This window comes from Nicotiana tabacum, chromosome 2, assembly GCF_000715075.1.
Source record: "Nicotiana tabacum cultivar K326 chromosome 2, ASM71507v2, whole genome shotgun sequence".
Lineage (NCBI taxonomy): Eukaryota > Viridiplantae > Streptophyta > Magnoliopsida > Solanales > Solanaceae > Nicotiana > Nicotiana tabacum.
The window spans coordinates 89,085,283-89,157,371 of NC_134081.1; the positions used below are offsets into that span (position 1 = coordinate 89,085,283).

Genomic DNA, 72,089 nt, shown 5'->3' on the forward strand with positions numbered 1-72,089 from the left:
AAGAACTTTGAACAAAGAGAATTGAAATAAATTGCCTTGATATGCATGTTACAATGTGTCATGAATAATAAGCTTTTCCCTTTATATAGTAGGGGAGTTTTACCCTAAGTACAATTCTAAGAAAGGTAAAATTCTTTCGTTTCGCTAACCACTAATTTTCTATCGATACGGGGCGAGATTCACGCCATGATATCTGGTTAGGCACAAACATCACGACCCTTTGTTAGCCGTGTGTAGCTGTTTGGTAATACTCTCTGAAGTCTCAATCCTCAGATCGGACCCGGAGGATATGGCTCCGATATCCCCGAGGGCAGGTGTTTTGCCCGAGCCCCGATACGAGGGGCTCTTCGCTCTGACTCCGATCCATTACGGTCATGTTCCTGCTCCGTTTGACTCATCGGAAAGTCGAGTCATGCAGTGGGCTCGATTTTATCCGTATACAAAAATACAAACTAAAAAAGATAACCTTTTAAGTCTACTTCCCCCCCTAATTAGATGCTTACTTGGTGGACAATAAAAGAAAACTAAAACAGGAAAAGATCTCCCAAAATCGACAATCATGGGAATGTTAACAAAATCAGCAATTACTCTTCCAATATATTATTAGGTTTACTCAAATAAAAAAAATTCAAGAGTGAAATTCACTTTACCCCCTTAACCTTTAAGGGTTGTAAAATAATACCCCCTTACTTTTTGAATGAGAAAGGCAACCCCCCTTATGCAATATTTTTTTAGTGAGAGTTTATTTTTTAAAATAAAGATTTTTTCTCTCTCTATCCTTTTAAAGGTGAAGAATAATATTTTTTATCCAAACCAATACTTGAATTTCGTCTTTCTTACTTGTAAAATTTAAGGTATTTTTCTATTATATTGAGGTTATATTGAAGCCATTATTAAAAATTTTGCAATAAAGAAAAATAATTTGCATACGAAATTCAAAAAATATGTTGAACGCACATTCACCATGGATGCTTTAGCATTTCATAAAGGAAAAAAGATACACTGAAATAGTCAATTCTCTGATATTTGTTAGCTGAAAAAATTGTTGCTATGAGTATTAGTAATTTATTTATGTATTTTCTTTGAATATTAAAATTATTATATTAAAGAGATTATTAAACTTTACTTATTTTTAAAACTTTTTATTGAACAGAAATTATAGTTGATAATGTCATATTTGAAAATTTATTATGGAAACGTTTTTATATTACATCATATCTTAATTAACTATGCAGGAAGAAGGCTAACGGGAACTCCATAATTAAATTATATAGATCCTAATGTTTGTCATATGTTGAGATTTTGGCTATAATTAAAGAAGTTGGTTATTCTAAAAGTTATCTATTAAAAAAAGAAAATTTTTTTGTTAAGAAAAATTATTTCACCGAAAATCTATTGCACAAGGAGGTTCCTTTTCCCATTCAAAACATGAGGGGGTATTGTTTCTCAACCCTTAAAAATTAAGGGTAGAGTGGACTTGACTCAAAATTTAATTGAAAAACTTGGATTTGAGGATCCAAGTCAATCCATAAATTTGCAAGATTTAACCCACCATATCTTGAGCTATTGAACCAAAGTAATTTTTTTGGTAAAAAGCTAATACAATAAGTGAAAGAGGTAGAAACATAGAAATGTTATTGGTAACTTTCAATCAAAAAATATTTCTTTTATTGTCCACCAGCTAAGCATCTTAGGAAAAAATAGACTTGAATTTTTCTTTTTTAGTTAATGTCTTAAAACAAGTAAATAGAGACCTGAGCATACTTGTCAAAAAATAAACTAACCTTGCATAAATAATGTTGATTATGTGATTCACATAATTAAATTTCTCGTCACCACTAACTAAGAGGAAAAAAGAAAATTAAATAGTTCAAGTCAATTTATTTTGCCAAAACAGAAAAGTGTGTCGTGTTCTATTTTTCCTAAAAATAGCAAGTCACACTTGTAGCTAGGGGTGTTCAAATCGAACCGAAAAATCATACCAAACCGAAAAGTCAACCCAAACCGATTAAAAAACCTGAGTAGGTTTGGTTTGATTTGGTATTAAGTAAAATAACCCGAACCAAACCAATATATAAATGTATAATTTTTATTTATACTTTTAAGATTTTATATAAAATTTTCTTCAAAAAATATCTAGAAATACTTGGGATCCTCTCATGAAATATAATATTTAATAGAACTATGAAGTGCTTCTATTTTTATTTAATTTAAATTATGGATTCTATCATCACTTTTTTATCACGTGTTATTGAAATGCGTCAATCTCTTTATTTTTTCATATTCATATATCAAGATCTGTTAATTCTTATATTTTTTCGAATTTGAAATGGTATTTAAATATTTTTAAAATTAAATAGAATATATCATTATTTAGGTTTCATATTGATTTTTATGTTTAATTATTAAATTCGGTTAACTTTAAAAACATACATCAGCGAAAAATTATTGTTAGACGATTAAGAAAATAACTATCATGTGTTACTAAAAAAATTATCCCATAAGAATATATTAGTAGATCATATGATTGTAAGTTCTTTCGATTTTTATTAAATATATATTCACTTATTAAAATTTTACCTATAACTTTAACAAAATAGGATTGAAATAATATTTATATAATAAAAAAATTTAAAAAACCCGAAAAAAACTATAAAATCGAACTAATCCTCGATATACATTTGGACGAAAACAGAACCAACCCGCTCAATTGCACACCTGCTTGAAGCCGTGCTCTTCAAAACTTCAACTCCCACCGACTTTCCAGATCTCCCTGTCTCTTTGTCTTTTCAACTAAAATCTTGAAAAAAAATTCTGGATTTCAAAGAGTACTATTTCTTGCTTCTCTCCGTTAATGGCTTCTAAGTTCAATCCTCTCCAATATCACCCACCTCCAAATACCTGCGCTTGCTTAATCCAGGACCCTAAACAACTCACTCCTTCTCCCAAAACTCTCATTCAAGATCCAAAATTAGTTATCAATGGGGGGTCCACACTCAGTGGCCATGTCAGCATTAGTGGGTCCAAGAACTCAGCTTTACCTATTCTTGCAGCTACCCTTTGCTGCTCTGGATCTTCAAACCTTAAAAATGTACCCTGTTTATCAGATACTAGAACAATGGCTTCAATCTTGAAGTCTTTGGGTGCTCAAGTTACGACTTTTAATGGAGAAATAGTGGTTAATACTGATGGACTGCTGTCTTTAGAACCTGATTCGACTGAAATTGGGAAACTTAGAGGTGGGTTTTTTGTGTTAGGGCCATTATTGGCTCGATTTGGTGAGGCTACTGTTGGGTTACCTGGTGGGTGTGACATTGGAGCTCGGCCTATTGATCTTTATATTCATGGTTTCCAAGCTCTTGGTGCTACAGTTGAGTTGAGGTTGGTGTGAGCTCATTGAATTTCTATTTTTTTTTTCACACCAGGTGTTTTCACCAAAATAAGCAAATTTAACCTTAGTAGGCGTTTGGACATAAAAATTACATAATTTTAAAAATATTATTTGGAATTTAAAATTATGTTTGAATATGCATTTCACTCGAAAAAATATAACAGTTTTGTGCTGTGAGAGGCGAAAAAAGTTTTTCCAAAAAATTTGAAAAATTGGTCAAAATTACTTTTTGATTTTTGAAAAACTCATTTTTTTTTTAAATCTCCAAAAATTTATAAAATTTTATGGACAAACACATTTTTGAAAAAATATTCCGGAAAAAAGGAAAAATAAATCTATGGACAAACGGGTCCTTAGTACCTAAGTCCCAATTTATGTGGCACCGTTTTAATTTCAAGAGTCAAACAAGTTTTTCTTTGACTATAATTTTTTATACATGCTTTTTAAATATTTTGAATTGTTATTATTGTGATTTATAGTAGTAATTTTTACATCATTTTCAAATATTTATTTAAAAAAACTTAAAGATTCCATGTCAAATTCACGGTAAGAATTAAAAAAGGTTGACTCAAAATCCGAACAGTGCCACATAAATTGAGACAGTGGGAGTAGTAAAAGATTAAACTGAGAGTATATTGGTTTGGTGATAAGTGTGGATGCCAGACATATTCTCTTCTATTTATTGGTTTGGTGTAACACCGGGTGCGATAATCTCTTACCGGCAGGAAGTTCCAACTAGACACTTAAATTGGAACTCGTGACACTACAATTTGAAACTGAAACTGGCCTCCTTAGGGACTGTTGGATTTCTTATATGTGAAGTTCTCTTTTAGCTTTTTGACATGGTATTATGTCCAATGGTTTCAGTTTGATTGTGCCATAGTACTGATAGCATGTGAGTTTCTTCAGAATGAGTAGTGATTAACTTTGTGAGACCACATAGGGATGGAAAAGTGCAAGCACATGTATCAAATGGTAAAGGTTTGACTGGTGCAAGCTTCCGACTCGACTGCCCCAGTGTAGGAGCAACAGAAACTCTTATGATGGCAGCATGTTTGGCTGAGGGAAATACTGTAATCTCAAATGCAGCTCAAGTATGAAAGTGTATTGTCTTTCAACTTCTATAATAAATCTGTAATCTTTATTATTAGCCCTTCATTTTGAAATGCACCGATCATTTTTTTTTTTATTGTTGTACTTTGATATGTACGATGCAGGAACCAGAGATCATTGACCTTGCTGGCTTCTTAACAAATTGTGGGGCAGTTGTGGAAGGAGCAGGAACAGACACACTGTATATTAGTGGAAGGAGAAGGTTGTATGGTTCTGAGTATAGTATAATGCCCGACAGGATTGAAGCCGGAACTTATATGTTAGCTGCTGCTATTACTCGGTCATATATCTCAATGTCGCCTGTCATTTACAGCAATTTGACTTGTTTATTAGACAAGCTTTCATGTGCTGGTTGTAAAATATTACAGCTTAGTGATGACACTTTGGAGGTATACGAAATGTGCTAATCTCTTAATTTTCTTCCATCTCGTGCATGTGTTCGTATGATAATTTGGTTCATGAGACCAGCTTTCAGCAGTACCTGGGGCAACTAGAGACAATTTGCAAGGGTTCAGTATCAAGACGCGTCCATTTCCTGGATTTCCGACAGATCTCCAGCCTCTGACAATGGCATTGCTTTCAACATGCAAAGGCATAAGCGTTATTGAGGAAACTGTCTTTGAAAATCGTATGAGCCATGGTATGTGGTAATTATGATGCCCGGCTACTTTTGGTTGTTTGTACAGTCTAGTTGTTTCGAAAATCACCTGCATAGCTCATGTCAGAAGTTTATCCCTGTAGAAGTTATTCCACAATCTGGATTATTGACTTGTCTAGTTGACCCCTTAGTGATGAAATATATCACTGTACTGCTCAATAAAATGTGACTACTAAATGCTACTCATTGTGTTGATTTCCATCTTTCTTGAGAACTACTTGGAATCATGAAACCCCTATTGCTTTGGTAATTTTAAGTTTGTACCCCAATGAATCAACATTGATCTCTTTATCGAGGAAGCAAACATGTTATTATGTGTATGTTGCATGATCATGACTCTTTCCAAATGTACTGCCAATTTTTAGCAAGAAGAGTGTGCTCAAGATTCTATTCTGTCCTAGTTTTCTTTGGCCTCTTTACACTGACACATATGTATTCCATTCCCTTTCTCTTATTCTGGTGCTTTGCATTCACCAATCAGGGATGCGGTTTATGTTTTCTCCGTAGAATCTGATTCATCTCACATGATTGTCTTAGAATATCTGGTCAGAATGCATAGAAAATGTTTGATGCCTTTTCCACTGATTATTTTACTTAAAATATTTCTGAAGTGTTTCATGATTTTCTACTGTGCAGTAACAGAACTGCAGAAATTTGGAGCTAAAATTCAGGTCTGCGGAAGCACAGCATTAGTTTTTGGGAAGGGAAATGCAAGGTAAGTCTCTAGTCCTTGATTGATTTCCTGAAACAATTTATTCAACCGAGTATGGGAAATTGATTATATTCTTGTATGGACCTTTTTCTAGTTCACTATGTGGTTCTCAAGTTATTGCAACTGATTTGCGTGGGGGGATGTCATTGGTTTTGGCGGGTCTAGCTGCTGAAGGATGTACTGAAATCAGTGGAATCTCCCATGTAGATAGGGGCTATGAAAGTTTGGAGATGAAACTTCAGGGTCTAGGTGCCAATGTCACAAGGATGACTTCCAGTAGCGGTCCTAGCTAGAATTTTGGTATCAGCTTTGCAAGTCGGTAATTTATCTTTGATACAAGACTTCAATCGCAAAGCTCATTGTTCACTAACCTACTAATTGTACTGTTTGTTTGACCACATAGATTGATTAGGGGAGGCTCTTTTCTTTTGAGTTTTTTTTCGAATTTGAACTTGAACTTGAACTTGAACTTGAACTTGAAAGGATTTAGGATAGATGTCATGAGTAGTAGTTTTGGCAAGAAGTAGTATATCAGAGGAAATGCAAGTTGATTTTCTACTTCTTGGTTGAATTCCAAAACATGTTACTCAATTGAATAGACATCAATAAATTTTTGCTATACCCCCTAAAATTTTTGTTGCTCCTTGGTTTGCTTCCTACTTTTGCCAATTGATATTTCACCTTCCTGAACGATGTCAGAATGAGGCAATGGAGCCATTGGCCAATCATTTGCTAACCTACTAATTTATATATGAGCATTTGCCTGACCTTACGAATTTTGTGGTTAAGGCATTTCTGTGAGTTGTGACTTTATATTCTGTTGTTGTTCTTTTTACAACTACTAGCAGTACATTTGGAAAGAGTCATGATCATGCAACATACACATAATAACATGTTTGCTTCCCTAATTGTAGTTTACTAGCCCTCCCCAGTCACAAAATTGTACTGTTGGAGATATATGGTCCCCAATGTCAGATAGTAAAGATCGTCAAAGGGATTTAAATTAAATTACTTAACTTATTACCTTCTTGTCATTCGAGTTATTTCAATCAACTCATCAGTTAATACAGTATTCGTTTCTTCCACCAATAGCAACTAATGCCATTAAATGCAGAACCTCTAGTTTTACTTGAATTCTCGTTTTATGGCTGTCGAATTTACCCAAATATACAGAGGTCAGATATGCTATGAAAATAAAATAGCCCTGGAATTCCATGGAAATGAACTACGACTGTCCTTTTGCCGTCCAGCTCTGTAGAACCGGTGATATTTAGTTTAAATTTGAACAAGTTAAAACTGTTGAATCAATAACGAGTTGGTTATACAAAAGTTTACTTTGACAAAATGGCTTAGATCAATTTAAGCTAAACATTGGGTCATAATTCAACTAACCCAGGTTCCAATTTTTTCATGTTGTTTGTTATCTATATAACTTGTTCAATTACAAAACCAAAATAATAAAAAACTTTTTTCCTTTATCATTGTATTTATAAAAAACCAAATCATGAACGCTTGTTTCTACTGCCGATAAAAGACTTTGACATCTTGCTTCCACATTAAAGTTCAAACATTCATCTGTGTAATCTACACTGACAAAAAGAGTACAAAATCTGACTTTCAAACTAATGGAAAATTTGATCCAATTACCAAAATCAACTGGCCGCTCTTACAAGAGCTACTAGCTAGTATCAGACTACAAATGTGACCTAGTCGATTTTAAACTACTAAAGCTCAGGCACATCAAAAGTTGCTGGACAATAGAAAATTCAGCTTGTACATCTGCAATCACTTTGGTATTCTCCTAAGTAATCTGTACTGGCCAAATACATTCTTCTGCTGCCAGTGATATGGAATAAAGAACGACCGATACAATGGAGGAGATAACTCCCTGTCCAGATATGGAAGTGCTGCAACAATCTGCAGGCAACATTCTTAAAAGTCAATAACATGCAGCATGGTAAGAGAGAGATGAGCTTACGAGGATGAGCCAGTACCTCCCATGTAGACAAGTCACTTCCTCGTGTAGGATAAGGCCGTTGAAGTTGCAGCTCTATCAGAAAAGTGCATTGCTCAGGATCCGTAAGCTGTAAAATTATTACCAAACAAAGCTGAGTGTCATCCTCGAGTTGATATAAATTGTACACTACAATAGAAACAAAATACAGACTTGCTAATATGCCAAACTGTAAAAGATGGACATTGTTTCTGGTTAAACATAATAGGAATTGTCCGCTTACATATTGCTCCTCTGATGCCTTGTTCTTATTATTGAAGTAAGATGGTGCTGCCGAGGTCCCACCCAAGCTAGAATTGAATGGAATTGGAAGAAGGCCCGTGAATCCATCATCCAACCATCTAACTTGGCCCACGTAATCAGGAATGAGGAACGAAGAAGGGAACCGGTGCCACTCACTTCCAACGCAAAGGACAGAACCTGAACCACATGGGGAGTTTAAAATGTAATGGAGAAATGAATAAAATGTAATGGAGAAATGAATACTGCATGTGAGTCTTTCAGAATATGAAAAGATGCAGCATGCGTCCAGCCTCGTATGCTAAACAAAGCACCTGGAATGCACTGCATCTAGCAAGAACAGGGTAAATGGAGAAAAAAGAACATAGCTGTAACTTTAAAATGAAAAATATCACACATAGATGTTCTTAGTGTTTCTGCTCGCATTTGACAAATGCTGATATTAAAGGGCGATTATCTAACTGACCAGATAAATGGAGAACCACATGATAACAGCAAATCACCTCTCATATCTCGACCTTAATAATTTCATCTAGGTTCAAATCATTAAATCAGGTATTCACTTTCAACCCTATGCCAGAAAGGCACACCTTTGGCTCCCAAAAATCAGATTTTAAAAGAGAAATCGTTTCACCTGCTCGTTTATCCAGTATTTGCTAATGTTACTGGATAAAAATACTTTATACAACAAAAATAAGTTCAAGAAATAATTATAAGGTCTTTTTAATCCAACAAATAAAGATCTTAATGCCAGGATCATAGAATACATGTTATCCTCAGGAAAAAATTAACTCATGCATCAAGATTTTTACACCATTCACCAGAGTCTTAAACATTCTAAAGATGAAAATCTAACAAACAGATATTCAACTCTTCATTAAACAGGCTAATACTCACCTGTTCCAGCGTCATCGTAGTAGTCTAAATGCTTGTAAATCTCAATAGGAGCTGAATAACCATTAATAAGGGAAAATGTCCGAGCATGGGAGGAACAAAGAATCAAACCAAGAGCTAGAGGTCGGAGAAATTTTGCTATCTGCATAAGCAAAGCAAGTGAATACTATAGGCACTGAAAATTGAAGCTTGATAATTTCTCTTCGGGCATAGGAAATTACCATAACTAGAACGGATGTATCGTTGGGATTATACTTATCCCTGAACAGATCAGGAAAGCTCTCAATCACAGCAGAAGCAGCAACACAGATAAGTGGATATATTGGGTACAGAAATCTGCACAGGCAGTAAACTATGAGTTGCTACATCAGATTCCAATTTGCAGTTCATGTTACAACTTTCAATCTCAGATGCAGTTAAAGATAGATTCACGTTTCTTGGCTACAAATATGATTGCCTTATCATGAGCAATGACACTAGCATCTTCCGGGCAATTATCATTTCGTGTGAAAAAAGCTAATGCATCAGCTATCAAGAACAATGCCAAAATTTAAACGCTAATATGTGGATTCCATACAACCCGAACAGACATACAAATCCCTGATAAATGAAATTTCAGTATAGTACTGCAAATAAGAAATTTGAAGAAGCCAAATATAGCTCCACTTTTCCTAAAAAAGGATTTTGGTAGAGCATGTTGACCAAAAATATCTTTTCAGCTAGCAACTTGTCATAGACGAGCCACTATAAAGGTCCTACCGGGTTGAACTCGGGAAATCAGGAGTTTTGGCATAACAATTTCAGTCTGACTTTTAGTTATTTGCTATGTTACCTTGCCATATTCAGAAAACATACTTATTTCCTCTTGTTATATCTTCAGCGGCACATGAAGCTCTACAAGTAGACATCTCTCTCTCTCTCTCTCTCTCTCTCTCTCTCTCTCTCTCTCTCTCTATATATATATATATATATATATATATATATATATATATATATATATATATATATTCTGGTGGCAAGGAGAAAAATTGAAGAGGACTAACCTTTCTTCTTTGTGCGGCTGTAAGGACATAAAGGCAATCCAGAGATAGACAGGTGAAACAACAACCAACAACTCAGGAGCATACTTCTTCTTAGCAATGGGTAGTATTGCTAAGAACAGTAGAGCAAACACAAAACAGAAGTTGAAATTGTTAAAGCCATTCCTCAAATAAAACGATGGCCCTTCAGTACCATAGAGATGACTTTCACCACCCCCTAAAACATTGTATACCATCAAGTTGATAACAGAGGATGTCCACCTCTTATAGTAGCGGTAGTCAACAAGAAGTGAGAGTACCTACAACAATTTGTACAACAAGTCGAGTCATCAGGCAGCACAGATATGTGTTCCAGGGAGGGAAAAAAGCATGCCAGCAGCACTAAAACGGGCAAACTAATAGGTTAAGTGGAATTTTGAAATTTCAATTTAGGAAGATGGACTTGCATATTGAATTTTAGCAAAATGACCATTTGGTTGGCGATCTTCCTGCATCTTGCACAGTAAGCATGAATAACTCCATATGTTGGAAACTAAGTTGCTCCGACAGGGCAGTTTATGTACCGGATCTGGTCAAACAATTTTGGATACTTTGACCATAATGGACGGAAAATTTCAAGACGAGATACAATTTGATTCACGAAATCAGAACCAAAACTAGGGTAAATTTGAAGAAAATAGCATACATTATCTGTGAAATCAATCCTTTACTTATCTACAACTTGAGAATAAAAATAAATTCACACTTTACAAGTTATATGTAAGTATTCCACAAAATTTCTCATAATTTAGAGATATTCTTTTTATTTTTATATTTTTTTGAATTATTTTTAGCCGGATCCCCGCACCCTTATCTGTACTAGGATCCGTATCCCCGAATCTTAAAATTTATAGCTTGAAGGATCTGACCTCTAGATCCGCACCCCTATTGGACACCCACACCCATGTCCGAGCAACTTATGTTGGAAATGTATAATTTTGATTCCCTTTAAAGAAAACTTCCCAAGTTTTAAGTTTGAAACACGAGAACTCAACATCACAAGAGACTTAGCTAGCGTTTGGCCATAGATTCCCAAATTTGTTCTGAAAAATCTGATTTGGGTGAAGTTTGGTTTGAAGATGAAAATGTGTTTGGACATCAATTTTCAAAACATATTTCTTAAATTTATTTTGGAAAAACATGAAACATGGCTTATACCCACAAGTTCTAAAAACTATCACAAATAACCAACACTACTATTATCAATAACATTCATTATATTATCGCAAACCATAGTCCTGAACATAAATAAATTTGATACAAAATTATCATTTTTATAATGAACTACATAATACACTATTAGGTGACCGAGAAGACGAAGCAACATTGTTACAAAATAATAAATGGTGGGCTCTTTTATAAAATACAAAAGTTTGGGGCAATTTTTAAAAAATGTAATAGTGATATTTTGGCCCAAAACCAGCTATTGAGCTGGTTTTGGGATTTAGGATTTTGCCAAAATGTAGGCAAAATCTATGGCCAAACATGTGTTTGCCAAATAAAATCCAAATTTATTTTGGCAAAATCTATGGCCAAACAGGTCCTTAATATGATCAAAACTTACCATAAGGATGACAGAAGTGACAACACCTGTAAGAAACACAGATTTGAATCTCTTAACCAGTGAGTAAATTGTCAGTGGAAGAAAAGCAAGGATCGAAAACGGCCAGCCCAGAATCACTCCAGTGGCAGCAACAGAAACTGCCATGGCAGGCTTATTAAGGAGGAATAGTGCTGAAGAAAGAGACATGGCATACATTGAGAATGAACTCGGCAGGAAACCTGCGCAAAGGACACATAATAGGCCTTAGTATTATGAGAAAAACGGACCCAATGTACATGTGGTTGAAAGTTGTGAGCAAGACCAGATGTGTTAGCAACCAATATTAAGGAGTCACCAGTGCATGTCTAGATCACACATAGTATGAAAGCACACAGAAAAAGCTAAAATTTAAAAATCATTAATTGTTTAACACCAGAAAATGAAAACCTCAAATATAGTTCACAGAAAGAACATACTTGTGCTTCATTAATTGTTTACCACCAAAAAAGGAGAAACCTCAAATATAGTCTAGCGAGAGAACATACTCGTGCTAGCAAAGAAACAACCACTTGCTAAGCATAGCATTGCGAGTGTATATGATGCAAGACGCTTTCCATACTTCCGGGAAAGGGCTACAACTAGAGCAGCATCGCTGATCACAGAGAGCACTGCAAGAAAGATTCTCACAGCATAAAATACTCTCACCTGACATGTTGAAAGATGGAGAAATTTGAGAAACAAATAAATGAAATGACTAACAATGGGAAATATTTCTGGAAACAAAAACAATCTCACCTTCTCCTCCCCAAACCACAATGAAGCAGGCCAACCCACCAGTTTGTGAAGTAGGATATAAAGATATGACCGCAAGGCAAACTGTGAACTGCAAATAACATGTTACCCAACTTTGTAAAGTACCATCAAAACAAAGTGAACTCTAGTTACTAAAAGGGAATCATACTAATATCATCAACCAATCAATTGTGCTTCAATCCAAATCAAAGTTGGGGTCGGCTATAAGGTTCCTTTGTAACCATTCCTCTCTATTTGGCCATAAGTTATTTCAATACCAATTTTCTTATAAATAATTCATCTAATAAGGCAAATAATGGGTTCTCTAGGTCACACACTTATCCCCACACCAGCACACAAGTCTTGAACCAAATTAAAGGACTCTCGTCAACTACTAACCTAATGTATGTGTAACAACAATGACTAAACCTTAATCGAAACTACTAGTTTGTATCCTCTATATGAATCACTTGCTGCCAATCCCAAAATATATGTCTTGGCATATGTACCAAAGGATGAATATTTAAACTACAATATGTGGTACTATAAGTAAAGTACATACTTGAATATTTAGATATCACAAGTAGAGATAAAGTACTCCCTCCGTCTCAATTTATGCGGCACTATTAATTTAAGAACGAAAGAAAGACGTCTCAACAACAACAACCCAGTAAAATTCCATTAATGGGGTCTGGGGAGGGTAGTGTGTACGGAGACCTTACCCCTACCCCAAAGGAGTAGAGAGGCTGTTTCCGAAAGACCCTCGACTCAAGAAAACAAAAAGACAAAAGGACAAAAGGAGACAATATTAGTATCACCACAACAATCATAGGAAAAATAGAAACATCATGAAATGCAGAAGAAAGATGCAAAGCAAAAGCGATAGCTAGTAAATAGGACATGCACTGAAAAGCGAAGTAGTAAAACACAACATTGTCACTGGCTATCTTAGACAAAAACCCTATCTGGCTAGTCCCACAATGGTACGAAGTAAGTCAAGACTCAACTATTGTTGGGATTTTAAGCTTGTGTAGCTTAAAGAGGGTGAATGAGAAATGGGGGGAAAATGAAATATTTGAGTTTCTCTCCTTGGCAAAGGGACATTGTCCTATATTGGAGGAAGAAAAGGCTTTTGATGGGTATATATATAATTGCTCTTCTTCTAGCTCTTAAAGAGTTAAGAAGAAGGCAAGCCTCGCGCCGTCGTCGTCGCTCGCTCGGCTCGGCTTCGGCTTCGGCTTCGGCTTCGGATTTGGTCAAAGATCGATTGATTGATTAATATTTTTGGACAAAATTCCTTTCAATTATTTAATTACTTAATTAAATAATTAAAGAAAAATTCAATCCGGAATAACTCATGACCCGCGATCCGGTCAGGGAACCGACAAACCTTTTGCCTCCAGGCATCTCCAGAGAACTTCTCTAGGAACCTTGTCATACGCTTTCTCTAGGTCAATAAAGACCATGTGCAGATCCTTCTTCCTCTCTCTGTACAGTTCCACCAACCTCCTAACAAGGTGTATAGCTTCTGTAGTCGAACGACCCGGCATGAACCCGAATTGGTTGTCGGATACAGACACTGTCATCCTCATCCTCACCCTCACTTCAACCACCATCTCCCACACTTTCATGGTATGACTCAGTAATTTGATACCCCTATAATTGTTACAACTCTGGATATCACCTTTGTTCTTATACAATGGGACCACCGTACTCCACCTCCACTCATCCGGCATCCTCTTCGCCTTAAAAATAACATTAAACAACCTAGTCAATCACTCCAAACCTGCTCTCCCCACACACTTCCAAAATTCCACCGGAATCTCGTCTGGCCCGGCCGCTCTGCCCCTACTCATCTTACGCATAGCTCCCACGACCTCATCAACCTCGATACGCCTGCAGTACCCAAAGTCACGGTGACTCTCGGAATGCTCCAATTCGCCTAGCACAATATCCTGATCCCCTTCTTCATTCAGAAGTTTATGAAAGTAAGTCTGCCATCTCCTCTTAATCTGGGCATCTTCCATTAATACTCTACCATCTTCGTCCTTGATGCATCTCACTTGGTCCAAATCCCGAACCTTACTCTCTCTCAACTTGGCCAGCCGGAATAACTTCTTCTCCCCGCCTTTTTTACCCAGTTCCTCGTACATACGACCATAAGCCGCAGTCTTAGCCTCTGTGACCGCCAGCTTAGCCTCCTTCCTAGCTGTCTTATACCTCTCCATGCATGCTCGCCTCTCCTCCTCATCTATGCTCCCCACTAACTTTAGGTACGCCGCCTTTTTAGCTTCCACTTTACCTTGAACCACTTCATTCCACCACCAGTCTCCTTTGTGCCCACCAAAGATGCCCATCGAGACTCCTAACACCTCTCTCGCAGCCTCCCTAATACAGTCTGCTATCGCTGACCACATAGTGCTCGCGTCACCACTGCTCTTCCAAGCTGCCATAGCCGACAACCGCCCCTCCAACTCTTGGGATTTATCCTTAGTTAAGGCTCCCCACCTGATTCTCGGACTTCCTCGAATAGACCTTTTACTCCTCTTTAACATAATACCAACGTCCATCACCAAGAGCCTATGTTGCGTCGCGAGTATCTCACCCGGAATCACCTTGCAATCCTTGCACAGTCCTCTGTCACCTCTCCTGAGAAGGAGATAGTCAATCTGAGTCTTCGCCACCACATTTTGAAAAGTAACCAAATGCCTCTCCCTCTTTGAAAAGTTAGAGTTCGCAATCATCAACCCAAAAGCCTTAGCGAAGTCCAACAACGATGTACCTCCTCCGTTCCTCTCCCCAAAACCGAAGCCTCCATGCACCTCACCATAACCACCTGCAGTCAACCCAATATGCCCATTGAAATCCCCTCCTATGAATAGCTTCTCGGTAGGCAGAACCTGACGCACAATCTCATCTAACCCCTCCCAGAAGCGTCGTTTAACCTCCTCATCTAGGCCTACATGCGGCGCATAGGCGCTAACAACGTTTAGAGTGCACTCTCCAACCACCAACTTAATAATCATCAATCTATCATTCACTCGTCTAACCTCGACCACAGACTCTCTAAGTTCCCTATCCACCAAGATGCCCATTCCATTCTTACCTTTCTGGACTCCTGAGTACCAAAGTTTATACCCCTCCGCGTCCTTCGCCCTCGACCCTACCCACCTAGTCTCCTGGACAAACGCTATATTGACCCTCCTCTTCTGGAGGATCTTCGCCAACTCTATAGACTTACCCGTCAATGTACCTATGTTCCATGACCCGATTCTCAACCTACAGACACCCTTGTTCCCTTTACCTCCCTTGCCTCCCGCCCCACCCCCTAACCCCTGCCCTACCTCCCGCCCCACCCCCCGTTTCCCCCGAGGACATGACCTCACTCGACCATCCCAGACCACAGCCACTATACCTACGACAGAGTAAGAGGAATCACTATCACACACAATATAACCGATCAAACCAAAAGAAGACAAGTTGCAACTACAGGCACACTAATACGGTGAATAAACTAATACGAACTAAGCTGACAACAATTTAACTAACACAACAAAGGGAAACTGGAAAACGGGAGGTACCAACTCACACGAGTCCAATATTAACAAATAACAAATTCTAAGCAAGAACAATAGAACCTGAAGTCACAACGAGTGCCGAGAAAGGTGTTGTCCACAGCAGCTATGTTTTGGAAGTTCCCGCCCACTTCGCTCGAGGCTCGCTGGAAAATTGTCTCAGCCGCCGCCGCCGCTAGGCTAGGTCAGTGCGCCAGAAAATAGGGGGACGAGGTGGAAGAGACGAGGTATATGGGAGAGAAAGAAGGGAGAAGAAGAAAAGGGAAATATAAGGGGGGAGGGGGGGAGATCTGGGGAGCAAAAAGGGGGACAAGAAAACAAGAAAGAAAGGGAGGGGGGAAAGGGAAGTAACGGGGAAGAAGGAGAAAGCAGGAGAGAGAAAGATAGGAAAAGAAGACAAGGGGTGGGGTGGGGGCCGGGGTCTTACCTGGTCCGGTGTTCGCCGGAGGTTCGGTGATATGATGGAGCGACAAGAGAAAGACGTTAGAGAGAGAGAATCAGACGTTAGAGAGAGCTCAATCTCATTACTCGTAATGAGAAGAACGAAAGAAAGACTTCTGAAATTTGTGGTCTAAAACAAGCCATAAACATTTTTATAGTTATAAATCATCTCATTAAGGTTAAAATAAAAAGTTAAAAGGTAAATGTTTCTAAATATAAAAAGGTGTCACTCTTCTTGGAGTGAAATTTTTACACCATCTGGTCACCTTTACTTGTTGTAGTAGGTAATTTGTCTTATTTTCAAGATTACAACTCTCACAGTGTAAGGAGGATTACATGTAGCTATCCTTTGGATGACCTTATAGTGCAAGAAAATGTTTACATTGACGGTTATATAACTAAACTCTTCTTTTTGAGACAAAGTGTGCCACATGAAATGGAACAGAGGAATATCACTTAATACTACATCGACTTTGTTTGATGGATCCAGAAATTATCACTTAAGAGACAGAGAACAAAAATGCTACGCATCAACTAAAATAAGATATTCCAAAAACAACATTTGACTATGCATTAACTGTATAGTACTATGTAATTGAAGAAGGTGAACCTGTACTCCCAAGTTTGGAAACCGGACTTATAGAGCAAGTAGTGAAGAGGCTCCCAGTAATTGAACACCTCATCACAATCGTGAATTATATTTGACGTAGCGCTCATGTGCCTTAGCATCCCTAAGCAAATCAACGGCAGAAGCCAACCTAGTCCTTTATCGACGCCCTCATTCTCACCATCCGATCTCTTCGGCTTATCCACCTTTGAATACGACGTCGTTGGCGATGATGCCGTCGCCGGAAGATCCGACGGTAAAGGTCGTCTCTGCCTCGTCGCTAGAGCCATTTCACTGCTTAGCTTCTCTCTTTTCTGAAAATTTGTGCTTTCTTCTCCTTCTGGTTCAATAAGCGGCTTTCCGGTTGTTTTGAACCGTTTGGGGACTCCGGTTCAAGGAGATCCTTTGCTTCTTCTTGAAGTTAAACTCATGTTTGAGCTAAAAGTGATATCCTATTTTATTAAATTGCATATGATAGGTTGAAAATTTCCATCAATATTATGAGTTTATGTTTAATATCTCAAGTTTTAAAAGGTTATAGTCACACGGGGGCTAGGACATGATAAAATCACAAGTTTCAATTTTTTTTTATTATTTTGTCAAATTTTGTGACGAATCAAGTTACATCACATAGATATTGAAACTGATGGAATAATTTTCATTGGATTAAAGTAACAAAAACCTACTACTCTGTCACAAAATCACTTATTCGAAATTTCAAATGTGACGTTGTCTAAATTAAGAATACCTTACTTATTCGGTGTGTTCAACTTTTTTGATAAAAAAGAAAGGATTTCTTCTTATTTTGTTACATTATATAAGATTGACTTATTCAACGTATGTACATATTTATCATATATTGGGTAATTTAGGTATTAAATTTAGAAATACCAAAATACGCATTATTTTGCGAAATTAATGGCTAGACTAGGCTCTGATTATGGTTAGCATAGATTCTTTTGGGTCAAATTGATCAGTCTTTGGACACATACTACATGCAATTCAAAAGTACAACAATTAAAATAGACAGTTCTTTTCTCACATTTCTATCTTTCGATTTTTATCCATTTCTTGGGTAAATGTCCTAATTATATTTTAAAATGAAATGGTTATCCATAAAGATAAAAACTTAGTAAGATACAAACTCGAAAATAAGCTAACACTGCTGAACTCAGGGCTGTCTTTCATTTAGCAATTAGTTTCTATTTTAATAACCGCTAAAATTCAGGACTTCCAAAATCATTTACTCCAATTAAAAACCATAAGGCAACTGGAAAAGATTCTTGAATTTTGAAGCATAAAGAATAAGAAAATCAAAAGGAGAAAAGCTAACATAAGGTGCTAACTTGTAAGGTTGGAAGTGACATTGATTATTCTGCACAGAGAAAGCATTTGGTATGAGAAAGAAAAGTGCTCTTCTTGCAGCATACTTGTATTCAAGAAGCTACAGTAAACAAGAGGCAATAATTATTCAGCCATTAGATGTATTACTAAACTAGAAGTTGGAAACAAAATGAAGTTGAGAATACATGATTCTTAATGTATACTTTCAGGTAATAGTGTGGGCAAATACTTCACCACCACAAAACACAAGAGGAGCAATGCTTTTTAAGTACAAATACTAAAACATAAAACAGAATAGATTTAACCAGTGTTCTGCATTCCAGCAGCAATACCCTTCATGGTCAAGATGAGTGTATCTTCCAAGCCAGGGGCGTAATCACTTCGTGGGTTCAGTTTCACAAGTTCGGCAGCAGGCTTTGATTCCATATATTCCTTGGTAATGTGAGGCCTCAGTGTAACGTGGTAGTTTGGATCACGAACTCGCTTTAGTGTGTAAGCTTGGCACACATTTAAGGTAGTGATATAGGAATCACGCAACCTGAGTCGTTGTTTTAAGTAGGGGTCTCCCTCCAGAAGATCCTTGTGTTCAGCAATCTATATAAAAGCAGCATAGAGAAAAAAAGTTGTTACGCGACCCAAACATGATAAGTAAAAACGCATGCCAAATGCAAGAACTTAAGTCATAAAATATTACCTGAAGCAGGAGGCTCTTTGTCTCCTCATAATTGGCCCTCAAAAGCTCACCGAAGGACCATAAATCTTCAGAAACCAAAAGCTTGTCGTACAAAGCAGCAATGCCTGGGTCTCCCTTTGCAAACACCATCTCAACCAAATCAATAGTAACTCTAAAGAATGGCCATTTGTTGTACATATCCTGCAGTATATGGAGATTCTTGACATCCTTGTTAAGCGCATACTTAAATGCCGCCCCAAAGCCAAGCCAGACTGGCAGATGAAACCTAGTCTGAGTCCACGCAAAGATCCATGGAATAGCTCTAAGTGTTTCTATGCCTCCACTAGGTTTACGCTTTGATGGACGGCTGCCAATGTTCATTCGACCATACTCCAGCTCAGGTGTTGCCTGCAATTATGATCCAAAAGAAAAAAACAAAAAAATTAACTTACTAAAGTTAAAGGAAATATTTGTTACCCTTTGGTAACACATACTGTTTGAGAACGAATATGATGCATTTTCCCAGCACACTGACCAGGCGGAAGTACTCAACAAATCGGGGTTCCTTGAATACTATTGACCTATACTTCTCAGTAGCAATGACTGCAATTTCATCCAGAAGCGCACGCCATTCCGGTTTTGGAGAGAGAGGTGGATTCATCCCATGTTCTAGGGTGGCAGAAGTAAAACGTTGGAGTGTCCTAAAACACAAGTGTTCCTCCCCAAATGATTGCTCAATAACCTCACCTTGAACTGTTACACGGAGAGATCCCTGAATTGTATCAGGTGGCTGAGATAATATAGCAAGATGGCTGGGACCACCTCCTCTTCCAACTGTACCCCCTCTACCATGGAACATAGTTAGCTTCACACCGTATTGTTTGGCAACTTTTATAAGCTCCTCTTGAGCCTTGTATAGCTGCCATGCTGCGGACATACGGCCAGCATCCTTGCCAGAGTCTGAGTAGCCAATCATGACCTCATGCTTCCCATTAATGCGGTTTTTGTACCACTCAATAGAAAAAAGACGTGCAACAGCAGCAGGAGCAGCCTCCAGATCATCCAATTTCTCAAAAAGTGGAACTACCCGTAAAGGTCGCTTCACATGGCATTCACGCTGTAGAAGCTCAACTGCAAGCACATCAGATGGTGCAGTGGCCATTGAGATGATGTATGCGCCGAAACAGTCTGATGGAAGTTCTGATATGACATGGAATGTGGCCAAAACATCAGCAATTTCTTCGGTTTTTGGAAGATCGGGTCCAAATAGAGGTCGCTTGCCGCTGAGTTCAGACAGAAGCCACTCCTGTCTACGTTCCTCAGACCACTCTCGATATGAACCAATTTCCAAATGCTGGGTAATGGCATCAAGGACATCAGTGTGGCGATCCGACTCTTGTCTTATGTCAAGTCTCACAAGTGAGAGTCCAAAGGTGGAAACTTGTCTTAGAAAATCTAGAAGGCTTCCATCGGCAATGGGTCTATCACCACAAGCACAAAGAGATCTGTAGCAGAGCTCAAGAGCCTCTAAGAACTGCGCAAAATGCAACAACATTAGCACCTTAATATTGATGCAAAAGGAATCATTGTGTGACAGCGTTTCCTCTGTAAATCCTCTGCAGCATTTTGCTGCTCTCTATTACATATTCTTTACCAATCAAAAAAAAAAATCATTGTGCGGCAGAAAATGGAGATTGTACAATTCTGGTGGAATACAAATGAGCATGCCAATGCCTAGACAACAAATTGGAGATAAGTACAATTCTGGTGGTACTCTGTAGGCTTTTGATCAGGAATAACATGTCAAGTTGTTCAACAAAGAATAACAACGTTGATTAATTCTGAATTCTACATATTGGTCACAGGAAACGATATAAAAGTAAGAAAGGTGAGAAAATACTGAAGTGTTGCCCACCTGCTCAATATTAGTATATGTTGCCTCCTCTGGAATATCAGAGAATCCATTAGATAACAGTTGGCGAGTACGCTCACGCGTATGATACAACTTATCTCTCACATCGCCGAGAATTACACGATATGGTTCACTTGGTGGAATTTGTTTCCAGAACTCTACATCAAAGAAAAGTTTGCAGGTCAGGAGTTGCTCTACTAAAGAGACGTATACAGACAGTCTCATGCGACTTCTGAAGACTGACTGAGCAGAAGACGATGAAATCACTTCTTTGTTCTCTCTTTAAAATCATGCGACAACACCCTTTGCTCACTTGAAATGGAAAACATAGAAAGCATCCATAAAAACAGCATCAACGCAGTGCATTTGAATTTATATGGAAGTACGAAGTTCTCTTTTTCTTTATATTGGCATTCATGGAAAACCTCAAGAGGATTCATGCTTAGTTACCTATGTTCACATGAAGTGGAGAACATTCAAAAGGTTACCTCAGGCCAGAATTCTGTGCAATGCTATCAAATTTATATGAAACTAGCAGGTTATCTTTATGTGATTCAAATATAAAATAAAAACCTCAAAGGTATTCAGGTTAGTTACCAATGTAGTGTTTTTCATCTCTCTTCGATGAACTGTGGAGTTCATCTGCTCGAACGCGAAGCTCATCATTGCAACGCCACATAGACATCTGAAACAATGTGCTAGTTCGAATCATATGTTGGAAATGATGCAAGGTTTTCAAAATAGACCAAGAGGAAAGTCAGAAAGACATATGAGTAGTTAAATACCTCAAACATTAGATCATCAATTTGAGAATAGTACAAATTAGCTGCCATCATTCGGGCCAATAAGCAAACATCCCTAGTGACCTCTGGAGTTACTCTCGGATTACCTGCATTTACTAGAAAACACATGCTGAGCGAGTGATGGAAGAAGTATTTATGAGATCTTCTACCAAAGATATCTAGTAATCTTAAAAACCCGACTTCCATTCAAAAGAGAAATTTATGTAGCAAATCCTTCCAAGTGCCCTTCAAATAATGTATCATGACAATATCAAAGGTTTCGAATGGTTTGTTTTCTCAACTTAGAAAATAACACCATTAAAAGGAGAGGAATTGTACCGTCACGATCGCCACCCATCCAAGAGGAGAACTGAATAAGAGGAGCACTATAAGGAACTCGTTCATTAATCCCTATGTTTTTAAGAGCTGTGTCTACACGGCGCAGAAACTTTGGAACACCCTTCCAAATTGTTTCATGGAAGTAGCTCATTCCAGCTCTCATTTCATCTTGTGGAGTAGGAGGAGTCCTCCGAATTTCATCAGTACGGAAAGCAGCTTGAATCTGCACATGTTGTAAGCAGCATGCATTGTGAAAAGAGAACATATCATTCTTCTAGAAATGTTCAAGTTCAAAGCTTGAGTTCTTTTCTTTTTCTGGAATGTCACTCGTAGAGTATCAAGTAAAAGATTTCAGCACTGCTTCATTTTCCAACTTTATTGGATTCATGTAGCAAGACAAAGTTTTCCCAGAATTACTCGCTATTTCCAGAGTGAATTCAGTCATTCATCACATATTCCACAAGTATCATGAAAAATGAAAGAAGTGAAAGACAATAGTGGCACTGTTGGAGTAGAATTTGAGTATGACTATATGAATATATACTAACACAGAGACAGAGGCTGAGAAGCAGTTACGAACCTGTATAAATACAATACATAGCATCCATATTCTGGAGAACGGCAGAAATGGCCTAAATTCTAAAACCTACTTGAACTCTCTACTTTCATAAAATAGAACACCTCATTTAAAAAATGCAACTGATCGTGATTGAATTTAACTGAATAGAAACAATGTTATATAAGCTTCTCAAACTAAAGTTTTACAAAATTCTTTTACTTGGAACAGAAATCTGACACCCTGATAACTGAAAACCAAAGCTTGGTTGCTATATTATTAGTCGAGGTGACTTATATGTCTATTGGAATTAAGTTAAATAAGTGGTGAGAGATGACTTTGGTTCGACCAATTCCTCATATCAGCAGTTAACAAACAATATGTTTAGTGTGGTTCTATGTGGGCTCGATTGGCTAAAAAACTGGAAAGCTTAAATTTTTACCCTTAGTTAACCTAGTAAATGCTTTATGATGTTGTTGTTGTTTAGGGGGTACAGTAGTGCTTGAGATGATGCCCAGTTTTAGTGCTGTTTTTTTTCTTTTGAGCTGTACAAAGATTACTTGGTAATTAATAAAAAAATTATTTACCAAAAAAATATGTTTAGTGCATCACATTAAGAAAGCTTAAAAGGTACTGGACTTTGAAAGTGCACAAATAGATAGTGACAGTCCGACAGATGAAGACAACTTTGATAGGACATTGCACCCATGTATCTACTATAAGAGCCGGACAGTCTACAGAAAAGCATCAAAAAATAAAGAAGCAAAATGATATAAATCAGTCTAGGCACTTCACTTGCAGCTAGTAAATGCACACTGATATTTACCTCCCTCTGTAAAGCCTCATCAAGCTCCTGTTTATCATCAGGTGTAATGTCCTTAGCATACAACTGCGCCAGGCAATTCCGGATCCTAAACAGAAGAAAAGTCAGCACTAAACAAGTAAAACAACTGAATAAAAAGGGAATAAGAAGATTCCCATGGATTATGACTAATACTATAGAAGGAATAAACAAACAAAAATCAAACTTGTATAAAAGTGTAACAAATCTAAGAGTCCTCTGGTATTTAGTAAACAAGAGACCAGACCTTGCATGCTTTTGAAGCAAAGATCTTCGAATGGATTGAGTAGGATGAGCAGTAAAGACCAAATCAACAGTCTGATTCTTGAGAGCATCAAACACTTCTTGAGGAGACTTCTTCAAGTCCACCACAAGTCTCTTGAGAGTTTCTTCAATGTCTGATTCAGTCATCGCATTGTTCTCGTCTAAAAAACCACCTTTTTTCAACTTTTGCCTCCGACGATAAGCAATCTGAACTTCTTCAGCCAAGTTGGCCAAGTTAAGCATGTGAGAGATAGATTTAGCGACAACAATTGAATCCCCTGGATCCAAACTTGTCAACACATTGCCGAGCTCCTCAAGCTTCTTCTTATCACGCTTGCTTTCATACTCAGCAGAAAGCTCATAACACTCTTGGACCTAATATCACATTCAACAAATGAACTTTAAAACTTGACCAGTTTTTTCTACTACCTATCAATTAATTTACGTAGATGAAGTAACAACTATTCAAAAATAACTTTAGGATCCCCAATAACTACACAAATGTGAACTTTTTCTGAACCTCTAATATAGTCAGACTACTCAAAAACCAAACAGACTTTTTGTTTCACCCAAAAGCTTTCTTTTGTGATATGAGTGGTGTTCAGGACTTGTGCACACCTCGACTAATTCCATCAGATACCTAATACCTCCCACCAACACAGTTAGCACGTAACTCTATCTATCCAAACAACGTTGTAAGATTACTTTGTTTAAAGCTCATGTTTATGTTCAACTTTAAGTGCTTTTAAGCTCTTTTTGTCGTTGTCAAACACCACAAAAAGTAGAAAAGTGCTTAAAAGTCAATAAACACTCAAAATAAGCTAATCCAAACACCCTCCAAAATCTGTACAAACATAAAAATAAAAACTTTAGTTCAAAAAACAAAAAACAACATTAAAATAATGAAGAAAGGCACGAACTTGTTGATCGAAAACCAAGCAAAATCACAAAGCTTTACTCCATACAAAACTCCGGGTACACAGCATAAAAACAAAACACCTAGTATTATGAATAGTTGAGGCTAAACATAGTACCTGAAAAATCACAAAAAATAACGAGAAAAGAAGAATGGTATTGGAAAATGCATACAGTTTCTTTGAGACCCTCGCCATGCAAATCCTGAAGAATGTCAAGAAAGCGATCCAAAAGCAAAGCATCATACTCAACCAGCTTGTCATCCTCAGATACCTTTGCTGGAACCAAAAGCCTTAACTGCGCATCTATTGATGCCAATTTCTCCAAATTACGAGTCGCCATCCTTTTAAGTTAAACTACAAAATCAAGATCCTGTAAAAAAAAGTGGGGCATAACATGAAAAACTGAAAATAATGGATTTAGTACAAATCACAAGCCCCACAGTATCTGATCATATGACCCCATAAAAACAGAAAAAAATATGTGGGGGCCCCACAAGATATGAAGGAGTATCCTTTTTAATGCCACGTTCCTATGGCTCAACAGAACCCAGATGCAACTTCATATGAGTTAAAAATTCTTATATTGTTATTTTTCCAATTAATTGGATTTAGAAACATAGGTAAACAAAAACAAAAGAATCATAGAGAAATGATGTGCAGAAAATGAAAGATCAAGCTTGAACATTTTTTTCTAATTTTTTTTTTTTTTTGAACATTTGAGAATGGACAAGTGAGTCTCAAGTGTAACATAAATTACCTGAATCTCGGTATGTCAGAATCCAGACGAAGAAGATGAAACGAAAAAAATACAGACGAAGAAGTAGGAAAGAAAGAAACTCCTCTTCTTCTTTTTTTTTGGTTTTGAGTGAGAGGTATGATCTAAAGTTACGGAACTGGTTCGATATATATAGACAAAGTGGAACTCTTTTGTTCTTCTTTGTGACATGTGTTGACGGATAGTATCATGTGTTGAATTGAATTAATGCGACTGCCTGGTTTCACGCTTTTACTCTAATTTGAAAAAAGAGGATGGTCAAACTAAAATAGTTACAGTAGTTCAGTTTACAGTACTGTCCTAACATGCTAAAGAAATGACACTAATTTCTCTTCCGAATATACCTAAAGATCCTTCATTTCTTTTCCATAGGAGGCCACCTATATATGCTAGTAGTAATTTTAGATGGTAAGGGAGAAATTATGGGCATATATATTCCGTATACAGTGACGGATTCACAATTTAATTTTGAAATATTACTACAACTCATATGTCTTTAAGATTTGAACTTCATGAATTTTTGTTTGGAATTAATTACTGTTGCAACTCATTTGATTTATTATGTTTGAAATTAATTATTTATACTTGTAAATAAATTGTTTAACACATATGTCGGGACCAAGCCAATATTATTGGGTACCAATGATCCCATAACTTACGCTCTGCCCTAGTTAATATCACCGGGGTAAAGATAAAAAAAATTACTTACACTTGATATTTATATAAATTAAATTAATTCAAGATATGTGTAAGTTTTAACTTTTAATTAATTAACCATGGTTAATGCATTGTACTCATATTTTAATGAAGTTTGTAGGTTGTTTAATAGAGTAGAAGACTTTATGAATTGTGTAGGTTATTAGTTAAACCACAATTTTTCTTAACTGTGACATCTATATTTATTTTTCAAGTGTGGTGTTGCTGATCCAATCCCACAAGCTAGTTATGTTGTTCGAAATTTTCGAAAATATCGTCGGATCCGTGTTGGATCTTTTAAAGTAGTATATTTTTATAGGATCCAACATAGGGGTGCATCCTGTGCAATAGCTACAGGTTCCTATGAACCTAGTAACTTTGTTTAGATTTTGAATTTATATTGAAAAATCCGTTGAATGAAAAAAAATAATTTGTTTGGAATCCAGTCCGTTAATCCAATTATTATTGTATATTAACTTAAGATTTTGTAGGAATTTATAAATTTAAAATCACGGATCCTCCTCTTTCAGGCTGAGGTGCAACAAAAAAATGAAGAGTCCACTTAACATAGCTAGCTAGTAAACTAAGTAAGCAGTAGATGTATTAAAAACTAAAAGAGGCACTTTTTTGGGTATTCTGCTGCTCTATTAACATAACATGTGGCCCAACCAGCAAGAAAAAGTATAGGTTTTTAATAGAATAGAATATAAAGTCTAACCCAAGAAAAAATTAATTTGAAAGATGGTTTATACGTGACAAAATTAAAGCAGAGGCTGATCGTTTACTAATGTGAAGCATAAAAAGGACGTAAGACTCTTGCAACTCTCTATATTTTAAAGCGTAGTGGTATGAATCAACGCATAATTGTGATTTATGACACACCTCCAATTATCAGTAGTCAGTTATTCTCATTGTAGATTTTTTATTTGAAAAAAAACACAATTTTATAGGGCTTGTAATAACTTTAAAAGACAAATAATATGGACATATATAGAATAACATCATCTATTTCTTTAATTATGTCATACCCAAATACATCTGACTTTTGCTCTTGGACTTAACCCCCAAATAATAGTGTAGAGTAATCTGTACGACTCCTTATACTTTTTAGGCTCAGCTTATCAGGGGTGGACCATGTTAGGCGCATTAATTTGATTGTCTAATTAACAACTTGTTCCATGTCTTAAGTTTGGATCACAAAGTTGACAGGAAAAACAATTGAAAAACAATAGATGTGTGGTCTATTTTACTAGCATGAAAAGGACATCATAAAAAGGAAGTCGAATTGAATTATGAACGTCGCTGGTTTGATACTCTAGCCTCAAACCTTACTTATGACGTTCTTATATTTACACGTGCCTTTGTTACGTAATACCATGTAAAAGATTACAATTACAACACTGATTAAGTCCTAATCTCAAGTATATTGAAGTTGGTTATATGAATCTCAAATATTCATATTATCAGTGGCGGATCTAGAAGTTCCACCGAGGGGTATCAAAATATTAAAAAATATAAACACTGAAAAGTTTAGGAAAGTCAACGTATAATAAATATACATAAAATAGAAAAATTTATCTAATAATACAATGTAATTTATCTTATAGTTTACTGTGTTCGAAATAAACAAAAATCAAAATAAACAGAATAATTGGGAAAAAAAGAATAAGAATGAACTTGAATTAATCCGAGCCCATAAAATTCATTATGTGTCCTTAAGGAATTTAATCCTCTAATAATTATTGATGTGTTGAATTATTTTCTCCCACGATAAAACATATTTACCTTAGTTGGAATAGTGGTACTTCAAATTCCAACAAACTTCGAACGAAAAGATGGTAACAAATCACATACCCACTGACTATATATTTTTTGTTCGAAAAATTAAATAGAAGTTGGAAAATTTATAACCTACGAATTGGTTTGAAGAAAAGGTGCAATTCAATTTGCAACCTCTTTTGGTACCTGTGAGCACCTTCCACTAGTGAGTTGCTCTAGTGGTGAGTACCCTCCACTTCCAACCAAGAGATTGCGAGTTTGAGTCACTCCAAGAGCAAGGTGGGGAGTTCTTGGAGGGAGGGAGCTGAGGGTCTATCGGAAATAGCCTCTCTACCCTAGGGTAGTGGTAAGATCTGCGTACAAACTACCCTCCCCAGACCCCACTAGTAGGATTATATTGGGTTGTTGTTATTGTTGTTTTAGTGCCTTTCTGGAACAATCAGGTGTTTTTATGACAAAAGTCATGAAATAAAAGAAAAAGAATTTGTTAGTCTACTGAATCGGAATCCAAGTTTAGCAAAGACGATACAAAGGCTTGCCTTCTTCCTAAGTTAATGTTAAAATTTCTTCTCGAGGCAATATTCCTTCCTTTCCTATTGACAACTCAAATGGCCAAAACATAAGCTCCAAATATGTAAGTAATTACTTGCATAAAAAACATCCTTGTAAATTGGGCACACTTAAACTTGCTGGCTGCTGCCTTGGGTTCTCAAGCAGCTCAATCGAATAAGGGAATACCAAATTGCGAAGGTTTTAACTTTTATTTGTACTGTTAGTATAAAAACAATTTCACGTTATTTGTAAATTATATACATGCAAGTTGCAACTACATAGTAATTAAATATGAGTACAAACCTTGAAAAAGATAAATCATATACTCACCTCTTTTTTATAAAACATTAATTAGCCTAATGACGGAGACAAATCAACTTTAAGTACAGTTTCAAAGTGTCTTGAATTAGAGAATTAAAGTTGTTAAGCTTCAAATATTTTAAGTACTACAATAACTAAATTTCGCTCCTCAAAAATAATAATCAAGACAAGAAATATAGCGACAAATATTATATTCGATTTCAAGTGATAGGTTACAATCTCTAAAATATCATAAATCTAAAGAGATGTAGTCCTCTGATTCTTCTCCTCACGAACGATGGTTCAAGAGCTTGAAAGCTTGATCTTGAACTTGACGGATTTCAGATTTTTAGTATGTCACGAACAATTTGAAGGTCGTCACGAACCAGGATTTGGTGTTGGGTTATCACGAACGGAAGATTTGAAGTCGTCCGCCTATGATTTGAGTTCGCCTTTGGTATTTGACCACAAACGACGATTACAGATGTGGATGGAGACTTTGATGCTATTCTTCAGAGCTTCTTTAGCCTTTCCTTCTGCTTACTTGATTGTTGTACTTTCGGCCTTGTGATTTCTTCCCCCCTTCAAATGAGGGGTGTGGCCTATTTCAGTGGCGGACCCAGAATTTTATGCAAGCGGGTTCAATCTTAGAAGTACATAACTTTAGTCGTAAAATAGTAGTTGTCAAGTGGGTTCAAATAAAATATTTATACAAAATTTATGCAACTTTAATCGTAATTTATACATATACACAATATTATTTTTTGACAAAGCGGGTTCAGTTGAACCCGCTTTCCACCATGTGCGTCCGCCACTGGCCTCTTTATATAGACACGCGGTGGAGTAGCCACCAAGAAAACCCTCATGGGTCATTGGGCTTGGGGCTTTATATGGGTCGATCCATTTGGTAGCCCAATAAAATGGGTTAGTCCAATAGTATTGAACTTTTATTTAAATCAATTTAATTAGATTTAAATAAATAACCCAATTATACTAGTCCAAAATATTTGGTTGGACCAATATATGGTAAAATCCAAATTTATTATGGATTTAAACTTAGTAAAATTTTAACTGTTTATAAATGCCCCTACTTTAAAATTTATCGGGATGTAGGTTTGCTGAAATGAGAGACGAGGCTTGAAGTACCTGTGAAGACAACGTCTCTTTTGTCGTCCTTTTTCTTCTCGTGTCTCCTTCCAAAGATGCCCTTGTCACATCCTCATGTACACTTTAGTTTTTTTTTTTTTTTGTGTTGTGTCTTGGTGATCAAATGAAGAATTTGTAACTTGGAGCAATTTCAACGCTTTAGTCACGGAAAATTCAAGCCACAACTTAAACAAATCGACCAGTATCTTGATTTAACCATGTATGACTTCATTCATGTTATTTCCATATAAGAAAAAAAAGATCCTAAATTCACACGGGACATAGTTTCCGTCAACAATTGCTTTCCTTCTTAAAAAGTAACTCAGTTTTTTCCTGCCTTTTGAGTTATTTGATTTGCAATTGTCTCGCACTTGATATTTATTGTGCAAGTCATTAACAATACCAAGTTCACATTCATATCAAACTTTCCGCGTTCCACGTCGGACTTATGGAAAAAAAATCTCAATACTTAGATTTATAGAACTTAAAATCCTTTCCTTTTTTGTTGCTGGTTTAATTTGACTAATTCCCGTATGAACACGACAATTTCCTTGTTTGCACGCCCTGGTGACTTGAGTGCCAAGAATTCCTTTAATTTTCCCCCCTTTCTTTATATAAATTTAGACCTCTGCCTGCATTGTAGTCACAACAGAAACCTTCTGTATTTGATGAAAGCAGTACTATGTCCTCCTAAATTTTCTTTTGGTTCATGTTTCCTTTGTTTTTTTTTCCAGGAAACTGATGGCATCAGCAAAGAAAGCTCAAATCAGCAAACATTGTGCAACTGTTTTGACATTAAACTTGGTCATAGCTTGAAGCTTCGTGTCGTTGGGCACCGTTGCCTGTCACGCAGATCCGAAACTTCGAGTCACTAGTACCTTTATCTATCGTGACGAGTTGAAACCTCGTGCCATTGGCACCGCTACCTGCTACTGAATTAAAGCTCCATGTCGTTGACACCGATCAATTAAACATGACCAAAAGGTTCGTACTGTTAGCACCGATGGCTCCAAAATTTTCTCTTTCGCTGCAAAAGCTGTCTGGGATATCCATCTTTGCACATCTGTGGAGAAAATAATCATATCTTGTCGTAGGAGAATCAGAAATACAAGACGTTTAATTCTTTTGAAACTACACTTCAAATACTTCAACGTATCAAAATTTTGGGGCAAAATTCCTTTTGTAGCTTCTCATGTATTCTTTTGAATTTTCGTTTCAGATGCTGCCGTGCTCGACTTTACAGCTTTGTGCGCCTTCACCAAAATATTCATATCTTGAAGTAGGGACGTCGAAATCATGAGCGGTTTACGATTCCGAAAACTAGACTTATAGAACTAGGACATATGTGAAAATCAAAATCAGACTGTGCGTAGATCTTCCCAGATACTTGTCAGAAATTAGGAGACGAGTTCCGACCAGCTAGCTCCTTCAGCTTTGTGCGCCTTCACCAAAGAATTAGTATCTTGCTGTAGGAACGTTGAAATCTCAAGCCGCTTGATTGTACTAATTCTAGACTCAAAGGACTACAACATAACAAAATTTTACCCCCCAAACACCTTCTGGATCGGATGGAATTAATTTTTGACGTTGATCAATGCATCTGGCCTGCTGATCTCACAGCTTTGTGCACTCTCGGTGAAAACGTCATATCTCGAGATAGGAGCATCCAAATCACGAGTCGTTTGTGCCGTTGAAAAGAAGACTCTGAGAGATATAATATATACGAAGCTCGATGCTCCACCATCTTTGATCTAGTTAGAGTAAATCTTTGAATCAAAGGCCGAAATTGGAAGGATTATTCGGGCAACATACTTCTTATTCCTTTTTTGTAGGTTTGGCGAGAGAAAGGTTGGTGCCTCCCCATCCTTGTGGATTTGGTGACAAAATTATATGGAGAACTTCTATTTGTAACCTTTGGCTAGCGAGTTCGTGGAGCATCCCTCACCTTCAAGCTTTGGCGTGGGATAACTCCTTCTTGCAACTTGGTGAAGAAGTTCATGGAGCTTCCTATTTTTTAAGTTTTGACGGAACAATCTGTGGAGTATTCCATCCTTCAAGATTCGGCAAAGAAGTACACGTCACAATGATCACCATCCGTATTGAAACGTCATGTCGCCGACACCATGGGTTGCACTTTTTTTCTTATCTTGCAGGTTTATAAATAGGCGCAATCAGTCTCAATATCAGTCCAAGAAGACGAAAGTGATGTCCACATGATTGGTGGGGAACCACTTGGTGTCTCTTCTTTACAATTTTGTGACTTTGGCGAGATACTAGTTGATATGTCACCTCTCTCGAAGAAGTATATTTCGCGTCTCCTCTTTGCTGCTTGATGAAAAGACACATGATGCATCCCCTCCTTGCGACTTGGTGAGAAGGAGGTTTGGAGCGACCATATACCATCCTTGGTAGGCGAGCACGTGGATCATTCCATCCTTCAACCTTGTGGTGATGAATTACATGGAGTGCCTCAACCTTCAAGATTTTGGTGTCGAACCACATCTTCGTTCAGTTTGGAGAAGTCCATGGAGCGTCATATGCTTCAAGCTTTGGCGTAGAACAACACCTTCTTGCAACTTGATGAAGAAGTCCATGGAGTGTCCTAACCTCCAAGCTTTAGTATAGAACAACGTATTCTTGCAATTTAGAGAAGAATTTTATAGAGCATTCCATCCTTCAAGCATTGGAGTAGAACAAGCTCTTCTTGCATATTAGAGAAGAAGTGCATAAAACATTATTTTCATAACTCGATGAAATGATAGATATAGTGCTCCATATTTCTAGCTTTGGAGGAGAGCATCATCAACTTCTCTTTGTCATCGTGATAAAATAGACTTTTTTTAAAAAATTTATGTGATTGAACTTAGAACAAAATTCTAAATTGCCTACGTACCTCCGCAAAGAGGATCAAGTCATTACGTAGTTCAAAAGAAGTACAATTTTTTTTTGTATGCAGTTTATACTCGTGCAGACAAGGAGTATTGCAACTTGAAGACTTTGCTCAAATTTGAATAGCTTTACATCTTGAAGACTTGCTTAATTTGAAGAACTTTGCATCTTGAAGACTTGCTTAATTTGAAGAGTTTTACATCTTGAAGACTTTGCTAGAATTTGAAGAGCTTTGGACCTTGAAGACTTTACTCGAATTTGAAGAGTTTTGGACCTTGAAGACTCTGCTCAAATTTGAAGAGCTTCACAACTTAAAGTCTTTTCTCTAATTTGAAGAACCTTGCAATTTGAAGTCTTTGCTTGATTTTGGTGAGCTTTGCAACTTAGAGATTTGTTTGAATTTGAGGAGTTTCATAACATACAATCTAAGCTCGTGTATCAAGGAGAATCACAACTTGCAGTTTAGGCTCGTGAGTTGAGGAGCATTTTGCAACTTGCAGTTTAGGCTCATGCGTCAAGGAGCGTGATGACTTGCAGTTTAGGCTCATGCGTCAAAGAGCACTGAGACTTGCAGTTTAGGCTCATGCATCAAGGAGCGTTGCGACTTACAGTTTAGGCTCATGCGTCAAGGAGCATTGCGACATGCATGGACTCTTCGATTTTAGTTTCTGATGAATACTTTCCCCCATTCTCGGCATCGTCTATTTATTTTTCGTCGTGAGTCTCAAAGACAGACAACCTTTGATCTCCATGTGTAGCCATACTCAATTCCATATCATGTGCACGGGTGGGCAACTTTTCAAAAGTTTTAAACTTTATACCTTGCAAGATGTAGCGAAGGCCCCAATGCATACCTTAGATGCACATTTCGATGCCAAAAATTTCGCTAAGACGATCTTTGCAGTTGAGGCTTAAACCCCTCCAGCGATTGATGAATTCGATAACTGGCTCCTCCTTCTGTTGGCGGGAATTTGTTAGTTCAATCATGCTCACAATGCGCCTTGTGCTATAGAAGCGATTGAGAAATTTTTGCTCGAGTTGTTCCCAACTATTAATGGAACCAGGTTCAAGATCTGTGTACCAATCGAAAGCATTTTCTTTAAGAGATCGAACAAACTGCTTGACAAGGCGATCATCATAAGTTCCAGCATCATTGCACGTCTTGACGAAGGGTGTAACATGTTGCTTGGGATTCCCTTTACCATCGAATTGTTGAAGCTTAGGAGGTTGATATCCGCTTGGCATCTTCAAGTTATCAATCCTTTGTGTGTATGTCTTTGCGTATGTAAGGAATGATTTAGGCGAAGGATCGATTTTATCTTTGATGGCCCCTATGAAAAAGTCTTTCAATTGCTCAACATGAATCTTTCCATTAGAAGAGACTTGGAGCTCTTTGGTCATTGTTACTAGCTTTGCAGAGGACTCTCATTTTTCTTGAATTTCTGGAAGCTTCATAGGTGCTTGGCTTGATTTTTCCTCCATCATACTCTCTACCTTATTCATCAACTTGGAAAGTTTATCATCTTGATATTTCATGTATTTTGTCAGGCCTTCAACTGCTTTTGTCAAATTTGCAAGTTGTTTTTCTATGGTAGAAGCTTCAATCATCATCGTTTGCATGACCAACACAGAGGACGAAGAATGGTATGGATCATCACTTGGATAGAGAGCAGATTGTGGAGTGAAACGAGGAAAGACTGGAGAAAATGGGCTGGTCAACACATCATCATCTTTCTGCATGAAAGTATTATGGGACTGGCAATGACATTCTTTTGAAAGGCTAAATCGTGCCAAAGTTCGTTCAACCACCTCAGCGATGTTGATCCCTTCTTCTAGCATGTACGAAGAGGATCTTACTTCTTTTGGAGAAGATGGACCAAAAACATGAGTTGTGGACGATACTTCAAGCATTTGTTGTCCTAGCATCTTGGCGTTTCTTCTTTTGATTTGGCTAACAATCTCCATGGCAACTTCCAATCCGCTTTTGGAGTGAGATCTTGGGTTGATTTTCATTAAGATCATCTTGGTGTTCTTAAACTTCGAAGAGAAGAGATGAGAGGTAGAGATCGTCCTACTGGGCATGCCAAAATTTGTAACAACTAAATTTCGCTCCTGAAAAATAATAATCAAGACAAGAAATGTAGCAACAAATATTATATTCGATTTTAAGTGATGGGGTTACAATCTCTAAAATATCATAAATCTAAGAGATGTAGTCCTCTAATTCTTCTCCTCACGAACGATGGTTCAAGAGCTTGAAAGCTTGATCTTGATCTTGAACTTGACGGACTTTAGATTTGTAGCACGTCACGAATAATTTGAAGGTCGTCACGAACCAGAATTTGGTGTTGGGTTATCACGAACGGAAGATTTGAAGTCGTCCGCCTATGATTTGAGTTTGCCTTTGGTATTTGACCATAGACGACGATTGCAGATGTGGACGGAGACCTTGATACTTTTCTTTAGAGCTTCTTTAGCCTTTCCTTCTGCTTACTTGATTCTTGTACTTTCAGCCTTGTGATTTCTTTCCCCTTCAAATGAGGGGTGTGGCCTCTTTATATAGACACGTGGTGGAGTAGCCACCAAGAAAGCCCTCATGGATCATTGGGCTTGGGGCTTTATATGGGTCGATCCATTTAGTAGCCCAATAAAATAGGTTAGTCCAATAGTATTGGACTTTTATTTAAATCAATTTAATTAGATTTAAATAAATAACCCAATTATACTAGTCCAAAATATTTAGTTGGACCAATATATGGTAAAATCCAAATTTATTATGGATTTAAACTTAGAAAATTTTAACCGTCTACAAGTACAATTGTTGAAACATATATACTCGTATTGACCTTTTAAAAAAATATATATGATTACGTTTTTCCAAAATTCACTTTTGGTACTGCAATGATTAGTAGTGTTAGTAAAAAAGACATTTAAAAGATAGGTAATGAGTATCTTAGACAAATGTTCTTATAAATAATGGTATAAAATGTCTTTTAAAAGAGTCCAGTAACTTTAAAAGATAAGTATGAACAGAGAATATCAACGTCTATTTTTTCAATCATGTCATACGCAATTACATCTGACTTTTGCTCTTGGACTTAACCCCCAATTAATAGTATAGAGTAATCTGTACGACTCCTTATACTTTTTAGGCTCAGCTTATCAGGGATGGACCATGTTAGGCGCATTAAATTGATTGACTAATTAACAATGCCTTAAGTTTGGATCAGAAAGTTGATAGGAAAACAAAAAAGAAAAGTTATAGATGTGTGGTCTATTTTCCTAGCATGAAAAGGACATCATAAAAAGGTAGATGAATTGAATTATGCACCTCGCTAGTTTATACTCTAGCGTCACATCTTATAATGTTCTAATTTTTCCACATGACTTTGAGATCTAACAATAACAACAATAATAATGAGTAAGTCTTAATTTCCAGAAAATTGAAGTTGGTTATATAAATTTTAACTATCTATATAGCTCAAAATATTACTTGCATAAAAGACTTGTAAATTGTAAATTGGGCACACTTAAACTTGCTGCCTTGGGTTCTCAAGCAACTCAATCGAATAAGAGAATACCAATAGCAAGGTTTTATTTGTACTGTCAGTATATATATATATATATATATATATATACGTTGTTTATTAATTACACACATGCAATTGCATGTAACAGTTAAATATGAGTATTGTGTATGGGATAAAATTGGGGATAAAGTTACCCCAATTTCCCGATGAAGAAACAAGAGACAACGTGGTTCAACGCAGTTTCGGGTAAAGTCGAGGGCTCCCACAGATCAGAGCCCGGGAGGACGAATGGCGCACCAAGAATCGGACATGGCCAAACATGTAAAGAATCGAGCTCGAGCAAATAAAGAATCGAGGTTAAAAGGAAGACGGTAAGAGAGGACGGACGAGGGGCCAAAATATCCGCCATCAACCGGATATTATGGCGCAAATCTCGCCCGATATCAACTGCGAATCATGATTTACCAGAAGAGAAGGATTTTTACCTTATTTAGACTTGTACTAGGATTGAAACTCCTCTACTTTATAAAGGGGAGAACCTTTTCATTTTTCAACCAATGTTGGCACACATATCAAAGCAATAAAGTTTATTTTTGTCTTCTAACTAATGTTCAAAGTGTTCTTCAGCTATTCATTTCTTTAGTTGCAACCGAGCTCATTTAGAGGGCTCGATCGAAACCAGTTTCAACGTTCAAACTTAAAGCCAAGCTTAATTATTCCATCACGTTTGGATTGTTCCGTTTCCCTTTGATTTAACTATTTGTTATTCTTCGATCATTCATGTTAAATTAAATCATGTATCCTTAAATTGCGTATAAATTTTATTGTTACTCATTTTAAGGGTAAACTGTTTGGCACCCGCCGTGGGGCTAAGGATAATAGTGATGATTTAATATGAATCTCTATAACACACCCTATTTTACACATTCTCTTTGAAGTTTGATTTAAGGTCTATTCAACATGTCAAATTCTTAGTCTGCTCACTTAAACGTTGACGCTGAGTCAAGCCACCACGATGAAATTAATAACGTGGTACTAAGCAATGGCGTGCCCCCTGTTGACCCTATTGGCGCTCCAATCGTTGACCCAGTCGACGCCAATTCACAAGTTGCTATCAACATCAACCTACCAACCGATCACGAAAATAGTATTCACGGGGCACCCCAGCCATCGGCTCGAGAAGCGCCCAAAGGGGGAGGTGATGGAGTTAGCTTACGTTTGGTTTTTGAAATACTACAAGCTCAGCAAATGGCAATAGCACAACTGCAGAGTCAAAATCACGCACAGAACACGGCCCAATCCGAGCGGGTTGGAGAAGATGCTCAGAGAGATGAACGAATTGTCATAGAACTAGATGGGTTAGGACCCGGGGAAACTTTCGAGGTGATGAAAATGCTCGAAGCACTAACAAAACGAGTGGAGTCCGGTGAAAAAAAATGATAGAGGCAAATGACAAGAAGGTGGAGACTTACAATTCAAGGGTCGATCAGATTCCGGGAGCGCCTCCGATATTGAAAGGACCGGATTCCAAAAGTTCATTCAGAAACCTTTTCCTCGAGTGTGGCACCGAAGCCAATTCCGAAAAGGTTCCAAATACCTAATATTCCCAAATATAATGAAACCACAAATCCAAACGAGCATGTGACCTCCTACACGTGAGCAATAAAGGGCAATGACCTCGAGGACGACGATATTGAGTCGGTGTTGCTGAAGAAATTTGGAGAAACCTTATCCAAATGAGCGATAATATGGTACCATAACTTACCTTTAAAGTCTATTGATTCGTTTCCTATGCTTGCAGATGTCTTCATTAAAGCCCATGACGGCACTATCAAAGTTGAGACAAGGAAATCAGACCTGTTCAAAGTCAAGCAAAAGGACAACGAGATGCTTAGGGAGTTCATGTCAAGGTTCCAGATGGAAAACATGGACCTGCCCCCGGTTGCAGATGATTGGGCCGTTCAGACGTTTACTAAAGGACTCAACCCTTGAAGTTGTGTTTCATATCAACAATTGAAGCAAAACATGGTAGAGTATCATGCGGTTACTTCGTCCGACATTCACAACAGGTACCCATCAAAGATCAGAGTCGAGGACGACCATCTAGGAGCTCCCCCGGGGTCTATTTACCCCAATAGAGTGAACAACAGGTCTAAAAGAATTATGGATCAGGATATGAGGCCACCCCGAGATCGATACCAGCAATACAACTCAGATAGAAGGGGAAACGAACCCAATCGCCACCCTACTAGAAATGATAGGAGAAGTGACCAGGGTCCAATCAACCGAGGTTTGGTGAGTAGAAACGGTTTCAACGGATCACTCGGGGGTAGAGAAGCCCCGAGACTATCAGAATATAACTTTAACGTGGATGCAACTAGTATAGTGTCGGCCATCAATCGCATCAAGGAGACTAAATGACCAAGGCTACTCCAGTTTGATCCCGCACAGAGGGATCACAACTTGATATACAAATATCATGGTATTCACGGTCACAGGACCGAGGATTGTCGACATCTAAAGGAAGATGTGGCTCGTCTATTCAACAATGGACATCTTCGGGAATTCCTAAATGAGCGAGCCAAAAATTGTTTAAAAAATAGGAACGCCAACAAACATATTGAGCATGAAGAATCTCAACATGTGATCAATATGATCATCGGGGAGTAGATGTCCTACACGGGCCAATGATAAAACACACCAAAGTTTCTATCACAAGAGAAAAACACACTCGAGACTATGTTCCAAAGGTGTCCATCTCGTTCAGTGATGAGGACGCCGGGGGCATCATTCAACCTTACAACGATGCATTGGTAATACCCGTACTTATTAATAAATATCGAGTTAAGGGTGTGCTAATTTATCCAAGTAGTTTGGCCAACATCATCCAATGGAGAGTCGTGGAACAACTGGGTTATTAGACCAAATCGTACAGGTAGTTCGAGTATTGAACGGGTTCAACATGGCGTACGAAACAACAAAGGGTGAAATCACCCTACCTGTCAACACAGTCGGGATCAACCAGGAAATAAAATTTTATGTAATAGAGGGGGACATGAGATAAAAATGCCTTGTTCAGGAGACCATGGGTCCACATCATGAGGGCAATGCCTTCGACCTTGCATCAGGCATTGAAGTTTCCAACTTAAAGCGGATATCAAAACGGTCTATGGGGAACAAACAACCGCAAAAAAAAAATGTTCTCTATCTAGGAAGTGATCCAAGTGCCCGCAATCACGACATCAAAAAGTGAGGGGCTGGTCGAAGAGAAAGGCAACAAATAGCAATCACTGATTCCGACACCGATCGATCCGGAGAAATAGGAGGAGAAACCAATGAACGAGGAAGACAATTTCGGGGTTCCGAGATCATTCGTAGCACCCGATGACACCGATGCATCCAAGATGACGATCGAGGAACTAGAACAAGTCATACTGATTGAGCGCCTACCAAACAGAAAGGTATACCTGGGCACTCCCTGCTTCATTACATCGAACATTTTTTACATGTATTTTTTGTGGTTTTTGTTCATGATGGTGTGCATTCCCTGCTTCATCGCTTATTCCCTGTGTGGGTTTGTGGTTTGGCTTTTTCCGTCTTGCAAAAGTTATTGTCTTCCATCCGTCCTTGTCTTCTTTAGGATTATGCATTTCTGAGCATTCAAGTACTTCTTGTGATGATGTTGTTGCAACTTGTCTAAACTTGTAATTTTTAGAAATGTGACCAATCCTACCACATATTGTACACAAAGTTCCTTCTCTTTCATAGATCACTGCCTGTTTATGATCTCCGATGATGACTGATGTTTCCACCGGGATTTCAAGTGAGACTTGGATACAGATGCATGTATACCTTTATGTCCGAGCGGAGGATATGCTTGAATTAATTTTTAGTAGTTTCCCAAGCTTTCTCCCAACTTTTTCCATAATTTCTTTATCATAGAAGTATGTTGGTAATTGTGGCAGATGGATCCAAATGGCCGTGGAAGATAGTGTAGCTTCTTGTGGGACGAATTTTGGTTCCCATTTACGTACTGATAGGAAGTTCCTAGAAATGAATCATGGGTCTATGTATAGTTCCTTAGCCATATTCTCCTCTAAACCAAACTTGACAATGAAGAAATCCCATCCTAGGTCAATCAAGATTAACTGTTCAGATAGTTTTCAGAGGTCAGTTAGTTTAGATCGGAGTTAATGGTAGTATAGGCATTTATTGTCTTCATGAGATACGGCAATTGAGCCATCAATACATTTCCCTTATCATCTTTGATGTTTGGGGAGGGTGCCTCTTCGTAATATTCTGTTTGGCTTACTACCTGTTTATCTAGTAACATTTCATTGTAGGAGTGTGTTGGTGTTTCTTCCACGTCCCTATGGTTGTTTTTATCTGATGGGATAATTGGTTGTGTAGTGTTTGTGTACATGTAGGTATTCTAGAGGGAGGGAAGATCTTCTCTCACTAGAGTTCTATTTTTGGTTAGGATATACCTCAACATTCACACAACAGAAATGATACTTAAATTTGTTTATTGCAAGCGAAACTATATTTCACAAGTTTCAGATCCGCATTAACCGGCAATACCATTACACAAATATCTGGTTTTTTGTGGGTTTGCAATAAAATAATACGTTCTTAGGTCCATAATAAGTGACTTTTTGGCCTTTGACACATCCCTTGAGAAAATACAAACTCCTAGAGAAAAATGGTATTTTGACTATATACCCTATTTAACCCTTGATTAAAATTTGCATATTGTTAACTTGACACTTTGAAATATGTAAATAAGGGTAAATTTTGGAAAAATAAAATTAATGCCTTCTTGATAATATAAAATGACATTTATTTTGGACCAAAGTAAAGAAGCAAAAAGGTCGTTTATTATGGACCAGAGGAAGTAATAAAAACTTTGCGCAATATTTACGTTAAACCTATGAATATAAGATATGTGTTTTTTCATACAAACATTTATCATTTTACAATAGTTAGATTATATGTATTTTCACTTATATTTGTAACAATTAAGATTAATTAATTTCTTGGTTTAATGTGTTAGGATCGGGAACCCGGGTAGTGCGAAATTTAGCCAAACAACGGTATAATGACAATAACAAAGGCAGTGGAAGTTGATAACGACGACAATTAAAGCAGATAAAGAAGACACCAATTTAACGTGGTTCGGTCAGTGTGACCTACGTCCACAAGCGGAGAGGAGCAATTTCACTATACCAATAAGAGTACAAAATTAGAGTAAATACTCTAATTAATCCCAAATACCCTAAGAGAATAACCTCACAATATCACTCCAAAGAAAGGGTTCACACAAGTGCTTCCCAATACTAACTCTCATACAAAACACTCTTAATAAAGGGGGAAAGGAAGAAACAAGAAATGAAGACTCAAGTCTTGTTGGTGTGTCTAAAATGAACTAATGGCCTTCCCCTTTATAGGCAAAAAAGTTTTGGTCTTTTTGGTGTAAAAGAAGAGATACAACTTGTGCAAATGATGTCCACCACACAATGCAATATTTTTGGGTCCCAAAGAATATTGACAACAAAGTCTACACTTTGCAAAAATGCTTATTTGAGATGGACTCCATTAGCCAAAATATTGGCCATAGTTACAAATCTCCACCTTGGCCTAATTTTGGCTGATATAGTAAGTTTGATCCACCTTCTCCGCAAAAGCCCCAATGGGCATATGTCAAAATTTAATAGCCATCAAAATCAGACAAGTTGTCTGATACCAAAATTATAGTAGGGCCTATAACAGTGGAGCACAATAAAGTATACAACGAACCAGATTTGTGTGCTTTCATGATCACAAGAGCATCTTGAAAAATCTTTAGAACTCCACCTTCACCAGTGAAGTTGTACCCAAGGGATTCTAAAGTGCCCAAAGAGATGAGATTTTTCTTCAACTCAGGAATATATCTAACATCGGTGAGAGTTCTCACCACACCATCGTGCATTCTAATACGAATTGTACCTTTGCCATTAACGTTACAAGTAACATTGTTACCCAGTTGGACAACTCCACCTGCAACTGAATCATATGTAGAAAATAAGTCCCTGCTAGGACACATATGATATGAACAACCGGAATCTAAAATTCACTCATTGTCTAATCTGAAACTAGTTTCAGTTGCCGGTGTCAGTATTCTTGTGCTCATTTTTTCTTTCTTCATGTTTTTCTTTATTTTTTATTTTATAGCATTCAGAGATAATGTGAACTTTCTTATGACAATAGCGACACTCTAAATTATTGTATCTGGATATGGAGTCGGATTTTCCCCGAACAAACAAGCCAACTTCCACTTGAGTTCCACTAGCTTCCTAGTAATATCACTATCTATCTGTTCTTTTGATTTTAAGATAGATTTAATATCCTTATAAGAGATATTATCCTTTGCATAAAGCATAGTATCTCTTATATGCTTTAAAAATGGGGGTAGAGAACAAAGCAGTAACACAGCTTGATCCTCATCTTTAATTTCAGCATCTATATTACTAAAATCTATAAGAATGGAATCAAAGTTGTCAAGAAGATAGAGAATAGAGGTACCATCACCCATACGAATAGTATAAAACTTCTGCTTAAGGTAAAGTCTATTTTTCACCGTCCTCTTCATATATAAGGTTTTCAATTTTTTTCCACATGCCTTTGGCTGTGATTTCTACAGAAACTTCACGTAAAACCTCATTTGAGAGATTTAAGATGATACCTGATTTTGCCTTTTTATCTATGATGGCAAACTCATCTTCATTCATTTTATCCGCTTTTTTCTCCTTTCCTTGCAACGCCAAATCTAAGCCATCCTGAATTAAGATAACTTACATCTTTAACTGCCACATTTCGAAGTTTGCATTTCAGTCAAATTTCTTAACATAGGTCTTTGTTAGAGTCATTTTGGCTATTAAAACTAACCCGGTTAGATCCGGCTCTGATACCAATTTGTTAGGATCGGGAACCCGGGTAGTGCAGAATTTAGTCAAACAACGGTATAATGACAATAACAAATACAATGGAAGTTGATAACAATGACAATTAAAGCAGATAAACAATACACCAATTTAACGTGGTTCGGTCAGTGTGACCTACGTCTACAAGCGGAGATGAACAATTTTACTATACCAATAAGAGTACAAAAGAGAGTACAGAATTAGAGTAAATACTCTAATTAATCTCAAATACCCTAAGAGAATAACCTCACAATATCACTCCAAAGAAAGGGTTCACACAAGTGCTTCCCAACACTAACTCTCATACAAAATACTCTTAATAAAGGGGGAAAGGAAGAAACAAGAAATGAAGACTCAAGTCTTGTTGGTGTGTCTAAAATGAACTAATGGCCTTCCCTTTTATAGGCAAAAAAGTTTTGGTCTTTTTGGTGTAAAAGAAGAGATACAACTTGTGCAAATGATGTCCACCACAAAATGCAATATTTTTGGGTCCCAAAGAATATTGCCAACAAAGTCTATACTTTGCAAAAATGCTTATTTGAGATGGACTCCATTAGCCAAAATATTGGCCATTATTACAAATCTTCACCTTGGCCTAATTTTGGCTGATATAGTAAGTTTGCTCCACCTTCTCCGCAAAAGCCCCAATGGGCATATGTCAAAATTTAATGCCATCAAAATCAGACAAGTTATCTGATACCAAAATTGTAGTAGAGCCTATAACAGTGGAGCCCAATAAAGTATACAACGAACCAGATCTGTGTACTTTCATGATCACAAGAGCATCTTGAAAAATCTTTAGAACTCCACCTTCACCAGTGAAGTTGTACCCAAGGGATTCTAAAGTGCCCAAAGAGATGAGATTTTTCTTCAACTCAGGAATATATCTAACATCGGTGAGAGTTCTCACCACACCATCGTGCATTCTAATACGAATTGTACCTTTGCCATTAACGTTACAAGTAACATTGTTACCCAGTTGGACAACTCCACCTGCAACTGAATCATATGTAGAAAATAAGTCCCTGCTAGGACACATATGATATGAATAACCGGAATCTAAAATCCACTCATTGTCTAATCTGAAACTAGTTTCAGTTGCTAAAACTATAGCTCCCTCAATCTCATCAGTTGCTATACTAGCTTCGGCGGTGTCAGTATTTTTGTGCTCATTTTTTCTTTCTTTATGTTTTTCTTTATTTTTTATTTTATAGCATTCAGAGATAATATGAACTTTCTTATGACAATAGCGACACTCTAAATTGTTGTATCTGGATATGGAGTCGGATTTTCCCCGAACAAACAAGCCAACTTCCACTTGAGTTCCACTAGCTTCCTAGTAATATCACTATCTATCTGTTCTTTTGATTTTAAGATAGATTTAATATCCTTATAAGAGATATTATCCTTTGCATAAAGCATAGTATCTCTTATATGCTTTAAAAATGGGGGTAGAGAACAAAGCAGTAACACAGCTTGATCCTCATCTTTAATTTCAGCATCTATATTACTAAAATCTATAAGAATGGAATCAAAGTTGTCAAGAAGATAGAGAATAGAGGTACCATCACCCATACGAATAGTATAAAACTTCTGCTTAAGGTAAAGTCTATTTTTCACCGTCCTCTTCATATATAAGGTTTTTAATTTTTTTCCACATGCCTTTGGCTGTGATTTCTACAGAAACTTCACGTAAAACCTCATTTGAGAGATTTAAGATGATACCTGATTTTGCCTTTTTATCTATGATGGCAAACTCATCTTCATTCATTTTATCTGCCTTTTTCTCCTTTCCTTGCAACGCCAAATCTAAGCCATTCTGAATTAGGATAACTTACATCTTTAATTGCCACATTCCGAAGTTTACATTTCAGTTAAATTTCTTAACATAGGTCTTTGTTAGAGTCATTTTGGCTATTAAAACTAACCCGGTTAGATCCGGCTCTGATACCAATTTGTTAGGATTGAAAACCCGGGTAGTGCAGAATTTAGTCAAACAACGGTATAATGACAATAACAAATACAATGGAAGTTGATAACAACGATAATTAAAGCAGATAAACAATACACCAATTTAACGTGGTTCGGTCAGTGTGACCTACGTCTACAAGCGGAGATGAGCAATTTTACTATACCAATAAGAGTACAAAAGAGAGTACAAAATTAGAGTACATACTCTAATTAATCTCAAATACCCTAAGAGAATAACCTCACAATATCACTCCAAAGAAAGGGTTCACACAAGTGCTTCCCAACACTAACTCTCATACAAAATACTCTTAATAAAGGGAGAAAGGAAGAAACAAGAAATGAAGACTCAAGTCTTGTTGGTGTGTCTAAAATGAACTAATGGCCTTCCCTTTTATAGGCAAAAAAGTTTTGATCTTTTTGGTGTAAAAGAAGAGATACAACTTGTGCAAATGATGTCCACCACACAATGCAATATTTTTGAGTCCCAAAAAATATTGCCAACAAAGTCTATACTTTGCAAAAATGCTTATTTGAGATGGACTCCATTAGCCAAAATATTGGCCATAATTACAAATCTTCACCTTGGCCTAATTTTGGTTGATATAGTAAGTTTGCTCCACCTTCTCCGCAAAAGCCCCAATGGGCATATGTCAAAATTTAATGCCATCAAAATCAGACAAGTTGTCTGATACCAAAATTGTAGTAGGGCCTATAAAAGTGGAGCCCAATAAAGTATACAACGAATCAGATCTGTGTGCTTTCATGATCACAAGAGCATCTTGAAAAATCTTTGGAACTCCACCTTCACTAGTGAAGTTGTACCCAAGGGATTCTAAAGTGCCCAAAAAGATAAAATTTTTCTTCAACTCAGAAATATATCTAACATCGGTGAGAGTTCTCACCACACCATCGTGCATTCTAATACGAATTGTACCTTTGCCATTAACGTTACAAGTAACATTGTTACCAAGTTGGACAACTCCACCTGCAACTGAATCAGATGTAGAAAATAAGTCCCTGCTAGGACACATATGATATGAACAACCGGAATCTAAAATCCACTCATTGTCTAATCTGAAACTAGTTTCAGTTGCTAAAACTATAGCTCCCTCAATCTCATCAGTTGCTATACTAGCTTCAGCGGTGTCAGTATTTTTGTGCTCATTTTTTCTTTCTTTATGTTTTTCTTTATTTTTCATTTTATAGCATTCAGAGATAATGTGACTTTTCTTATGACAATAGCGACACTCTAAATTATTGTATATGAATATGGAGTCAGATTTTCCCCGAACAAATAAGCCAACTTCCACTTGAGTTCCACTAGCTTCCCAGTAATATCATTATCTATCTGTTCTTTTAATTTTAAGATAGATTTAATATCCTTATAAGAGATATTATCCTTTGCATAAATCATAGTATCTCTTATATGCATAAAAGATGGGGATAGAGAACAAAGCAGTAACACAACTTGATCCTCATCTTTAATTTCAGCATCTATATTACTAAAATCTATAAGAATGGAATCAAAGTTGTCAAGATGATAGAGAATAGAGGTACCTTCACCCATACGAATAGTATAAAACTTCTGCTTAAGGTAAAGTCTATTTTTCATCGTCCTCTTCATATATAAGGTTTTTAATTTTTTTCCACATGCCTTTGGCTGTGATTTCTACAGAAACTTCACGTAGAACCTCATTTGAGAGATTTAAGATGATACCTGATTTTGCCTTTTTATCTATGATGGCAAACTCATCTTTATTCATTTTATCCGCCTTTTTCTCCTTTCCTTGCAACGCCAAATCTAAGCCATCCTGAATTAGGATAACTTACATCTTTAATTGCCACATTCCGAAGTTTGTATTTCAGTCAAATTTCTTAACATAGGTCTTTGTTAGAGTCATTTTGGCAATTAAAACTAACTCGATTAGATCCGGCTCTGATACCAATTTGTTAGGATCGGGAACCCGGGTAGTGCAGAATTTAGTCAAACAACGGTATAATGATAATAACAAATACAATGGAAGTTGATAACGACGACAATTAAAGCAGATAAACAATACACCAATTTAACGTGGTTCGGTCAGTGTGACCTACGTCTACAAGCGGAGATGAACAATTTTAGTATACCAATAAGAGTACAAAAGAGAGTACAAAATTAGAGTACATACTCTAATTAATCTCAAATACCCTAAGAGAATAACCTCACAATATCACTCCAAAGAAAGGGTTCACACAAGTGCTTCCCAACACTAACTCTCATACAAAATACTCTTAATAAAGGGAGAAAGGAAGAAACAAGAAATGAAGACTCAAGTCTTGTTGGTGTGTCTAAAATGAACTAATGGCCTTCCCTTTTATAGGCAAAAAAGTTTTGATCTTTTTGGTGTAAAAGAAGAGATACAACTTGTGCAAATGATGTCCACCACACAATGCAATATTTTTGAGTCCCAAAAAATATTGCCAACAAAGTCTATACTTTGCAAAAATGCTTATTTGAGATGGACTCCATTAGCCAAAATATTGGCCATAATTACAAATCTTCACCTTGGCCTAATTTTGGCTGATATAGTAAGTTTGCTCCACCTTCTCCGCAAAAGCCCCAATGGGCATATGTCAAAATTTAATGCCATCAAAATCAGACAAGTTGTCTGATACCAAAATTGTAGTAGGGCCTATAACAGTGGAGCCCAATAAAGTATACAACGAATCAGATCTGTGTGCTTTCATGATCACAAGAGCATCTTGAAAAATCTTTAGAACTCCACCTTCACTAGTGAAGTTGTACCCAAGGGATTCTAAAGTGCCCAAAGAGATAAAAATTTTCTTCAACTCAGAAATATATCTAACATCGGTGAGAGTTCTCACCACACCATCGTGCATTCTAATACGAATTGTACCTTTGCCATTAACGTTACAAGTAACATTGTTACCCAGTTGGACAACTCCACCTGCAACTGAATCATATGTAGAAAATAAGTCCCTGCTAGGACACATATGATATGAACAACCGGAATCTAAAATTCACTCATTGTCTAATCTGAAACTAGTTTCAGTTGCTAAAACTATAGCTCTCTCAATCTCATCAATTGCTATACTAGCTTCAGCGGTGTCAGTATTTTTGTGCTCATTTTTTCTTTCTTTATGTTTTTCTTTATTTTTCATTTTATAGCATTTAGAGATAATGTGACCTTTCTTATGACAATAGCGACACTCTAAATTATTGTATCTGGATATGGAGTCGGATTTTCCCCGAACAAACAAGCCAACTTTCACTTGAGTTCCACTAGCTTCCCAGTAATATCACTATCTATCTGTTCTTTTGATTTTAAGATAGATTTAATATCCTTATAAGAGATATTATCCTTTGCATAAAGCATAGTACCTCTTATATGCTTAAAAGATGGGGGTAGAGAACAAAGCAGTAACACAGCTTGATCCTCATCTTTAATTTCAACATCTATATTACTAAAATCTATAAGAATGGAATCAAAGTTGTCAAGATGATAGAGAATAGAGGTACCTTTACCCATACGAATAGTATAAAACTTCTGCTTAAGGTAAAGTCTATTTTTCATCGTCCTCTTCATATATAAGGTTTTCAATTTTTTTCCACATGCCTTTGGCTGTGATTTCTACAGAAACTTCACGTAAAATCTCATTTGAGAGATTTAAGATAATACCTGATTTTGCCTTTTTATCTATGATGGCAATCTCATCTTCATTCATTTTATCCGCCTTTTTCTCCTTTCCTTGTAATGCCAAATCTAAGCCATCCTGAATTAGGATAACTTACATCTTTAATTGCCACATTCCGAAGTTTGCATTTCAGTCAAATTTCTTAACATAGGTCTTTGTTAGAGTCATTTTGGCTATTAAAACTAACCCGGTTAGATCCGGCTCTGATACCAATTTGTTAGGATCGGGAACTCGGGTAGTGCAGAATTTAGTCAAACAACGGTATAATGACAATAACAAATACAATGGAAGTTGATAACGACGACAATTAAAGCAGATAAACAATACACCAATTTAACGTGGTTCAGTCAGTGTGACCTACGTCTACAAGCGGAGATGAGTAATTTTACTATACCAATAAGAGTACAAAAGAGAGTACAAAATTAGAGTAAATACTCTAATTAATCTCAAATACCCTAAGAGAATAACCTCACAATATCACTCCAAAGAAAGGGTTCACACAAGTGCTTCCCAACACTAACTCTCATACAAAACACTCTTAATAAAGGGGGAAAGGAAGAAACAAGAAATGAAGACTCAAGTCTTGTTGGTGTGTCTAAAATGAACTAATGGCCTTCCCTTTTATAGGCAAAAAAGTTTTGGTCTCTTTGGTGTAAAAGAAGAGATACAACTTGTGCAAATGATGTCCACCACACAATGCAATATTTTTGGGTCCCAAAAAATATTGCCAACAAAGTCTACAATTTGCAAAAATGCTTATTTGAGATGGACTCCATTAGCCTAAATATTGGCCTTGTAAGCATCAAATACGTAATAAAAATAAGAGCGTTGTGCTCGATCTAGAGTAGAATTTGAGTATAGCTATGCCCTGTCTAAGTTGATCATTCCCTTTTAGCTTAAGTTGGTTTGAAGCCTTTGTCACCAAAACTTTATTACGATAATCAAGTTGCTCTTCTCATGCCTTAAAGTAGTGTACCATAATAGAACTAAACATACCAATATTGATTGTCACTTTACCCATGATACGAATCAACATGACTAGGGTGTACGCGGGATTTTCATATGGACATTCAAAAGGTGAATACGTGAACAAATCATTGACACTATACTTTAAAAGAAATAAAATTCAAATTATAATAATAAAACTTAATTCAAGCATATAATTATAATTCGGCTCAATAGATTTACACCTTTTAAAATTATAATAGCCTCATTAAAATATATTTAACTTTTGTTGATATGGTTCGGTTTGCACTCGCCCTTAAATATGTCCTAGGTTCGATTTTTTAGCATTATTTGTAAAACAACTAAAGACGAAAATATTAAGTACAAATATATGTGAAGGTAATTATAACTCCTAATATATATATATATATATATATATATATATATATATATATATATATATATATATATATATATATATATTGTCACGACCCAAAATTTTTTTATGCAATTATTTATAGGCAACAAATTTGGGTAATGACTAATGAGACATGAGTAATTTTTGTACTACTACTACTACCTCTTTATTTACTAGTTTCAAGGGAGGCACTCCAATGATGCAATGTGCACTTGGTGGTTACTAATGATGATTATTCAAGTAACTAATAAATAATATGGTTATTGCCCCTCATCAGTTATTTACTAGAATTAATATCTTGTCCAATCAAGTTAATAGCTTAGATCTAAACCAGTGATAAGATATTGACAATTGATTTATTATATCGCCCCAAGATCATTGATTCTTGCCAGTCAAATATTTTCCAAACCATCTTATATCTCACTATCCGGTAAAAGGTGAGGTCTATGCAGTTTTGTTGACTAATTAAAATAACTTAGAGACAATACACATATTCCGTTATCGTCCAGCGGTTAGGATATCTGGCTTTCACCCAGGAGACCCGGGTTCGATTCCCGGTAACGGAAGTTCCTTTTTTCCTTGGGTTCTTTGGCGAATTCTTCACTAATCCCTAAAATCTGAATTTAAATCTTTTTATATTTTCGATAGAAAAATAAGAACCTTCTTTTTGTGTGATTTTTCAGACAGTACTGCTGGATTCTAGTGGGCGTTTGGACATAAGAATTGTAAAATCTCAAAAAAAAGTGAATTGTTTTTTAAAGTCAAAATGGTATTTGAAAATTAGAGTTGTATTTCGACATGAATATAATTTTGGGTTATTTTTGAATTTTTGTGAGTGATCTGAGTGAAAATTTTGAAAAACAGCATTTTGGAGTTTTTTAAATTTTCGAAAAATTCCAAAATTCATTTTTAAGTGAAAATTGAAAATTTTATGGCCAAACACTGATTTCGAAAAAAAAGTGAAATTTTTTTTGAAAAAAAAGTGAAAAAATTTTAATGGCCAAACGGGCTCCTAGTAGAACTAACTGAACTTTTTTAAGGGAGGAAATTAAGGCTTGGAAAAGAATATTTTCGGGATCAATCGTTTAAAGTTGCTAAAAGGAGAAAACATTAAAATTCCCAAACGAAAAACTGCATTCATGAATCCAGAGATCATCATTTCTTTATATGGATTTAGTTTATTTGTTGTAGGAAGATTACTTGATTGAAGATCAAATTGAATATTTGAATTGACATAGCAATTATCATGTTGGAGACATAATTAAGTAAATAAAAGGTTAATAAAAATGTGTATTGTCGGTTTTTTCTTTTGGTTTGCCTTTTCTCAGACGATCTTTAGTATTTTTTTAAACTATTTCATATTGATCCAGCAGCAGCAAGATAATGTTTTCTTGGTTTTTTTTGTAGAGGAGTCAGAATCAGATGTGGGACTCTAGCGCAGTGAACATTCCAGCGAGTGTAAATGTATTCAGGGATATGATAAAATAATATTTGACCTAAATATATAGTACAATATAATTTTTGTTGAAGAATGCTCAACTGGCCAGCTTCGACTGTAGCTCTGCCCCTGCTGTAATCCCACATCATAATCTCATATGATAAAGTCGCGCTGTAAATCTTGTTGCTCTTATCTCTCAAATCAAATGAACTCTTGACACTAAAACCATGTTGAAGCATGTATCTAAGTCTGAATAAACTCTACTAACATATTGTACAAGACACCTTTCACAAGTACCAAATTATAGCTTGTGGAAAATAAGTGGAGCACCATATTGAGGCTGAACGGTTAATATGGACTGAGGGGCATGTGCATAAGACGGAGACAGTTCAAAAGAGAAGCGTTGCAGGATCATAGACAGAGCCATCTTTGCTTCTAACATGGCAAAATTTTGTCCAATACATATTCTAGGACCCCAGCCAAATGGAAAATATGTAAGTTGACCCTTTGTTGCACTTGACAATCCTTCTCTAAATCTCTCTGGTTTGAACTCCTTTGCATCTTCACCCCATATCTCTTCATCATGATGCAACAAAATCATTGGCAAAGAGACTAGGACACCAGCTGGTAGAGATAGTTCTCCTAATACAATGTCTTCATTACACCGGCGGGTAAGTGTTATTAGTGAGGGATATAGCCTTAAAGACTCGTACATGATCATTGTCACCTGCAACAATTTATAACGCTCCTCCATTAGTTATAATTAGTATGAACAAGACATGTAAAAAGTCCGTAGATTCTTGAAGCTAAACTAATTCCTATAGGTGGACTACTCCTCTAGCTTGTAACCAATATAGAGAGAAGTTTTGAAAATGAGATAATCCCCACTGTTGAAGACATAATTAATTAATTAAAAGTATGCTTTCTCTAATAGCTTAAACTTATAGCTAAGATGGTCACATAATTCAATATGGTGTCAGAGCAAGCATAAAAAAATTCACACACGCTTGGAAAAGAGTCACCTTTCCTAAGGAAACCATGGCATCTTCTAGTCCAGTATCAAATATTAGTATCAAAGCTCTAGTCTTTCCAAATTAAAGCACTCAAGCAATAGCAATAACAATCAGAGTTCATACCCATGGCATAGAAATTGAACCAACCAACTAGAGTACTTACAACTTTTAGATGATTTAATTCATCAAAATCTGGTTTCCGACTCCCAAAGACATGCAAGACTTCTTCTCTGGCCCGTGTCTGCCAATCTTGATACCTGCTCAACAACACTAGAGACCATAGGAGCAACACTGATGTAGTTTCTTGGCCAGCAAAATAGAATAACTTGCATTCTTCAATGACATCTTCAATGCTCATTCCAAAATCCTTGTTTCCGCGCTGTTCAATTTCTTTAAAATTTGATTCCAGCAATATCCCAATAGATCCTCATTATTGGTGTCCCCTGCTTTCATTGCCTTCAATCTTTTATCAATAATACCTTTAATTGACGCTCGAACCTCCTTTTTTATTTCCTTCATTCTTCTATTCCTCTTTGTTGGCAAAAATCTTTGAAGTAGTTATATAAACCAGAAAATCAGAAGGCATTAGATAAGAAAGATGAAGGGAAAGCGATGTGCATTAACAAATTATCATGCATTCACTAGAGTCAGAATTAATTAATCAAGTTGAATTTCCTTCTCTGGCAAAGCAATTTACCTCCTTCCTGGGATATAAACAGAGCGGAAAGCTTCCACAAGATGCTGAGTTTGTTCCTTTTGAAGTTCAAAAATCTTTCTACCTTCTTCATAACTATTGCCAAAAGCTGTCCGAGAGATCACATCGCAACTCAATTGCTCAAGGTTAGGCCATACATCTATCTCATGTGAGCCTTCAGCTGAAACAATGTCTTCCCATTTGCTCAGCATCTCACTACAGCTCAAGCGAAAAGCTGGAAGCATATGCTGTCCGAGAAATGGTGAAAGAGGAAAAATGTCAATGACATGACACTTCTACAGAATTACAGAATACAACGTGGTACCATCACCATCTAGTGTAAGTTGCTGGTTCAATAAAAAAAAAGAGTGTTCAAATAACAATTAAGGTGAAGCAAGCTTAGGATGATGAATCCCTTTATAATAAACATATCCATTTTGTTGTAATCCATCCAAGATATTAACACACGAATGTAAACATAGACCAAGGAACTTACGCAAAAGAATCTTGACAAATTACAACCATAAAATTTTTCTCTTCTCTTCTAACACAAGCTAGGTAGCAGAAAGCACTCGAGGTAGTCATATGCACGCCCAGATTAGAAGAAAAGGAAGGGAAGTTAAAGCGGAAAGAAATCTTTAGCCGGAACAGTAGCCAGAGAAGCAACAACAAGCATTTTATCTATTGGTGGATGAAGAATCGCGAACATGATAATTCTTGGTTGAACATATTCCAAGAAAAAAGATACTTGCGAGAAGACGAGCACTGAATGTAGTAGCTATGGACAATTTAATCAGAATTTATTTTAGCTAGCATGAATGGAAAAAAATGATTTTCTCAATCATGAAGTGGAAGGAAGAAGAGAGGAAGGAAAGCAGTGACAAAACCTTTAGCTTCTCTAGATGGAAAGCGGGATTGATGATTTTTCTATGTTTGGCCCATTTGTCTTCCTCATAGGTTGCTAATCCTTGTACCAATAGTGTTGCTAATGGATTTCCACCGGGCTTTTGATAAAGATAGATTTTGGAGAGTACTTCCTTTATAAGCTCAGGATCCATGATCAATACTAGTGGTCTTGGACCGAACCATATAAAGGATCTTTTTCCTGCAAGCAGTTTCAAGATTAACTACTACAAATTTGGAAATGAACATTTATACAACAACAAAAAAAAGACACGAACAGAGTCTTCAAAGGACAAAAGAAAGTAGGAGAAGAAGGCTCGTTACAAGTTCATCAAATTAGATGCTCTAAAAAAACAATAAAGGGCAGCTCGGTACACAAAGCATCCCGTGTTCATGCAGGGTTCGGGAAAGGGCCGCACCCCAAAGGGTGTGATGTAGGCCTCCTACCCTGATGCAAGCATCAGTGGCATATTCCATGACTCAAACCCGTGACCTATAGGTCGCACGGAGACAACTTGACCGTTGCTCCAAGGCTCCCCTTCAGCTCCAAAAAACAATAATGTACAATTTTCTATTAAATCAGCTTCATTAAACACAATTCACAATGAATGCTTGAATACAACCACAAACCAATTTGATAATCCAAAAGCAAATAGGCAACATCTAAGGTGGACGAGAGAATGATTTTCCTTCCAAACGAAGGTAAATGATTAACTTCTTTTAAAGAGATTTACATAATTTATTCTGAAAAAGTTAAAACAAAACTACATACACACTACAAAATTTTCCTACACATGAAGGCCAGGAATTGAGTAAAATCATGCAAGTCATTTTCTTCTTTCAAGGTTAGTGCCTAAAAACAAAGTTGAGGAGGTTAACTAAAAGAAAAAACTTTTGAGTACACACTATAGATGTTATGGAGACAAACTTTACTTTACCCCTAACAAAATGCAAGTCTTTGAGATGAAACATGGTTTTCTTTTTAATACAACTAAAATAAACTTGACTTCAAAATCTTGACCAACTCTTTATCAGAGGTGAGTTGGAAAAACTAATCAGAAACAAAAATTTCAGTACAAGAAATGTATAAGGGATTTGTGAATGGACTTTTAGTTATATCCACTTAATAAGTAGTATAAAGATTGAACAGGAGCCTTGCTCTCGCAAAAATAAAGGGTAATCTTATGGCCTAGCGGAGCTTAGTGCACCTTTTTTTTTAAGTAGTATAAAGATTAATGTATTTTAACAACTATAGTAGGCCAGTTACCATTTACCTATAATTACCTAAGAACTGACATTATTTTGTAAATATTTGTATCTTTGTTAAAAACATACCATATTTCTTGATGGTTTCAAGAAAGAAAGGCATCATTCGTGGTGCTACATCATCAGACAGACTCATAGGCTTTGAGTATGCTTCCTTAATCATCCCAGAAAACTCTTTCATGTCCCCATACAAAACCTTGTTTTCTCAACAACTTCTCTAATTTCTTTGGTCTGAACCAAACCCAATTCAGCACTCTCCATAGACACACCAACAGAGTAATTACTATGGCAGCACAAGATACTTTTACTATCATTTCAACTGTTTCCATTTTCACTCACTAGGTTTGTCCCAGTAATTCTTCCCTACGTCCCTCCATATCATATCTACCATTTTCGTGGGGAAGAAAACAAAATGAAGTCGTCATCAATGACGAGCAAAGGCAAATATCTGAGGTTTAACGTGTGAGTACGGATCTGACTATTATAATTTATAGCCACACATTTCATCTACTATGATTTCTTCTTCTTCTTCTTCTACAAAACACCATATGTGGCTACATTTAATTTATCTATAATTTATCTATCTAAAATAGTAAAAGCATGAACCCCTAATTTTAAATTACTTAAATGTCCTTTCTAAATACCTAATTTCCGTAATTATTAGAAGGAAAAAACGTTATATAAACAGACACAATTAGAGGTGGACGTTCAGGCAATTCAAATTGAATATGAGAATTTCGGTTTAGATTTTTGGTTTTCGGATTAAAGATATGAAAATTCAAATCCAATCCAAATAAGTTCGGATTGGATCGAATTTTTTAAGTTCGGTTTCAGATTAATGGGTTTGCATATTATTGATTTTCGATTTTGAGCGTATAAGTTGAGATGTTTCTACTTTTTGCAAAAATAAATATTCAAATGAAGTACTCATGTTAAATTGCCTGAAAAGTTCCTCATTATTGCCGCAATCATCCAAATAAAGTATTCATGTAATGGAGTTATTATTTTAAAATATACAACAGAGACATTAATACGATCGATAAGAGATAGCAATAGTAAAATCATTTCCAAATAGAAAATATTCTGACAGTAACTTAGTAATTAATATTGAATATATGAGATAATATCTAATGGGTAGGGTGTTGAACTTATTACTATTGGCATGTGAATAATTGACTAAATATAAAGTATAAAAATTTCGAATTTTCGGATATCCAAAAATTCGAAGTACCAAATCCAATATCCAATATCCAATTTCTAATTTCCAATCTAAAATTCAAAAATTTTAAAAATTAAATCCAAAATCTAAACCGTAATCCGAAAATCCAAACCAAAAATCTAAAAAATTCGAATTTCGGTTTGGATTTCGGATTTGCTCAAATTATGCCTACCCCTAGACACAATGCTTCAGACTTTTGTTTAGAAGAAACATGCCAACGTTTCGCAGCCTATTTTAAAGTAAATGACGGGATTGAAATTTTGGCAACGAATGTAACGACCCGACCGGTCGTTTTGAGCATTTGCACTTCGCTCGGTGGTTTGAGGGCATGAGTAACTCTGTATGATGTATTATGATTTGTGTGTATCGTCGGTTTTGGTTTTCAGGTGATTCAGAATTGATTTGGAAGAATGATTCTCAACTAGGAAGCTTTAAGTTGGAAGAGTTTGACTTTTGAGTATTTAACCTTCGATCGGAGTTTTGATGGTTCCGTTAGGTCCGGATGATGATTTTGGACTTGGGCGTATGCCCGAATTTGCATTTGGATATTTCTACAAGGTTTCGGCACTAATTGGCGAAAGTTAGCAATTTGTAGGTTTAGAATATTCATAAGTTTGTTCGGGAGTTGACTTTGATGATATTGGGTCCGGATTTTGGTTCTGGAAATTAGAATATTTTTATTATGTTATTTAGGACTTGTGTTCAAAATTTGACTTCATTCCGAGTAAGGTTCGACACGAATTTTGGAAATTGAAAGGTCAAAAGTTTATTTAAGCTCGATTTGAGGTGCAATTCGTGGTTTTGATATTGTTATGAAGGATTTGAGGCCTCGAGTAGGTCTGTGTTATGTTATGAGACTTGTTAACATGTTCGTACATGGTTTCGACGGGCTTGAGCGTGTTTCGGATTGATTTCGGACCATTTTCTTCATATTTGCGTTGCTGGTTTCTTCTAGTGTCTAGTGCCCCAATTGTCCTTATGATCGCGAAGGTGGAGGTGCGATCGCGTAGAAGAAAAATATGGAGTTGGGCACTTTCTTCATCATGGTCACGATTGGATGACCGCATTCGCGTAGGGTTGTGTTGGTTACTGTTCGCGTTCGCATGCAGGGCACCACGATAGCGTAGAGCAGAGATGGGGAGCTAGGAGTTGGTGAGTTTTCCTCCCCATTCGCGGAGAGTTGTCATCTGTGGGCATTGCATTCGCATGAGTAAGATTGCGAACGCGTAGTGCATTTTCAGGGGCAATGCATTTTCTTCTTCGCGATCGCGATAGTATTTCCGCGATCGTGACTCATTGTGTCGTCAAGTGATTATAAGTACTCTATTTTCAGGGGTTTCAACTATTTTTGCATATTTGGAGCTATGAAGCTTAGATTTGAGATTATTTTTTAGGCGATTTTCACCATACAGATTGGGGTAAGTGTTCTCTACCCGGTTTTGATTATATTTCATGAATCTATCTTCGTATATAGCATTTGGATTATGAATTTCAAAGAGGAATTTGGGGGTTTTGTCTAAAATTTCATAAGGTGAATTTTTTAGTTTTGTACATCGATTCGGAGTCGGATTTGAGTGAAACTAGTATGGTTGGACTCGTAATTGAATGTGTTGCCAGATTTTGTGAGTTCTGCCGGGTTCAGAGGTGCGGGCTTGGGTTTGACCTTTTGGTTGACTTTGGGCTTTTGATTAACGATTCGACCTTTATCGATTGGGTTGGTTTTCTTTAGCATTATTTGATGTTCTTGAGTAACTTTTGGCTAGTCTCGATCCGTTCAGAGGTCGGTACGCGCGGGATGGCATTTCTAGAGTATTGTTTGGCTTGCTCGATATTGGATTCGACTTGTTCGAGAAAAGTCACAATTCTAAACTTAGTGTTGAGGGTATGAACCCCTGAATATACATGTTATGTGTTTGGTGTTGAGGTGACACACATGCTAGATGATGGACGTGTAGGCGTGCACCGTATGAATTATGACTCGGTTGATTATGTGGTATTATGTAGTGACCTAATCTTGTTTCTATCCATGAAATTTCTACGTGCTAGAATACTTGAGCCGTGATCCATGTTAGAAACTATGTTTAAGTTATATGCTTATCCTGTTGGGACCTACTGAGGTCATTTCTGTTGTTGTGTTATTTGCTTAAATAGCAATTATATACTCGGTCATACTCTTTCATTTGCATATCATTTCTCAGTCTCTGTTAACATTTGTTGTCACATCATGTTATCATTGTTTGGGCTAAATGGCATGAGATTTGTGAGGCGGAGAGACTGGAGAGGATGATGACTGAGTGAGGCTGATGGCCTGATTGTGAGTGATATTTATAGGATCGGGCTGCACGCCATAACGGGCTTTATTGATTCATGATGGGATCGGGCTGCACGCCGCAGCATGCCATGATTGGATTATATTAGCGCTTGGGCAGGATCCGCCCCTTCAGAGTCTGACATACCAGCAGTGAGTGCAGGTACCTACTAAGTGTGAGTGCCGAGTGATTGAGAGTCTTGAGTGATTGAGCATGATGGGTGAAGTTGAATAATCCGAGAGCATGAGCACATGAGTTTATCACTACAGTACATTACATTTGACATGCGTACTTCGCATGTAGGCATAGAGATGCATTTCCTCATGATGTACGATATTGTGACATTTATGACTTCACATGCACATTGACATGTAAGCATAGAGATGCATTTTCCTCATGCTATCTGATAATGAAACATGTTATCAGTTGTTGAAAGTTTTTGGGAAAAATAAAGTTTTCTGATATACTCATATTTTGGTGATTCAGTGAAAGATTTGGGCTTTTACTGTTATATGTGGGAAGCATGCTTATTTTCCGTAACTTTGAACGAGTTGAGCATTATATCTTTGAGTATTACTTGTACTATTTTCATTATATTGTTACGAGTTGTTCTTGGCTATTGGTGTTGTACTCTGACCGTTTTCCACGCTTGTCACTACTTTCAACCTAAGATTAGGTTTGTTACTTATTGAGTACATGAGATCGATTGTACTCATAATATAATTTTGCACCCTACGTGCATATTTTGGAGCTGATGTTGCTGTGTATGGAGGGAGCTGGCATTGAAGATGTGCCTGCATTCCGGTTGTAGCTGCCTCTTGTTCATGGTAGCTTTAGATTTATAAAAATCTGTTTATGTACATTTCGAACATATGATGCATTTATTTCATACTAGGTTTGTAAACTCTAAATCTTAGAAGCTTATGATTTGTACTAGAAATCCTTGAGATTTTTGTATAGAAGTTTAGTTATATTATCATTATTTCTCTCAGTAATCTCATTTGAATTGGATTATTGCTATTTGGCTAACCTAGCGGGTCAGGTTAGGTGTCATCCCGACTAGTTGGATTTTGGGTCATGACAAGTTGGTATCAGAGCTCTAGGTTCATAGGTTCTACGAGTCATGAGCAACTACCTAATAGAGTCTTGCGGATCGGTATGATGACGTCCATACCTATCTTCGAGAGGCTACCGGGCATTTAGGATACATTTTCCATCTTTCTTTCGTTATCGTGCGACTTTGATTCAACTTGAAGCGTATCTCTTTGAATTCCTTCCACTCATTCGTTTACGTATGTGAGTGCTTGGTATCAACTGTACATCGACGGCTTGTGGATTCCATGGATGAGGTACGAGATGTGTTTTCTGTGTTTTGATGATGGGCCAGTTTGGAGGACTTGAGGCCCGATTTGGACCGCAACTTAGGCTCAGTAGTTTTAGTTGTGTGAGCATGTGCTTTTGGATTTCTATGTCCAGTGGTGTCCCTATGAGTGGGACTGGTGGCTCGGTGAGTGGTTGGATGGCTATATGATGAGTATGACATGATTGCGGTATGCATTCAGATAGTTTGGATATGGCGAGAAAAGTTTGTTTGGGATGTGGAAAGGACTACTGGGTGCTTGATTTCTGTCTTAATGTGTTGTATAGTCTCGAGTTATGATCGTTTTTAGGGATCTTTCATGTTGTTTTATTTGTGGAGCGAAGTAGATTCTCATGTCTTGTTGATAAGTTCAGAATCAAGAAGATTAAGTGATTTCATAGTAGTTGTGGCTGCGTAGTAGTTATGGTTTGTGTTACATGAGCTTATTAAGGATTTTGTTGAATCTCACTGCGGTATTATGGCAGTAATAAAGTATGAGCATTGTGAGTTATCGATTGTTTTAATCTATGGCTTTTAGCCAAGTGGGGGAGTCTATTATCGACGATGTGATTGCATAATTATGTGTTGTGTTGGTTTCAGCCTGAGGCATACTTGTGGATCGGTTATGACTTGCAGAGGTTGGTTTTAAGGATGACTTGAGTATGAAATTTTTGGATGCATGATGTATTACACTTTATGGATATGTGGAAGTCTTGAAAATGGTCTAGAGTTGTTGTTCGTAATAGATATAATGTACCAAGAAAAAGGATTCACTCGGTTGCTTAGAGGTGTGGATTACTTCTTTGGTTGTTATTGTACTAATGGGGTACAAGTCGTTCGGTTCGTTTGGGCGGTGCAATTGAGATTTGAGCAGGATAGATGACTCTCGAGAAGATTCTAATGGATTCGAGATTTATATATGGCAATTGAGAATTTTTTTGAATTTGTATATAGCCAAGATCTGATATTAGAATCGGATGGTGTCGAGACTCGCGGTATTTCTATATCATTATGGATTCTACATTTCAATATCAGGAAGGTGAAGGAAACAAGTGAAGGAAACGGCTTTAGATTCATGGGAGGCCTCTTCAGAGTGGATGTCTCGGTTGTAGTACTTTTGGGGTGCTTGAGAGGGAATACAACGGCTTATGGGCCTTAGGGCGGTGTGATTTTATGCTAGGATCTCTTGTGGTGAGATTTAGGTAAGGATCGTGGTGTTTTGGCAAGGAGAAGTGTGAACTTAAGGGTAATTCGGAAGGAACTTGGAGAAATAGGATAGCTTGGTAGTAGGTTGGATCAACACGAGAATGGATATGGTTGGTTCTTTGGGTACTTATGATGCGGTGAGTCTCTACAGGTGTTTTGTGGCAATACTATTAGGAGTGGCGACCTGCATGGCTTAGTTAAGTTAGAGAGATCCAATTCTAGTGGCTTGGTTATGTGCAAATGGATTTTGAAGTGTTCTCGACGATTTCTGCCACGACTTGAGATAGATATTTCTTACTAGTGTGAGGATCATGTTGCGTATTGTGACTTTCTACTGGATGGGATCAAGCCGAAGGTTTCTAGCTAATTGAATATGTATTCTAGTTGTGACTCAGAGTTGATAATGAGGTTCTCATATTTTTATATGATGGCATGATATAGGTGGTGTGTGGTGTGAGATTGGGATTTGCATGTGCAAGTACACGATTCAGTTTCAAAAGGGTAGTCATGAATTGTTAGGCAGCATGGGCAGTTTCAGATGATTATATGAATGCAATTACTACTTGGTATTGCCTGAGAAGGGTGCGCGTTTCAGAAGGGGCACTGTGTTTTGACTTACGGATGCTTCATTGGTATTGCGGTACTCGCCTGGTTGATCGACTGTTGATGTTCAGATTTTGCTATTTGGCACAGAAGAATTATGAAAGTATTTCTCGTGGGATGATTGTGTATGTGAGATGTGTTAGCCATTCGAGTGGTGGAGTTGGGATCGACTATTGTGATCCATGTAAATTATGGATTTGGAGGCTGGGAGTTCTCGGAGGCAGATTGTTTCATGGCTGTGGACTGTGAAGGTGTGGCCAAGTTAGCTAGATGGTAGTACATGCTATGGTTAGGTCATTGTGGACTTCTGGAGGGCCATTTATCCATTTTGAGAGCATATTGGTAGGCTTGGGGAGGATGTGTATCCTACATCAATCTCGAATTTGTTGGCTTAGAACTGTTAGTGTTGAGGGGTGAGCTATTCGGTTAGAGTTGACCTTGTTCGTGCTTTGATATGTTCTATGTGCTACTCTTCTATGCTACGAGGAGTGGTGTTTCGTTTGTTATATGCACAGATGGTGCGGTTCTGTTTGGGCCTTATAGTGGAATTTGAGTGAGATGGTGATTGGGTTGTTGAATGGTTGATTGCGCCTTGGTTATGGTCTTTCCGGGCTGTGGTGTATTGTGTTATTCACTTATCCATGATTATGGTCATGCACTTCGTGTGCTTGATGTCGATTTGCGTATAGTTGTTGATTTTGAGCATTGTGGATTTAGGTATTTCCTATGGACTAGTGTTTGGATGGGTCACGCATTGCAGCAGGGCTATGTTGAAATTTGATCCTTTGTGTTAGGTTCATATGTCTTGGTCCTACTATGTGTGATGGGTTCATAGCATTGCGTTGTGGTGGTACTTGTTGAGCTTGCAAGATAGTTCTCTCATCTCTGTTATTTTTCATGATTGAGTACATTTGACTTGTTGCTTATTAGTGCACAGATTGCACGGTTTACGGGTTTAGGTTGTATTAGTATGGCATGTCAATAGCATAGTTATTTTTGATGAGATGAGGTCATTGGACCTAGAATGGGTACTATCGGATTTGATTACAGTATGTATGGAGGAATAATATCTGAAGTCGGCTTAGGATTTGGCTTTGGTTCTTGTCGGACGAGAGAGGGTTCCATGAATTGTTGATTTGATGAGTGGTTATAAGTTTTTGTATGTTTCTTTCATCATCGGCAGTGTACGAAGGTTTTGAATGAGGTTTTATTTGATATGAGGTTTATTACCGGTATTGGGTTTGTTTTGAGCAGCTAATGTGATCGAGAATTATTGCTACGAGTATGCGAGTTGTGTGGTATATCAGGTGATTACGTCTTGGGTTAGGGGTATGGCTTGATACAACTTGCTTCGACATATACGGTGTGTAGATGCGAGATTCAGGTCTTGTAAGGGATTCCGGATGTAGGAAATTGGGTTCTAAGGCTTATGAGCTAAGGTTGAATTAAGGATCTTTAGTTATGTTGTGTTGGACTTATATGGGTTGGGGTGACGTGGGATCATCCCCGTGTATGTGCATGGTAAGGTTACGCAGAGATTTGATGGCTTTGGAAAAACTCTTGGCATGTTCGAGAACAAACGTATGTTTAAATGGGGGATAATATAACGACCCGACCGATCGTTTTGAGTATTTGCACTTTGCTCGGTGGTTTGAGGGAATGGGTAATTCTGTATGATGTATTATGATTTGTGTGTATCGTCGACTTTGGTTTTCAGGTGATTCAGAATTGATTTGGAAGAATGATTCTCAACTAGGAAGCTTTAAGTTGGAAAAGTTGATCGAGTTTGACTTTTAAGTATTTGAACTAGGATTAGAGTTTTGATGGTTTCGTTAGGTTCGGATGGTGATTTTGTACTTGGTCATATTCCCGAATTTGCATTTGGATATTTCTAGAAGGTTTCAGCACTAATTGGCGAAAGTCGGCAATGTGAAGGTTTAGAATGTTCATAAGTTTGACTGGGAGTTGACTTTAATGATATCAGGTCCAGATTTTATTTCCAGGAATTGGAATAGCTTTGTCATGTCATTTGGGACTTGTGTGCAAAATTTGAGTTCATTCCGAGTTAATTTGTTAAGGTTCGGCATAAGTTTTGGAAGTTGAAAGTTCAAACGTTCATTTTAGTTTGATTTGAGGTACGATTCATGCTTTTGATGTTGTTATGCGTGATTTGAGTCCTTGAGTAGGTCCGTATTATGTTGTGGGTCTTGTTGGCATGTTCGGATAGGGTTCTGAGGGGCTCGGGCTTTTTAGGATTGATTTTGGACCATTTTCTTCATATTTTCATTGTTGGTTTTTGTTGGTGTCTGGTGCCCCAATTGTTCTTCGCGAAGGTGGAGGTGCGATCACGTAGAGGAAAAATCTGGAGCTGGGCACTTTCTTTATCGCAGTTGCGATTGGATAACAACGTTTGTGTAGGGTTGTGTTGGTTACTGTTCGCGTTCGCATCTAGGGCACCGCAATAGCATAGATCATAGACGGGGAGCTAGGAGTTGGTGAGTTCTCCTCCGCGTTCGCGTAGGTCAGTCCGCATTCGAGGCGAGTTGGAATCTGTGGGCATCGCGTTCGCATGAGTAAGCTCGCGAACGTGTAGTGCATTTTCAGGGGCAGTGCATTTTCTTCTTTGCGATCGCGATGGTATTTCCGCGATCCCGATTCATTGATTCGTCCAGTGATTTTAAGTACTCTATTTTCGGGGGTTTCGACCATTTTTGCATATTTGGAGCTCGGATAGAGATGAATTTGAGGCGATTTTCACCACACGAATAGGGGTAAGTGTTCTCTGCCCGATTTTGATTATATTTCATGAATCTATCTTCATATTTGGCATTTGGATTATCAATTTCAAAGAGGAATTTGGGGGGTTTTGTCTAAAATTTTATAAGGTGAATTTTTTTAGTTTTGTACATCAATTCAGAGTCGGATTTAAGTGAAACTAATATGGTTGGACTCGTAATTGAATTCGTTATCGGATTTTGTGAGTTTTAATGGGTTCCGAGGTGCGGACCCGAGTTTGACTTTTTAGTTGACTTTGAGTTTTTGATTAAAGATTCGACCTTTATCGGTTGGGTTTGTTTGTTTTGGCATTACTTTATGTTTTTGAGTTGCTTTTGGCTAGTTTCGAGCCGTTCAGAGGTTAGTACGTATGGGATGACATTTGTAAAGTTTTGTTTGGCTTGCTCGGTATTGGATTTAACTTGTTCGAGGTAAGTAATACTTCTAAACTTAGTGATAAAGGTATGAACCTCTGAATATACATGTTATGTGTTTGGTATTGAGGTGATACACATGTTAGATGACGGGCGTGTGAGCGTGCACCGTGTGAATTATGACTCGGTTGATTTTGTGGTACTGTGTAGTGACCTAATCTTCTTTCTATCCATGAAATTTCTACGTGCTAGAGTAATTAAGTTGTGATCCATGTTAGAAACCATGTATAGGCTATATGCTTATCCTATTAGGACCCACTGGGTCATTTCTACTGTTGAGTTATTAATTTAAATTGTAATTATATACTTAGTCATATTCATTCATTTTCATATCATATCTCAGTTTCTGTTATCATTTGTTGTCACATCATGTTATCATTGTTTGGGCTGAATGACATAAGATTTGTAGGGCCGAGAGACTGGAGAGGATGATGTGAGTGAGGCCGAGGGACTGATTGTAAGTGATATTTATGAGATCGGGTTGTGCACCGCATCATGCTTTATTGATTCATGATGGAATCAGGCTTCACACCACATCATGCCATGATTGGCTTATATTATCGCTTGGGCAGGATTTACCGCTCCGGAGTCTGACATACCAGTAGTGAGCACATGTACCTATTGAGTGCGAGTGTCAAGTGATTGAAAGTGTTGAGTGATTGGGAGATGCTGAGTGATTGAGCGTGCTGAGTGAGGTTGAATAATCTGAGAGCATGAGCACATGAGTTTATTCACTCTGGTGCATTACATTTGACATGCGTACTTGGCATGTAGGGATAGAGATGTATTTCCTCATGCTGTACGGTATTGTGACATTTACGACTTTACATGTACATTGACATGTAGGCATAGAGATGTACTTTTCTCATGCTACCTAATAATGAAACATCTTATCTGTTGTTGGAAGTTTTTGGAAAAAATCACAATTTTCTAATATACTCATATTTTGGTGAAAGATTTGGGCTTTTACTATTATATCCAGGTAGCATGCCTATTTTCCGTAACTGTGAACGAGATGAGCATCATATCTTTGAGTATTACTTGTATTGTTTTCATTATATTGTTACGAGTTGTTCTTGGCTGCTGGTGTTGGACTATGACCGTTGTCCAAGCTTGTCACTGCTTTCAACCTAAGGTTAGGTTTGTTACTTATTGAGTACATGGGATCGGTTGTACTTATAATACACTTTTGCACCTTGCGTGCAGATTTTGGAGCTAATGTTGTTATGTATGGCGGGAGCTGGCATTGAAGATGTGCCTGCATTCCGCTTGTAGCTGCCTCTTGTTCATGGTAGCTTTAGATTTATAAAAATTTATTTTTGTACATTTCGAACAGATGATGTATTTATTTCATACCAACTTTGTAAACTGTAAATCTTAGAAGCTCATGATTTGTACTATCAATTCTTGGGATTTTTTTAATATAAAAGTTCAGTTATATTATCATTATTTCTCTCAGTAATCTAATTTGAATTGGATTGTTGCTATTTGATCTGCCTAGCGGGTCAGATTAGGTGCCATCATGACTAGTTGAAGTTTTGGTGGTACAACGAACAACCACCTAAGCAAACAACGGCTGATGCTTATTGGAAAAGGCATCATGATTAAAAATTCTTTCCATATAAGAACTGTATTTGTATTAAATTCATCACAAATTTAAGGCATGGATTTTGATTACTAAAAGAAGTGAAAGAAATCTTGGAAAAGCCTAATATATTCTAACTAATTAATTACTGGCCTTTGTTGAGTACGGAAAGAATATACGCCTCAACTTTTCAAGTTTCGACCGTCCATTGTTTTCCCATTGTATAATTGGTTCTTAGAGGTAATAGCCTTAATATTGTACTCTAACTTTTTTATGTTTTCTTTTGAGCAAAAGGCACGATTTATTACCGGTTTCTAATTACTATTTATTTCTCATGGTTAGAGGACAAGATTAATATAACTTGTGTACATGAGACTAAGTGGATAGGAGATAAGGTGTGGGATGTGGGCAGTTTCAAACTTTGATATTCTGGGAGGGTGGGGGTAGGAACGGGGTAGGTATCTTGGTTGATAAGGACATACGTGAACTAATGGTAGAGGTTAGGAGGGTGAATGACATGCTGTTGACTATTAAACTAGTTGTTGGAGGTTTTACATTGAACATAATCAGTGGGTACACACCTCAAGCAGGCTTGGATGAGAAAGTTAAGAGGCAGTTCTGGGAGGATTTGGATGAGATGGTGCGTGGTATCCCGTATACTGAGAAGTTTTTTATAGGAGGAGATTTCAACTGCCACATTGAAGCGACGTCTGGGGGGTATGATGATGTGCATGGTGGCTTGGGTTTTGGAGATAGAAACAGAGGAGGAACGCCTCTGTTGGACTTTGCTAGAGCATTTGATTTGGTGATAGCAAACTCGAGTTTTTCGAAGAAGAAAGAGCACTTGGTCACCTTCTGGAGTTCGATGGCCGAGACTCAGATTGATTATTTACTCTGCAGGAAGTCCGATAGAGGACTTTGCATGGATTGCAAAGTCATCCCGAGTGAGAACCTCTCGACCCTTCATAGGCTCCTGGTCACATACCTTGAGATAACGAGGAAGAGAAGGAAGAGGGTAATATTTAGTCAACATAGGATCAAGTGGGGAGCATTAACGGAAGCTAAAGCGCAGGAATTCGGGGTCAAACTGGTGAATATGGGGGCTTGGAGGAGTAGTGGGATGCAAGCACCATGTGGACCACTATTGCGCAGTGCATTAGGAAATCCGTAAGAGAGGTATCAGGGGTCTCAAAGGGTTACTTTGGTGGTCATAAGGGAGACTGGTTGTGGAATGAAGAGGCACAAGGAAAAGTGAAAACCAAGAAAGCAGCGTATCTGAATCTAGTGGAAAGTGTAGACGAGGAGGCAAAAAGAGAGAGTACGGAGAATTATAAGTTGGCTAAGAAATAGGCAAAGCTAGCAGTTACGGCGACCAAAACTGCAGCTTTTAGTCATTTATATGAGGAACTCGAGGTCCGAGGTGGGGATAAAAGGTTGTTCAGGTTAGCCAAGGCGCGAGAAAGGAAGGCGCGTGACTTGGACCAAGTAAAGTGTATCAAGGACGAAGAAGGTAGAGTTTTGTTGGATTAGGGGCTTATCGGTCGGAGATGGCAGACCTACTTCTATAGTTTCTTGAACGAGGAGGGGGACAAGAGCATTGTACTGGGTAATTTGGAACTATCCGGGAGTCGTTGTGACATTGGGTATTATAGGCGGATTAGAGTTGATGAAGTTGAGAGGGCTATGCGTAAATAATCAGGGGAAACTAGATTAAATCCCGGTGGAGTTTTGGAAGAGTGCGGGTAAGGCAGGCTTGGAGTGGCTCACTAAGATATTTAATGTCATTTTTAGAACGAAGAAGATGCCCGAAGAGTGGAGGTGGAGCACGATGGTTCCTGTACACAAGAACAAGGGTGATATCCAAAATTATAATAACTATCGGGGTATCAAGCTGCTTAGCCATACTATGAAAGTCTAGGAGAGAGTGGTAGAGATAAGGATGAGGAGGAGTGTGTCTATTTCCGAGAACCAATTTGGATTTATGCCAGGGCGTTCGACTACAGAAGCCATCCACCTTGTTAGGATATTGATGGAGCAGTATAGGGATAAAAAGAAGGACTTGCATATGGTGTTCATCGACTTAGAAAAGGCGTACGATAAAGTTCCGAGGGAGATTTTATGGAGATGTTTGGAAGCTAGAGGTGTACCTGTTGCCTAAGTTAGGTTGATTAAGGACATGTATGATGGAGTAAAGACCCAAGTGAGGACGGTGGGTGGGGACTCAGATCATTTTCCGATTATGATGGGGTTGCATCAGGGGTCGGCACTCAGTCCATTTTTGTTTGCTCTGGTGATGGACGTACTGACGCGCCACATTCAAGGGGAGGTGCCATGGTGCATATTATTTTCAGATTATATTGTATTGATTGACGAGAAGCGAGACGGTGTGAACGCGCAATTAGAGGTATGGAGGCAGACCTTGGAATCTAAAGGTTTCAAGTTGAGCAGGACCAAGACAGAATACTTGGAGTGTAAGTTTAGTGGTGAGACTCAAGGAGGGGAAGAAGAGGTGAGGCTGGACTCGCAGGTCATCCCTAGGAGAGGGAGTTTTAAGTACCTTGGGTTTATTATTCAGGGGGATGGGGAGATTGATAAAGATGTCACACATCGTATTGGGGCGGGATGTGTGAAATGGAGACTCGCTTCCGGTGTTTTGTGTGACAAGAAGGTGCCACCGAAACTTAAGGGTAAGTTCTATAGTGTGGTGGTCAGACCAACGATGTTGTATGGGGTTGAGTGTTGGCCAGTCAAGATCGCTCATGTCCAGAAGATGAAGGTAGCAGAGATGATAATATTGAGATGGATGTGCAGGCACACCAGGTTAGATAGGATGAGAAATGAGGTTATTCGCGACAAAGTGGGTGTGGCTCTATTGAGGACAAGATGCGGGAAGCGCGATTTAGGTGGTTTGGACATGTGAGGAGGGGGAGCACAGATGCCCCAATGAGGAGGTGTGAGAGGTTGACATTGGAGGGCTTACGGAGAGGTAAAGATAGGCCAAAGAAGAGGCGGGGAGAGGTGATTAGGCAAGACATGGCGCAACTTCAGCTGACCGAGGACATGACCCTTGATAGAAAGGTATGGAGGCCGAGGATTAGGGTAGTAGAGTAGGTAGTCTAGAGTGTTCATAACAATAGTATGGGCACGTAGTCTCGCTTTCTGTTGGTAGTAGATTTATGTTATTTTCTTTCATTGTTGACCACCTTACTATCTTGTTGTTTTATCCTGCTTTTATATGACATTTTGGTACTGTCCCTTCTTGCCTCTCTATCCTCACAAGATAGAGGTAAGGTCTGCGTACATATTACCCTCCCAGACCCCACGGTGTGGGAAATACTGCGTATGTTATTGTTGTTGTTGGTTAGAGGGCACGAGATATTATTTTGGATGATATCTTCTCGGGTATTGGGTTGGTGTAGAAATTTTATGATCACTTGAAATCCTTTTAGTCCCAAATATCATCAGGTAGAAAATATGAGAAAGTAGAGGTATGAAATATTCAGGAAGAGAAGTGGGAATTGCTAGTAGATATTTATGATTTTTGTCTACTAATATCACTACTTCGCTCTTATAATTTATTTTATGCTTTACATCACCGTGACTATTTACTCGTGATATATATATATATATATATATATATATATATATATATATATATATATATATATATATATATATATATATATGTGTGTGTGTGTGTGTGTAATTAATTAAATATTAAATAGTACCTATAATTTTGGCTAATACCGACCGACTTCGGGCATACTGACGGCCTTAGAAAATTAAATACTGAGTTTTAATGTGGGAGATCGAGTGTAAGTATCAGCATCCAACACACTATCACACAATTAAAAATAAAATGTATAGTGCTATAAGATGTAGTGCTATATTAAACTTAAGTTGTAGCAACAACAACATATACTCGGTCAAATCACATGATTGGAGTGTATATATGTGATGACCCACACACACAATTAATTAAATATTATATAGTACCAATAATTTGGATCTTGGCTAAAACCGACCGACTTCGGTCAATTTTTTAAATAAATAATTTTTTAAAATTTTAAAATTATATTACCGATCGATTTCTGTCACGATCCAAAATTCAATATAGGTCGTGATGGCGCCCAACGCCGCCGTCAGGCAAGCCAACGGTGATTAATCAACTTTGTTACTCATTTTATTATTTTCGAAATCATGAATCACGTTGAATAAGTAGTGTAAAATCGAGTACTCGTAGAACACCCGTGATTTTATTTTCCAATTTCCGTATAAGGTATAAATTACAAGGTGAAATGATAATAATTACGCGAACTACAATAATGAACACCCAGTAGGTACCCCCAAAATTCGGTGTCACAAGTGCATGAGCATTTACTAAGGAGTACAATAATAATATAACATCTGTCTAGAATGTAAATAAGACATGATAAAATAAAAAGTACGATGGGGACTCTGTGGACTGCGATGTGTAGCATGGAATGCAGCTTACATGAAGTCTCCTCAACAGTTGCGCCTACGCGCCAAGATGATAATCAAATAAACTTTTTTTAGATCCTGCACGTTTAGTGCAGAAGTGCATCATGAGTACATAAATCAACGCGTACCCAGTAAGTATCTAGCCTAACCCCGGAGAAGTAGTGACGAGGGATCAACATCGATATTTACTAGTGGTCCAATAAATCAATATGGTAAATCATAAACAGATAAGAGTACAACAATAGTAGTGAGGTAAATCTGTAACTAACACAATCTTCCAAAAATTCTTTTAACAATATCAATTTCTCAATCTCGTATTCTATCTCGACAACTCAGAAATATCAAGTGCCAATAACAAACGGATAAGAATTCCCATATAAAATGCAAGGCATCCGTGGAAGGAAAATCTCGCGAATATTCGGGTTGCTAGCGATATAACGCACGATTATACTGAGGTCG

The 72,089-nt window shown here is 37.3% G+C and overlaps 3 protein-coding genes, 1 non-coding gene and 1 pseudogene across 5 annotated transcripts; 2 read left to right on the forward strand and 3 right to left on the reverse strand.

Moving 5' to 3' along the window:
• Window positions 1-2,676: 2,676 nt before the first annotated feature.
• Window positions 2,677-6,505, forward strand: LOC107819931 (uncharacterized). Its single transcript, XM_016646121.2, has 6 exons — window positions 2,677-3,381; window positions 4,335-4,485; window positions 4,609-4,893; window positions 4,973-5,144; window positions 5,799-5,877; window positions 5,969-6,505. Exons 1-6 carry the CDS (start codon window positions 2,855-2,857, stop codon window positions 6,165-6,167), a joined length of 1,413 nt encoding a protein of 470 aa, XP_016501607.2. The 5' UTR covers window positions 2,677-2,854; the 3' UTR covers window positions 6,168-6,505.
• Window positions 6,506-7,389: 884 nt separating this feature from the next.
• On the reverse strand, window positions 7,390-17,530 carry LOC107819930 (alpha-1,2-mannosyltransferase ALG9-like). Its single transcript, XM_075235968.1, has 10 exons — window positions 17,063-17,530; window positions 12,440-12,527; window positions 12,190-12,349; window positions 11,666-11,883; window positions 10,066-10,361; window positions 9,244-9,358; window positions 9,026-9,164; window positions 8,112-8,308; window positions 7,869-7,958; window positions 7,390-7,791 (listed from the first exon to the last, which is right to left on the reverse strand). Exons 1-10 carry the CDS (start codon window positions 17,347-17,349, stop codon window positions 7,660-7,662), a joined length of 1,722 nt encoding a protein of 573 aa, XP_075092069.1. The 5' UTR covers window positions 17,350-17,530; the 3' UTR covers window positions 7,390-7,659.
• Window positions 17,531-18,509: 979 nt separating this feature from the next.
• On the reverse strand, window positions 18,510-25,582 carry LOC107799672 (phosphoenolpyruvate carboxylase). 2 transcript variants are annotated; one of them, XM_016622814.2, is made up of 11 exons: window positions 25,445-25,582; window positions 24,860-25,041; window positions 23,754-24,145; window positions 23,492-23,576; window positions 22,110-22,332; window positions 21,774-21,877; window positions 21,586-21,673; window positions 20,992-21,146; window positions 19,612-20,610; window positions 19,098-19,484; window positions 18,510-18,997 (listed from the first exon to the last, which is right to left on the reverse strand). In XM_016622814.2, exons 2-11 carry the CDS (start codon window positions 25,025-25,027, stop codon window positions 18,704-18,706), a joined length of 2,895 nt encoding a protein of 964 aa, XP_016478300.1. In that variant the 5' UTR covers window positions 25,028-25,041; window positions 25,445-25,582; the 3' UTR covers window positions 18,510-18,703. The 2 variants fall into 2 exon arrangements, with proteins under 2 accessions (XP_016478300.1, XP_016478299.1); XM_016622813.2 differs by having other exon boundaries at window positions 24,860-25,057; window positions 25,445-25,577.
• Window positions 25,583-50,837: 25,255 nt separating this feature from the next.
• Window positions 50,838-50,909, forward strand: TRNAE-UUC (transfer RNA glutamic acid (anticodon UUC)). Its single transcript has one exon. It is a non-coding gene; the product is annotated as a tRNA-Glu (tRNA).
• Window positions 50,910-51,790: 881 nt separating this feature from the next.
• On the reverse strand, window positions 51,791-56,131 carry LOC107759745 (cytochrome P450 CYP72A219-like; annotated as a pseudogene).
• Between the last annotated feature and the right edge of the window lie 15,958 nt (window positions 56,132-72,089).

What these genes read in the sequence shown, in the direction of transcription:
- LOC107819931 (XM_016646121.2), top strand. Translation starts at nt 2,855, where the DNA reads ATGGCTTCTAAGTTCAATCCTCTCCAATATCACCCACCTCCAAATACC. An exon ending in TAATCTCAAATGCAGCTCAA is followed by an intron (nt 4,486 to 4,608) that starts GTATGAAAGTGT and finishes TGTACGATGCAG; the next exon opens with GAACCAGAGATCATTGACCT. An exon ending in TGAAAATCGTATGAGCCATG is followed by an intron (nt 5,145 to 5,798) that starts GTATGTGGTAAT and finishes TCTACTGTGCAG; the next exon opens with TAACAGAACTGCAGAAATTT.
- LOC107819930 (XM_075235968.1), bottom strand. Translation starts at nt 17,349, where the DNA reads ATGGCTCTAGCGACGAGGCAGAGACGACCTTTACCGTCGGATCTTCCG. An exon ending in TCACTTCTGTCATCCTTATG is followed by an intron (nt 10,362 to 11,665) that starts GTAAGTTTTGAT and finishes AAATTGTTGTAG; the next exon opens with GTACTCTCACTTCTTGTTGA. An exon ending in CTACGATGACGCTGGAACAG is followed by an intron (nt 8,309 to 9,025) that starts GTGAGTATTAGC and finishes CATGTGGTTCAG; the next exon opens with GTTCTGTCCTTTGCGTTGGA.
- LOC107799672 (XM_016622814.2), bottom strand. Translation starts at nt 25,027, where the DNA reads ATGGCGACTCGTAATTTGGAGAAATTGGCATCAATAGATGCGCAGTTA. An exon ending in TTGTTGAGTACTTCCGCCTG is followed by an intron (nt 19,485 to 19,611) that starts GTCAGTGTGCTG and finishes TCATAATTGCAG; the next exon opens with GCAACACCTGAGCTGGAGTA. An exon ending in CAAAGAGCCTCCTGCTTCAG is followed by an intron (nt 18,998 to 19,097) that starts GTAATATTTTAT and finishes GCTTTTATATAG; the next exon opens with ATTGCTGAACACAAGGATCT.